At 38.4% G+C, this 60,948-nt stretch overlaps 1 protein-coding gene across 1 annotated transcript; it reads right to left on the minus strand.

The window, feature by feature from the left end:
* Nucleotides 1–22,453: 22,453 nt before the first annotated feature.
* Nucleotides 22,454–55,873, minus strand: CAVIN1 (caveolae associated protein 1). The gene is made up of 2 exons (XM_072404049.1): nt 55,336–55,873; nt 22,454–25,480 (listed from the first exon to the last, which is right to left on the minus strand). Exons 1-2 carry the CDS (start codon nt 55,759–55,761, stop codon nt 24,803–24,805), a joined length of 1,104 nt encoding a protein of 367 aa, XP_072260150.1. The 5' UTR covers nt 55,762–55,873; the 3' UTR covers nt 22,454–24,802.
* Nucleotides 55,874–60,948: the final 5,075 nt, after the last annotated feature.

Below are 60,948 nucleotides of genomic sequence, written 5' to 3' on the forward strand. Positions count from 1 at the left end.
GCAGGTAGTGGTGAGATTAGTGAGAAAGCAGGGTTGAAGCTGGCAGGAGACAAGCATGGTCAAAAATCAGTCAGTGGATTGAGGCAGGTTGTAGAAAAATGTGGTCAGTACACTAGCAGAAGATTAAAGTAGGCAACTTTGAAAGTACTCGGACAGAGGTCATCAATGAAGAAGAGGAAGATGTCAGTGTCAGAATCAAAGTGTGGGCACAAAGTAAGGCTCTGACTAAACTCTTTGCATGACGTTGCTAGCTGGTTTTAAGTTAGTCATTTTCTATCCTTTATTTCCTATCTAATACCTGATATATATAATACCTGAGATACCTGCACTCTTCTTAGACTTGTGGGATTGGTAAGGAAAGCATTATGCTGCATGATACTTTAGGCATGAGATGTGGAACACTGGATGAACCTTGAGGAAGCTACATAAATATAGTTCAAATGCTTTTGAATTATCACTCTAATTACCCTTCCTAGCGGTAACCCCGACTGTGACTCAGGGTAGAAGAAAGTTGCTGAAAGTGGTAACCCTGAGTCACACTCGGGGTAGGTAATTCTATGGGAAGGTAATAGTAAATACAGCGTTTACCTGATCCGCCGGCCCCCCGTGTCGTCCATCACCGTGACCCCTGTCCTCTTCCTTCTTCCTCTGGCCGGCTTCTGCACCCGATGAGTCACCGGGGGAGTTCCCGGTGACGACAGTGTGTGTGTACGTTGCTGGCGGGGCGGGGCAGGAAAATCAAAATCTATTTTGAATTTTTGTATTGAATAACTGTATTGATTGAAATACATTGGATTTATATGTGTAAAAGCATTACATTGTTTTCAAGAACATTTTATTTTACAGTATATATAATAGTATAAGTATAATATGCATTTTTTTAAATATATAGATTTTTAAATTCATTAAATTTATTGTTTTTACATGATTTTGTGTTTCAAACTTTATTATGCTCATACTATTGTATTACACTGTAAAATACATTTTCATGAAAAACAATGTACCGCTTTTAGACATATAAAACCGGAAAGAAATGAACCGCTAGGGAGGTTAAAGGAAATGGTCCGATAAACTTCTACCCAACTTCCTTGTAGGACAATGCAATTTGAGTTTGCTGGTTTACAACAAAACTAGATCTCCAGGTTTGTACTATGGCCTTATCCACAAAATGTTCGGGTCAACAGGGTCTGCAATAACTTGTTATGCAGTATTTCCTGTACAGCCTTAATAAAATGCATAAATATCATATCACTATATGTATATTTCTAATAATATATATTGTACTTTTTGTGATGTTGATTATACTGTATATGGCTGGTGTTTATTTTAATAACTATTTATACTTGCAGTTTTTCCAATCATATTTTGGAAAATGTCTTTCGTGTTCAGTAACTTATCTGAATAATTTCTTGTCACAGGAAGCCCAAAAGGTTTTGTCCAAAATCATTGTGGAAATTGATGCCATAAAGAATGAAGCACCCTCCAGCAAACAAAATCCTTGCTTCAAAAAATGCTGCCTCTTGAAAAAAGTTGTTAGGATGAGTGGGATTTCAGTAAGCGCCAGAGGTCGAGGTCCGTACTTCCAACAATAACGCTTCCCACAGTCGGGACAGATAGGGCCTGGAATGGCTGGGGACACACACACTTTTAGAACCGTTTCTTTTCTTGCTAGTTAGGTTTCGGGAACTTGGTATGCGGGGGGGGGGGGGGGGGATGCACTCTTTGCCTTCTCCTCTCCTGGCCAGAAGGGTTCCAGGGAGCAAAGTATTACAAGAAGGTGGTAAACACAATCTATGCACCTTTTTTCTCTGGCCAGTCAGGGTATAAGTGACCTGATATTGCCAGAAAGGGCAAGGCGTGGATAAGGGGGTATGTACCTATGTTAACAATGTTTTCTTTATGTAAATGATATTTAATTGATATAAAAAATTTACTACAATTTTTTTTTTAATAGATAAGTATGATGAGTAATGAGAAGAAGGCCCTATTTTTAAGATGTAACATCCAACACAAATCCATCAAATTATTAAAAAGTGTTACATAGCCCCTAAAAATCACAGTTTTGCCAGAGCAGTACTGGTTTCTTATGGGTTCCCACAGTGTTCCAACACCCCGTTGTTGTCCTGCTATTGGCCCAGATGGATTAAGGGTTATAGGTGGGTGTCCCTCAGCACTGACCCCCTCCCACTGTTACCTGCACACAGTCTCCTGTGCGACTGGGCTGCTGCTTGGTTGCTGCTTGTTGCATTCTAGAAATTCTAGTTACTGACAGAAAGTGAGCGCATTGGACTACAACTTCCTGCAGCAGTCGTGTGGTTTGGTGAACGTAGCACTGTAAGTGAAGGAGAGTACAGTGAAGACTGGAGAAAACCATGGTTGTCCACAGTGATCCTCCGGAGAGAGGGGGGAAGATGTGCACAGGCCTAGTTGGGTATAGCTCACTGCCTTCAATGGTAGGCAGCAGCACACGGAAGTTGCTGTGGAATAAATTACACATGATTATGAATTAACATAAGATAAGTAGAAGGCATAAAATATTATTGACTGCAATTATTGGAAGGCACCCCATGCTTTTCCAACATGTGCCCTGTTATAAGTTAAATACTCAATCCAAATGATTTAAAGCATCAATTAAACATGTAAGCAATTTTTATAAATAAATATAGTTTCTTTTTCATAAAGAATGCAATAATCTAGACTTCATTTTCCAAAAAACAGAGTACAGTAAAGTACATTCTAAATTTTCTTAACTATAGGTTACTGCATTGCATACACATAATCATTGGCTCTTTGGCCTGCCTTTTACATTACTGTATTTTTTCTGTAAATTTCTGTAAATTTTCTTTTATGTTGCCTTACCTGCTCCCCTTTCCTTCATCAACATGCTGAGTGAAATCAAAGTTAGCATTTTCAGTGTATAAAAAGCAATGGTTGGAGTTTAGCTTTAAAACGGTCTGTTGCTTTGACCCAAATGGATAAAATTGCAGACACCCCTAGACGTTGCATTATTCATAAACTGGCTCTTGAACAGCTGGTTCTACAACCATATCTGCTGTATGTACCATCAGTGGAATGACAGTAAATTGACAGAGAATTTAGCCATGGCAACTTGCTTTTTATAGGTTCTATAAATGCCGCAGGAATGTGTATGTTGTTTTCTAAAAAGATCCTTTAACAGCCTTTAGAGCAGAAATGACGGAGCAGTTGGATTGTGGTATTTGGGAACAGTCTGTGTACTGAATACATTTCCTATACCTACCTACCAAATCTATGTACAGACTGTTTGCTATGTCACATAGGGCCTGATTTATTAAAACTATTCAAGACTAGGGAAGATAGCCACAGAAGGCCCCAAACGCCAGTGCCTAGGGAAATTGGGGGAGGGTTTCCCAAGCAAACTTATTTCCTCTCCACCTACCAGGATTATGTTTCTGGTACAGATGTCATACAAGGGTCACTGTTTCTGGTCCGTGCCTTTCTGGACTCCGGCACTGTCGGAAACTTTATAAACCAACAGCTGGTGTCACAGTACCGTATTCCGGTGGTTTCCTTTACAAACCCTTTAGTGGTCTCTGTAGTGAATGGGACAGTCCTGCCTGGCAGTATTCAGCATGCCACCGTGCCACTTACCATGAAGCTTGGGGCTTTACCCACTGAAACCATCTCCTTTTTTGTCATTCCCAGAGCAGGTTATCCTGTCCAGCTGGGGTTGCCCCGGCTCAGCAAACATGCTCCGGTTATGAATGGAGTTCTGGAAATATACTTTCTTGGAGTGACACCTGCTTCTAGGAGTGCTACTTCCTGTCCAGCAAATCTGCTCTTCTGCTGCTTCCCCGCTGCCTGGCTTACCAAAATCATACTGGGGATTTGCGGACGTCATTAGCAAAAAACAGGCTGAGGCTGTATAAAAAGCAATGGTTGGAGTTTAGCTTTAAAACAGTCTGTTGCTTTGACCCAAATATAAAATATTGCAGACAAGATAAAATTGCAGACACGCCTAGACGTTGCATTATTCATAAACTGGCTCTTGAACAGCTGGTTCTACAACCATATCTGCTGTATGTACCATCAGTGGAATGACAGTAAATTGACAGAGAATTTAGCCATGGCAACTTGCTTTTTATAGGTTCTATAAATGCCGCAGGAATGTGTATGTTGTTTTCTAAAAAGATCCTTTAACAGCCTTTAGAGCAGAAATGACGGAGCAGTTGGATTGTGGTATTTGGGGACTGTCTGTGTACTGAATACATTTCCTTTACCTTTAGAAATCTATGTACAGACTGTCTGCTATGTCACATAGGGCCTGATTTATTAAAAGTCCAATTAAAGACTGGGGAAGATAGCCTCTTTTGACTTACTTTACACTTTATAAAAGTCTTGATGTTTATTGATGTTTTAAAATGTGATACATAAAATGTGATACATTGCAGCTTACCTGCTCTTGGATGTGGTGGCTGCATTAGCTTAATTTTTTTGTTTCACCTGGAGATTTTGTCAGTATTACACTCCCCATGCCAGGTAACAAAACTGTACTGTAAGGATTGTTACCTTAGGAGAGGAGGTAGGGTAAAATAAATGGAGGGGGTGGGTAATTGGTTTGCTGAAAAAAGGCAGTAATGAGGTGGAACTAAAGTTGCGATGTCCCTGCTTCAAAAGACATTGCTACCTACCTGATCACTCCTTGAGCTGTCAAAAGGATACCTGGCAATCCCAGCTGAGGAGTTACCTCATCCCAACCAATCAAGAAGGCTGAAGATTGCAACTTGAAGGAGAAGAAGGAAGAATATTGGGGTACCCTGTGATGTAATAAGGACAGTTGAGTACAGTGGGATCTGGACAGCTCACTTCAGGAATTTAGGAGCTCATTGGATCAACAGGTATTTTTGTTTACAACTTTTCAACAGATACAACATAGCACTCTTATGTAGCCATATTTACAGAACAAAGGAAACAAGTAAGGCTATGTACACACATGTAATAATTGTCGTTGGAAAGGATCTTTCACTTCTCCAACGACTAGCGACTGCACGATGCATGAACGAGTATTGTACATACAGTACCGTTCTGCTCTATGGAGAGGGGAGAGGGAGAGCGACGGAGTGACACCCAGCTGCACTCTCTCCCCCATTCACTTCCATTACAATTGTTTGTCGGTCATCGTCCATGGATCCGCCGGGACATTCCTTTAGACGATGGCCGATGAGCGCTGTACACACGCCAGATTCTCGTCCAGTATCGACCCCGAGCCGATTATCGAACGAGAACCATTGCACGTGTGTACCCAGCCTAGAGCAAGTACAACATGAAAACCATCCTGATAAGAAAGATAAATGTTGAATGCTGATGTAGTATATTTTGGATTTACTAGCATTGTGAATAGGAGGGAAAGGGGAGGTGAGGAGCTCTGCGGTATGTCAGCTCGTATACTGTCAGAGTATACAGATGAAACAAGCCTGGGTAATAGTATGGAGGGTCATGTTAGTAATTAAAGCACATTCTGCAGGTAGAAAGCATGTCATAGAGTAAATCCAGACTGGTAAGAAGTTTATTTAATTTCCCTTTTATTTATAATATAATATAATATAATAATATAATATATAATATATTAACCTGAAAATCATAAGTCTGGTGATATTCTTTGTTTGGCATCTGTGAATTGGCGAGTATGTAAAGCAGCTGAGAAGTGGACAAGACATCCTGTTTGACTTTGTAGTTACTGTGTAATAGAAGATGTTTCTCAGAATTGTGCTCACATCTATGTAAATAGTGCTGCGCTTCGTTGTATAGACAGCCAGGCATCCAAATAACTAGAATTATAACCTCTCTCTTTGTCTAGGTTAGAACAATTGATGGCAGTTTGTGAATTATTAAGTTATCAGGGTATAGTAAATTAGCCAATGATAGAGAATGAATACAACTGAATTATTATCATGATTTTCAATTCCTGCTGTAGAAGTGAATGTGAATTGTAGTGATGTCTCAGTAGTAACAATTTAACACAATAAACTTGTACAAGACACATATTATGTGTTAGAGGGGTTAGGGGATGCAATGCATGTGTGTTGGGGACTTTACTGGTCTGATTTATAAAAGTTCTACAAGACTGGAGAAGATAGACTATCATAGGTGAACCTGGGTGATTCATCTAACCTAATTTATATATATATATATATATATATATATATATATATATATATATATATATACATATATATATCCAAAAGAGAGATCATTGAAGATGAAAGTAGGAACAATTACTCCATATCACACACCACCAGGAGATAAAGATAATTTGAAATATATCACATTTTGTTGTATGGTTTAGGAACACTTTAAAACTAGATATGGTACAACTTCCCATGCATATGGCTCTCTTTTTCCATTCTTATTTACATATTTTGATTTTGTAGTCAGAACAAAACTAAAAGTAAAAAGAATCCTTCATATACTTTTGTATCTCACGCTTTTTGTTTTCTAGCCACAAGTCCTTGAATTTTCACTACCCTTTTCAAACCGTCCCTGGTAAAATACAATCCAATTCAAAATATATCTGTTTAGGTTTGTTGATGGATGTAGATAAAGAAACATCCAGCATTCCAGAAACTCATATAGCTGTGTACTGCTTTGAGTTCCAAGGAAGAAGTGGACCTTTAAAAGATCCCTGTCTGGATAGATTAGAGCAGGGGTGTCAAACTCAAATACACAGAGGGCCGAAATTAAAAACTCAGACCAAGTCGGGGGCCAAACTGGAAATTTATTTAAAAAATAGGAAGTATTTCATTCAAATTAAAATTAAAACATTTTTTATATGGAAACAAAGAGGTATTACTTAACATGCAATCTGGAAGAAGAAAATACTTGGCAATGCAATGTAAGCACTATTTGGCCCCTAGCTACAGTACTTGAATAGATTTGAATAAAGATGGCATGAATGTTAATAATCAATTGACACCAAATAATGAAATGAATGTTACACATGTATAAATTATGTGCTCATATCTGATATCTACAAAACTCTAGTTAGAAAAGAAAAAAAAAAAATAGTTACAAAAGAGACAGAAAAGAGTGACATCTCTTTTTGATGGTTTCACACATTTCACACAGCTGATTACCTTGTATTTTTTTTTTTTCCTGCAGATCTCATTAATTTTATTTCTCCTGCAGTAAGCTAGGAATAACGACCGGTCTCAGAAGAGAAACAGAAGACAAGTGATGCTGGGACTTCAATCCCAGCATTACTCATGTCTATGGAACAGCCCAATGCAGAGCTACATAAGCAGACAGCTGTTCTATAGACGTGAGATGCGAGTGATGCCAGGACTGCGGTTGAGTTGTGGTTGCGGCATCACTCGCTGCAGAAGACATTGGCGGGCAGGCAGGCCATTTGCCATTCATTTTCCCAAATCTTCGGGGGGCCAAACAAAATGAACTTGTGGGCCGGAGTTTGACACTCCTGGATTAGAGCGTTAGAACACTTGCTTTTACCTGATACTGGGAGGCTATATAGCCATACCCAGGGATACTTACTGCTTCATCATTTTACCTGTGATCCTGCACACTTTGCATCTATTACACCAGTTTTATGGCCACTAGGCCATTTATGGAGTGGGCGGGAGCACACTAGGCCAGACCTGCCCTAATAGCTTTGCCCGCCACCAGGGAACACCCCCTGAAGTGAAATCCCTCTCCTCCTTTTGCATTGCGGAGGAGAGGGATTTACCTTCAGGGAGCTTTCCCTATTTACCGCGGCGGTGGAAGTATCAAAGCCGGCCGCGGTAAATAGGGGAACAACTGCAAGGGGGCGGCTCCAGAACTCCAATGACTCCGGTAGTTCCTAACGCCGCCTGGCCAATCCACCAACAACACGCAGCTCCGGAGCCACGGGTTGCCGGCCGGCATTAGGCTGGATCGGTCAGGGGGCGTAAGGCCGTAACGAACTACCGGCTAGGCCGTATCTGGCTTAAAGGCCAGAGTTTGCCGACCCCTGTGTTACACCCTAAATCTTCTTTGTCCCCATTCTTGACCTGTCTTTGTGTTTCCACCTAACCCAACCCTATAAGATTTCTGTGATTCCCCACTATTTATACATAGTTTTTCAACTTACATATATGTTCACTGGGTTGTGTATAGATAGCCCAATGTATGTTTTATGTTATGTTTTCTCACTTAGGTTGGAGTCCGGTTTCCTCTGTATAATTTTATAAAAAATACTAACGTGTTGAATACTAACACTGTTGAATACTAACATGTGGTATCCTGTTGGATCTGTCATAAAATGACTTGTATTTGAAGTTACAGAATGTAGTTTTGTAATATTTATCTATCTTTCACTACTTAGTATATAACAAATGTGGATGGACAATGGGTATGATTGGATACCTGATATCTATGTGTTTTTGTGATTCTTTGACTAATCAAGTTTTAAAGCAAAGATAAAGAAAACAGCTCTGGTGCTTGAATTTTTAAACCAAAACAGCAATAGCAGATTCCTTATTTGACTTGTAACAAACACTTTATTTAATAGACCTCTATAATACAAATTTTGTGCCTGATCAACAGCAGTCTGCAACTTGTAGCCTTACCAGTATGTGGTCTTCCCCACCTTGCTATAGCCTGCCTTTCCCAGCACTGGGAGGTATCGAGACTGGCCGGATTCTCCTGCTGGTTTAAACCTATATAGCCAATCCCCATCCAACCTGCCAATCAACCCCTCTGTTCAACAGTACTCAGACCAAATACTATTGGCTTGGTTCATTCCTACTGCAGGTCCCTGCTCATGTGCTACAGCTCATTTCCTCATCTCTTGATTTTTTAACCTCATGACACCCAAGTAGGATGAACTATAGTTGCCTAACTAAGTTTTTTAGCATCCTTGGAAAAAACAGGAACAGGCATGAGAGAACTTATTGGAAAAATAAAGAGAAATTATGGATTTTTAAAATTGAAAATAAAGCAAAAAAAATAATTATGATTTTAGCTAACTACCATGTTTGTTGTGAGAATTTGTTTTGTTTAATTTTGGCTTTAGTTGAGCTTTAAAGCAGTGGTCGCCAACCTTTTTGGCCCTCGCTGACCACTAAACTTACCGGCTTCTGACCGCACATGGGTAGCCGGTTGTCAATCAATAATCCTTCCCATAGTGATGTCATAACGCCATTATAACCCCGCCCACTCTGCCATCGCAGATCTGAGCTTGCGATGGGAGTGTGGGCAGGTTGTGTGCAGGGACACAGCCCGCCCACCTTCCTGAGCCTAGGAACCTGTTTGGGGGTTGTGGTCCGAGGCTTTGGCCGGTCCTTCCCCTGATGCCGCTCAGACCAGAGCCGCGGACCACCAAAATCTTCTTGCGGACCACCGGTCTGTTGGCGGCCGCTGCTTTAAAGGATAACTACTTTCAAACAAAATAAAGTTATCCTCTTGTACCTTACATGACTTAAAGTAACCCAACCTCTTCCTCCAAATGTTCATACTTTCCAAGATCCTGGTGTTTCTAGGAGCTTCTTATCATCATTCACCTTCAATGGTGCCTTGTAAGTAAAGCCCTTTCTACTATAAAACATAGACCTGCTCCAAAGAAATCAATGGGGCTTTGCTATGCATGTGAAACTGTGTACACTTTAGGTCAATGGGCCTAATTTAATAAAGCTCTCCAAGGCTGGAAAAAATACACTGGGTGATCCAACAAACCTGGAATGGATCTAGTCCAGGATTCAAAACATTTTCTAGCAAATGACTTTGAAAAAATCAGTTCCAGGTTTGCTGGATCACCCAACTTTACTGATGAAAGTGTACCCTTTCCAGCCTTGGAGAGCTTTAATAAATCAGGCCCAATGAAAGAATGAAGGTTAACTGCACTTTGAAATCACAGTTATTGTTCTCTGGCTCTCAGCTAGAACTTCTAGCATTTGGAAGAAGAAAGTTGCCAGAAATAGAAAATAACTATAGTTCTGGGATTCCACCGCACAGGATCCTAAATACAAACAGAAACTACGCACAATACACAGTGTATAGTAGAATCTCCAGCAAGCTCACCCTATTTTCTTGCTTGGAAGCCCACTCCTTCTTTTTATTGAATTATAGTTCTTCCAGTCATGGAGGCTCGGTATTGGATGTGGATATTACCATCAAGGCATGAAGGTTATTTCCATCAAGTTATTTAGGTATTTAGATAACTACCCCTGTATGCATAAGTAGGTCTTTGGAGGAGAAGTCCCAAACTACTGCACACACAAAATTCTACCTTTCTGATTTTATTTCGAGAGGGATATATTTTTATACAATTTGCACAGTGAACATAGAACAAACAGCTTATTTATATTGGGTAAATTGAGTTGGATGGTTTATAGCAATAGATTTGGTACTTGAAGGGTGTTAAGTCAACATGGACAAATATACAACACTTCTCAGGACATGAAAGGTGTTACCTCTCATAAAAAAGATGATGGTGATGTTCTGTCACAGTGCTTTCACTATGTAATATTTTGTGTTTGTGGTTGCACAAAAGGACAAGCTACCATGTTAATTGGATTAACAATTATTCAACACACAACAAGACAGAAATAAATGTAAAAGTGATGCTAAGCAATGACAGGAGTAAGGTAAGGCAGATGAAGGGTAGGGATAGCGAACCTGCCTAAAGTTGGATTGCAAAGTTTTGCAAATCTTGTTTTAAGTTTGCAGCAAACCTAACTGAAGGAGGTGAATATTGTTAGTCTATTCTGCCCATTTGTGGGGTTTTATTAAACAAGCCAATGTCAAACAAAAGGCATGGGCTAACTCTCTCTAAACACTCCAACACGTACCAACAATGTGGCTGCTTTTCACGTATTATAAACATTTTCAGTTCTGATTTTTGGAGACATGCAATATTGTTTTCAGATGATGAAGTAGAATAGAAAGCATTTTTGTTACCACTTTCAGTTTTATTGCTTGTTTGGAAAGCATTTTATTTGTGGTGTAAGTTCCTGTGGGTCGTCACCTTCACACGCTTAGAACAAACTGGAAGTGAGACAGATCATCTTTTTTAAGCTATAGTGTGTGCCTTAGGATTTCCAGAAAATGGAATGACTTATGGCTATATTGTATTGTATACAGCATTACTTATCTTCTTTACTTAGTAGGTTACTGCTCAAGTACTGTGTACGTCCTTTAAATCCCCCACTAAACCCTATGGCTGTATGACCACCTCTCTCCTTCTCATTAGCACCTTGGAACAGAATGGAAGACAAACACACTCTCATACCAACTCCCTCTCTATTGACCCCACAAGACTTTTAATGATCAACAAAGGTCTGATGTGCATGAATCATAGAATCCCATGCAAATTTTAAAATCTACATATAATATCTCCAAAACATATTTTTACCCCTTAAAATCAATTACATTGTTTTGTAAAAACATGCTTATTCAGGCCAAAAAAAATATTCTTTAAAGTTCATAGATTTAAATTGTCTGGTTTATTTGTGCCACACTATCCTGCATGACATGGGTACAGTATAGGAAGCCTTCGCTGCTTAACCAATCACCCCTCCAACGTACATACCACAAATAACACATACACCATCTTCGTTGGAAATAATTGGCCATAGCAGCCCCTTTATTAACACAATTATATTTATGAACTTTTCACCCCAGCCTCTCAGTCTTCTTCCACTCCCCCTGTCATGCGGCCTATTGCCTATATCTTTGCTTTAGGCCTGCTTTTTCGGTGCTGTACATCCCTTTTGTTCTTTTAGTTTATACTATGGATTTTGTTGTTAAAAGAAATATTAATATGGCAGAAGTAGTTTTTAAGGAAGCTGTAAAGAACACATGTGGAATTATTGTAAAAGGGATGTAATTGCAGTAATCTCCAGCAATTGTTTTTATAATGTTTCACCACTATTTGCCTGTACACTAATACATTTTGCCATTACCCAAAAGGTATTATGGGGCTCTATGTATAAAACACAGAATCTGACATTCCCTCAAACAATCCCTGGTGGGAATCTTCCAGGTCCATTTGTTTCAGTGGCAGTAATTGATCCCCACCAGGGTATGTTTAAGGGCATGTGTGGCATCTCTGCAGGTTTTGACATTTTTAGTAGTATTCTCATAGCTCTAACTTTATCTTGTTGCATTGCTTTATATAGCAATGAATAATAAAGCACTGAACCAGTGAACATAGCACTGAAAATGATGTTAGGTCCTTTGGTCATAGGCAACACTTGAGGCTCATGACATTAAGTAGGCTGCCCATCAATAGTTTTGATGTTCATATTATTAAATAAAAACAAGTGTTACCCTTGCTTTGTCTAAATTATTTGGCCCAAAATTCCAAAGAAGACCTAGCAAAAACTTTACACTACAAGACATAATCACAGAACATAAATACTACTCCAGGTTTGATGCAATGCATATGGCTGGTATTATATTGTATGTATCATTATTATAATATGATATTGTAGGTATCAATCTGGAGTTTTATAGCCAGTATATCATGCAAACTCACTTTGCACAATTCTTAATGTCTTCTCATTTTTTATCACATCTGGCATGTCCTGTGTCAGAAGGTGATATTTTCAGATAAGGGTGCATCCTTGGACCTAGACAGTATTGACATAAAATGTAACTTTATTGTAGTTTTAGGCTTGGTATAATACAAAGTATGTAATTTTTGTCTTTGACATCTAGGAAGGCAATACATTTTTTGAGACATGTATCTGCAGACATTAAACAAAACTAGTGGAAGAGCACAGAGAAGCAGTGTCTAAAGACGGAACCATACCATAGTTCTGCAGAGTCAGTCAGTCCCTTCTTAGGTTTTTGTGACTGATGAACACAAATATAGAAAGGGTTTTTTTCACCAATCTCACAAAAAAATTACTTTCAGATAATATGTGTTGCATGTAGTTTTACTGTAAATGATCAATTTCTGCTTCAGCAAAAAAAAAGGAAGCCACCACTTATGAATATAGCAGCATTTTGTAAAGGAAATACAATCTGTGAAAAAAGTTCACTTCCACTCCCCACTAAACAATAAACCTAAAAAGGATACAGATATTATTTAAAACTTGAGAGACTGTATAAAATTATTTAATGAGGACCTAGCCTGCCCTTGATCTCTAAGCAGTCCTACCCAAATACCTTTTAGATAAACCCATCTTTTCCAGAATTGTAATTACCCATGTTTCTGCATTTTGCTCTTCAATGCTTTTCTTATGTGAAGGCTATTACAATCTCTGCTAGAAGAATCAAGGGCAGGGGTGGTATTGAACTTCTTTACTTCTTTCTTCATGTCACAAGAAAGCTTTTAATCCTTACCTGCATTTTTATTTGAGCCTAAGTGCATTCCAGTAGTTCTGTAATGTAAAAATGAAGAGCTGTGCTCATAATTCTAGAGTCAACCCATCCCACAAGTCATCCCAGTTCATCCCCCTTTTTCTGAATACAATGGAGATCACTTGGCTCACCCTGGAAGAATGAAATGCTCCAGTAACAGAACCAGCAACAAACGTCAAAAATATATAAAATAAACTGCAGTATTTTGGGCCTTATGGTTATAGCTCTAAATTCTATAAAATGGTATAAAAATTATCTCTACATGAAACAATTTTATCCAACATGTCTTTGATTTTCAAATCAGGGAAAACTCCTTAATACTAACCAATTTCGTTAATAAATGTTAGTTTGATATTGATGTCTATATTGGCATGGAACTTAGAAGTGATAGTTGGGGGCTTGTATATGCTTCATAGACATGCATAAGAATGAAATAGGGGCATCCTATGAGACTGTATTATGTGTGTCCATGATGTAAATATTCTCCACCCTACTATGTAAGTAGATAGGATAAAAAATAAGTGAGAGAAAAGAAAGTGTATTATGGTACAGGTGTAGGGTATTGGGAGGTAGGTAGGGTTAGTGCCCATTCAAAACAGTAGCCCAAGTCATATCATGGTAATTCAAATTACCTAACTTAGGTGGAAGAATGGAAAGCCATATTTTGTTAAAGATTTTAAATTTTCTCTGAAAGAAAAATGCCATAGGGATTGAGCAGGGTGAAGAAGTGCTGGGATAATTGAGTTGAATAAGATTTTTAAAATATACGTATGGTTATTGGGCTTGAATATTGAATGTGTTGTCAAGTGGGTCAGGTATGGAATATGTGAATTGGACAAAATGGGCATCAGGCTCACATCTTTGCACTCCTCATGCTTGGAGAAGTAGCCTGTGGAATAGTTACTTACAACCTGGAATATCCCCAGAAGCCACCATTGGCTGTAAATTGTTTTTCACAACCTGCATTACCACTGAGATTCTCCCAAAATCATGTTAAGTACACACACAGGTGTTACCACTTCTTTGTGTATACATGTACCTTTCCCTGGAAGAATATGTAAGCTGACCTGGTTCTAAAATATACAGCTTTCCTAGTTGGTTCTGATCTCCTTCCTATAATACCTTCCGAATCACTGTCGCAGAATGAAGATGCAGCTCAGGTAATCAGCTAATTGTCGCACATTTCTCTGCATGCTTGCCTCAGGTGTGTGACTGCAAACACAAAAATCAAAAGATCAGCTTTACATCTAGGCAATGCAATGTTCAAAGTTCCTCTTCTTGAATGATGATGATGATTATAAATATCTTTAGCAGCGTGTATGGGATGCATTATATACATTATTTTATATATTACAGGTTGACATTCAAAAATCCGGCCATCAATAACCCTGTTCCTCCATATTCTCGGCATGGTATTCGGAGGGCATTTTCAAATTTACTGTTTTCTGGAGGCGCTGTTTATGTTTTGATGGCGCTGTACTCCAGAATCAGCTGTTGGGTCTTGCTTGCACGTACTTTCCTGCTCATTCGTTCTCATTTATTTGCTGCTGTAAAGCCCCATTATGGATTCAGCATCCATTTAAAGGATTGTACAGATAGTCATTTTCTGTTAAATATATACAGCATATAAAACCGTAAAAAATCTGTAATTTTCGAAAATCCGGCACTCCTCAGGTCCAGAGGTTGCTGGAATTTTGAATGTCAACCTGTATTTGGATATAGGAATCTAGTTGTATGTATGCTGTGGGCCCTTTATTCTATTGATAGTGAGTTTATTCTTTCATCTCTGTTGTCCAGCCATTACTGGGTGGAACCATGCTGGGTAGAGTCTAGGCTTTGAAGGAAGGGTGCAGGGGGAGTCTAATTATTTTTTAATACATTTTTCAAACTATTCCATAGAATCCCGAAAATGAGCCATATAAAGGGAATGTAAGTACATCACATCATACATAATGGACCTAATTTATAAAAGCTCTTCTTGAGACCATAGAAGATAGACGATCATGGAGGACTATGTGTGATCAACCAAATCCAGAACGAATTTCTTAAAATCATTTGCTATTAGATCAGATGTGTTCTAGATTTGCTACATCACCCAGTTTCTCCCATGATAGTCAATCTTCTCCAGTTTTTGGAAATAAATATAATAAATCAGGCCTAGTGTGTATTATGTAATAAGATTATCTGTACCAATTTTTTAAGGTGCTTATATAAGAAACACATAAGAGTGCATAATGGTGGCTCAGAGATTAGCACTCTGGCTTTTGCAGTGCTAGGTCCCAGGTTCAAATCTTAGCCAGACACTATCTGCATGGAGTTTGTAGGTTCTCCCTGTGTCTGCGTGGGTTTCCTCCCATGCAATTAGGTTTATTGGCTTCCCCAAAAAATTGACCTTAGACTGTATTATAGACATATGACTATGGTAGGGACATTAAATTGTGACCCCCCTTGAGAGAGAGCTAGTGATTTGACCTTGGACTTTGTAAAGCACTGTGTATTATGATGGCGCTGTATAAATACTGAATTAAAATCTCTCTTTATTATTAAAAAAAAATGTCATACCCAAGTAAAAATGAATCCATGCATTTATCTTTAAAGTCTAACAAGGCTTTAGGAACTTTAAGGAAATACATTTCCTGTTGTTCCATCATGTCAGTACTGTCACTTGCAGTTTAAGCTTTTTATAAGTTCAAGATTCTTCTATTAATGAGTTCTACTGTATATTGTTCTTTGCTTTCTTATCTATAGATTATTGGCCTGGCTGTATTGTTTGTATATTTCTACATATACAATAATCTGCAGAGAAGGGTCATTTTAGCTCTTCTTTTCTGATAGTCACCTAATATTTGGTTCTAATTGTCCAAGGCCAAGAGATATATTTTTGGGTAACTATGCAGCCAGGATAACAGACATAATCAAATGGTAATTCTGAATGCACATGGCATTATTTAAAGCCAGGAACTATTTGTACTGCAATGAATAAATAAATAATTTTCAGATCTGATAACTGTGTATGTCTGGTCTCACCTATCTGCATGAGCTCCTCTTATACATTAATCAAAGAACAGCTGAAAATGACTGTGACAATGCTTCCATCTTGTGGGTAAGGATGATAACACATGAGCTCCTCTCACTGCACACTTTAGATATATAAAGAACCTACCATTGGTTTTATATCCAACACTGATAAAGATAGACTGGGCGTTAGTCCTCCATCACTTCAATAACTTTTGATTGAAATAGGCACAGAAAAAAGCTCAATTTGTATTGTCTGTAATTAGTATTGTCTGTAATGACAGTAATGTGTATCTGTGGATGCCCCCCCTGGACGACAAGGCTTTAGGCTCCTGCCAAGACTGGCCTGTGGATAACTAAGATCTGGATAGAATGGGAAGGGATTATGTTTTTTTCAATTTTACAAATGTATCAGCCTTAGGAAAGTGAACCTGTGATTTACATATTTAGATTAAACAACAGTTCAGGTTTATAATTGGCTCTCGCAGCTGCTCATACACATTCTTTCACTCACATCGCCCTTTGTTTACCCAAAAAAGTAAGATGACCTACTTGCTACTTCTAGGTATAATATATATATGTATAATATATCATCATGGGATGTATAATTCACATCCCATGATGACAGTACTGGTGCTAGTTTAATAAAGCTTTTGTTTTAATTGTGCAGTGATTAGAGCCTTGACACAGGTCAATGTACAGTTGACATTCAAAAATCCAACAACCTCCGGACTCGAGGAGTGCCGTATTTTTTTTTTTTTACTTACCTCCACACACAGGCAGCCTTCCTCTTGCAGCACCCGGACATCTGGCACAGTTCCAGGGAGCAGGCAGCAGGGACATCTCAGCATGTAGTTTTGCAAGCAAGACTTAACAGCTGTTTCTGCAGAACAGTGCCATCAAAACATAAGTGGCCAAACAGTGTACTACAGTCTATGTAATGAAAATGCAAACCGAAATTCATGCCAGGAACTGAAGGAACCGGATTATCGATGGCCGGATTTTCGATTGTCAACTGTAATAAAGGTAAGTGGCTGTGTGGGCCAGCAATACAGTATACTTTGCTATGCACTGACAAATCACAGGTTCACATTATTAATAATTTTTTGCAGGATTGTTTATAGGGACAATGTGGAAATCTTTCTATAGGTAAAACAATTTTGACAACTTTTTGGACCAAGAAAAAATGTTTATTTACTGCGACCCTTGTCTTTGTACAGGGGAATTCCTCTGTATCTATGTTGCCTGTGAGAAAACAGATGGGAAGATTTTATTCTGAAACAAAGTATGCAACTAATAAAGTCAGAATTAAGTGACATTGTTAATTGATGACTCAAATTGTACTGCAGCCAATGGATGAGGTGGGGTCAGCAGTATCTGCACCATATCTCTCTGCCCAGGTTTTATTAAGGTACAATAAGTTACATTAAAAATGACACAATGAGCATTGCAATAGTTGGACATTGTGACACATCGGTCTGTTTTTGTATTCTTTATTTAATAGGAGGTAGAAGGCGGCAGTTTTGCTGCTTATTTTTGGAAGCTATCTGCTTTGCAGCTTTCAGGGGAAGGTTGTTGCCCTTACTAACTTGAGAGAATTGATGCAGCTTCCGAAAGTTTAAAAATACTTGTGCAAGTGGTTTTAGGTATTTGAAAGCGGTTTCTATTTTTTAAAAAATATATTGACCGCTCTGCTAGGCTTTTGAAGCCACTTGCAACTACTCTTTTGTGACCCAAGCAAATTAGTGGGCCAGTCACCTGTGGATGCTAGAAGATGTTGAACATTTTAGGTGTACAAAGGACAAGTAAAGACAATCTGCATAGTGGGTACAACATCACTGGTTAAGCAAGACAGGGCAGAGGAGGCAGGTGAAAGTGGCACAGGCTCATATGCCACCACTAATGGCCATTTGTCACCAGAACAAGAAGTAAGTGGACATTTTTCGTTGAGGACACATACCAGCTTTATTGTATGATGGGCAGGTTGTACAGGGTAAAAAGTTTGTGCTTTCACCATTTTGGTCACGTGTTTAGTGGCCTCTTATAATATGATAACCATTTAGTTAAAGAATCAGTAACTGTATTTGTTGGTGTCTTATGAATTTATTTTTTTTTAAAAAGCTGCTAAAAGGTTTTTAACAATGTTCGAGTAGTGCTGGCTTACTTAGGTGTCCAGGTGTGGTTATAAACTCCAAATAGATTTCATAAGAACATGCTGCAGAACCATACCACATATCATAATTCTGCTACTTAATGTAACCCTTCACATTAGAAGTATTATTATTATTATTATTATTATTATTAATAATAATAATAATAATAATAATAATAATAATAACAATAATAATAATAATAAACAGGATTTATAGAAGCCAACATATTACACATTGCTGTAAATTAAATAGGGGTTGCAAATGACAGACAGTGACACAGAACGAGAAAAGGACCCTGCCCCGAGGAGCTTACAATCTAGGAGGTGGGGGATATGTAGCGGTGGGAAGTAGTGAGGGTTTTAGGAGACAAAAGAAGACGGGTAGGCAAGTCTGGAAAAGTGGGTTTTGAGTGCTCTTTTAAATGAGCAGAAAGTAGGAGCAAGCCGAATAGGACGAGGAAGACCATTCCAGAGAGTTGGGGCAGCTCCAGAAAAGTCTTGTAGCCGTGCGTGTGATGAGGTTATGAGTGAGGAAGTCATTAGTAGGTCATTGGAGTCGCGAAGAGTGGCGGGGGGTTTATTTTTCTATCAGGTCAGAAAAGTAGGTTAGACAGGAGCTGTGTAGGGATTTGAAGGCAAAGCACAGGAGCTTGAATTTGATTCTACCTGTTTGTCCTGCCAGTTACCAGGACTGTGGTAACACATTGCAAGCCTCCCATCTCAGAACTGACTTGCTTACTGCACATGTCCAAGATTTGATCTGTAAAATGCTTCATGTGTTCATTCTGTCCCATGTGACTCCTAATATAGTTCATGCACTCCATAGCTACTAGGCTGGGGCAGCAAACATTGCAATGATCTTTTCTTTACACTCACAGTCCTTTGTCATTTCTTTTTTCTGTTGAGATTTGGTAAATCATTTTGCCATACTTTATTAATGATATAGTTTATTTTCACCCTAACATTATGGAGTCTGTCTATTAAACAGCAAATCTGACATTTACCAAACACTCAATGGTGGAAAATCTTCCTGTTCAATGTGTTTTTATTGACAGTGATTGATTCTCCACCAAAGAATATTCAGGCAAATATAAAAAAAATCACAAACATATAAAAGATATATCATTTTTAAGACTGTGGTACACATTTTTTAAAGAAAATATTTTACAGTTAGTTAAATTCTGTGTTTATTTTAGCTTCCATTATTTTAAGTCCAATGGCACCCAGGAAGAGGATAGTTAACACTCCAATGCTCGCAAGCGATCTGTGAGATACATCTCATAACTGTTTTGCCTCCCACGTAAAAATGTTAAATTAGCTGGGTTTGTCACTGCATCTATTCATCCACAATCATACCCTCCAGCGATCAGTTTGGTAAAAAGAGTAAAGTGATTTTGTAATGTGCCAATAGAGCTCTTTGTGTCTGAGAGATATAAAGCGACCTACGTTGCAAGTATTCTAAGGTTTAAAAATAAAGGTGACTTTGTAATTTTTAAAAAAATCTGTATTAAACAACTGAGTTCCAGGCATTCATTTCTCCTATCAAGTTTACATAAAGATGATTCTCTCGACCCGTCCACAGGCGATAAAGGTAAATCTAAAATTTTAACATTTTACAATGAAACAAAATTTGGAGTAGACACTGATGATAAGATGTGTGGCACATATATTGTACCATGTAATACTAAAGGATGGCCAATCTTAATATATTTTTCAATGCTGACCATGGCCAGCATAAACCCACAAATAATATATAAAGACCACATTCATCCTACAGTTACTAGAAGAAAGTTATTGTGAACTCTTGTGAACGAATTAAAATTAGAACATTTGCAACTTGGAAGTACTCTTACAAAGTGAATGTTTGTAGATCTCCAAAGAGGCTCAGAGAGATTCAAGCCACCAACTGGTTAATTTGGAAGTTGGAGTTTCAGCCAAAAGGAAGCGGTGTAGCACTTGTTATGCAAACAAATAGCAAGATTCACTAAATTTACGTCACAATTGCAAACAATCTTTAAGCCTTTAGCATTGCAATTTGGTATGAGACAAGTTTGTAAATCAGAAAACTCAGGTGACTGAATATTTTTTTTATAATCATGAGAATATTGAATTGTTTCATATTTAAAAGTGTTTAGAATAAAGTGTTTCATTATCGTTAGCCTTTATTAAAAGAATTACCTATGGTATACGAGAAAGAAAATACAAGAATCCTTCAGATACATTGCAACCTCTTATGTGTAGGATTACATTGCGAGCATTTAAGAAGCCATTGCTCTACACAGTTCCATCCATTTGGATCACAAGTCTGAAGTGTGTTCATTTCTCAAAATTTCTGAAATAATATCTTTATCTCAAAAGTTTTGAGGTCTTACAAGGGGCAATCTGAACATGTGTAGATCCTCGTGTGAGGGCTTTGCACATGTATATCATACCTGCTGCACTGACAATAAGCACACTACAGTTGTATGGGTTAAGCTATGTACAGACGCTAGAAGATTGTTTCCTGAGATGAATGGTAGGAATCACCTTGGGCGAACCTCTAGAGTAGGATTCAGCAAAATGCCTTCCGCTTGTCCTCTCTTCTCCATAGAACTGAATAGTGTTGCCTGTACAGAGCTTATTTGTTCTACTGTCCATGAAATCAAACAAAATAGATCATTTCCAGTGAAAGGAATTTAATGTCTTTATGCTGATCTAGGCAGAACTGCTGCAACATTTTTGAACAGTCCACTTAACACCACCAATAGTGGTCCTGGACATCATTGTGCTGTATATACTGTAATTAGATGAACCTTATGTGCTGTTTGGTAAGTCAAGAAAAAGTCACACCATTTTTCTCTTAACTTTTTTGTTTAATGAACTGAATTTTGTAATAAATGGGGAAATAAACATATCTTGCACATCCATCCACATCATATACCAATAACATTATGTGCTTGAATTTCATTTAATATCAACAGGCAGAATTTATTTCCCTTATTTTAATATTTTCTTTTACATACATTTTATTTTTCTGAAAGCACCAAGGAAATCTATTTTGTACAATTGCAGCCTTCATCAGGACACATATATCCTAAAGGCAGTGAAAGGTGCAATGCCAGTTACATGTGCAATATACTATAGATAATCTAAAAAGTAATATAGAAGATTGAAAGCATAGGCTCACTGCTTTAACGTACATGAGTATTACTGCACTGGAGTTAACTGACTGACATGGTGACCCTTATGATGTTACTGTACCTAGCTGGGCAGCATGGCAACTTTCACACACACATCCCCTATTGGTCCAAATAAAGCACACAACACATGATGACTTATTTTAAAGATACCGGTAGTGGTAGTAGTTCAAATTTTACAGATCTGCATTTTTATTCATTTTGTAGATGTGATCTGTGTGGGAATACCATTTTTTTTTATTTTGCCGACACTAAATAGGCAACATCAATCCACCAGTATAATTAGTTCTTGTTTATACAACACGGTGCAAGGAACATATATAACAAATTGCACACAGTTAGACCTTAAAGCTTATCTAAACCCATGGTTGTCAGCCAGGATGCCACCTGGATCTGAACTACAAATAGGTCTTTCTCTATTTCTGTCCATTAAATATGGGGGGGGATGAAAATTGGTGTTTCACAGAAACTAGCTTGTAAGGAGGTAAGTTCACAGGAAGGACACTTCGTTCATGGCAAATCAACAGGTATTATCTGTACTTGCTGAAAAATGTTCTTAGCCTGTAAAAAGAAAAGGAATGCACCCACCACATCTATGGACTGCAAATGTAATTTATATTATGTTTTTTATGTTAGGTTTAGATATCGCCTAATCTTTCCATGCACTGGTCACATATATGTATTGATTATGGCATGCTGTTATGGCATGCACATTTTCTGTACTAGAATGCATTTATTAATCCATATTTATGGACTGTGGAAGTCAAATAACTACATTGCTAGCCACTGGGCAAGTTAGATTTTTATTGACAATCCTTTAATTTCGGCAGACAAAACAGGGATGAACATTGGTAACCCAACATATGCCAATGCTGCTGCACCAACAGTCAATGTCTTCAGAGCTGAACTGTAAGCTGTATATCTATTTACAGTTTTACAATTGAAATCCCCAACATATTTCCACCTTGTGTTGATGAAAGCTTGATTTCTGTTAGGCTTCTTATGCACAATAATATAGTTTCTCTGACCAGGATAGAAAAAAATGAAAGATCAAGATGACCATATATCTGTCTAGGTACATCTAAGTGTACTTGGTATTAAACATCACCCATGTGAATGGTGACCATATCTACTGTATATTGCTGCATCTTTTACCAACTAGAGGAGGGGCACTGAAATGTCACACCAGACTGGATGTAGTAGCACTTTCTGGCAATTTCTAAATCTTGGTATCTTCTGCCATTACCATGTATTTCTATGTGCCTGTACCTGACCCTATAAATGATTCTTCTCCAACCTGGTTTAGTGCTGAAGAATCTATCATTCCACAAAAAGACTCAATGACATACCTCTTATCAAATAGCACAACATACTTATCCTACCAAAAACGTTATCTAGTCTCCACCAGACCTGCCAGACAATGAAGTATTGTCTTTGACAGCATATGAACCTATAAGAACCACAGCTGTCAATAGTGCTGGGCTAGAACAAAAAAAAAATAGCCCAGTAGACCTTTTCCCCTCACCTCCAATAAAATTGACAACAGTCAGCTTTCCTTATACTCCAAATACTGCTCTCCTAATCATCTGTCATGTGCCACCATCTTGTTTTTCTGAACCACTGTCCTTTATGTCCAAGGATTCCATTCTTTCTTGCTGATTTGCCAATATGGCTGCCAGCAGATAAATTGTCCTAAGCCTTCAGAAATATGCACATACATGCCAGAACACTTTAGTACAGTCTTCACACATAAACAGCAGCACAGATGAGGACTACGCCATCAAATGGGGAAGACGGAGAAAAAGGTGCTAAAAATATTTCAACTTTGGCAAAGGGAAGGTGGAGGAAGAAGGTGAGGATTTTTATTTTTGCAGAAGTTTAATGCTCATATGTAGACATCATTGCTGCGCCAAGGCCACTTGGAGGATGAAATGAGATATCTTCTCAAACACTGAAAATGGCTGAGTTGTTGGTTTGCCAGTACAGGCTCGTCAACAAATAAAGCCTGCTATGACCACTGCAGACATTCTATCTTCTAATGCTAACACATTCTATGTTTTGCTCTTTGTAAAAAGGTTGTTTTTGTCAGTTTATCTCACAGCGGGACATTTCCTCAAAGAGTACACTACCTACTCATCAGGGGACGGCTTTTAAGGGAGGAAGGAAGACAAACAGTCCACTAGGACACTTGGAAAATGACAGGGCTTCATTAGGCCACACATTCAATGTTGCTGTTTAATACCCCCATTCACACTTCTATATAACCAGTCCTTTCATTGCAGTTTAGTAGCATAAGGAACAAGCGATTCAGAAGGAAGATAATGCTGATGAACTCTTGAATCTCTGCATTCTTACCTATAACGTTTTGCTACTTTACCAGAATCCCTTGTTACCAGAGGCAAGGAGCAGATTCTTCATACCTTATGGGACGATAAAACTGCTGTACGGCCTGGCTGATAACTTGGTATTCTTTCTCATAATCCCCATTTGTGGGACTAAGTGTTGATGTATTTATCCTGTTGGTCACTCAACAGTGGCCCCCGGAAACTAGTTCACCACTGCTATTATATAATGCCCTTTAGGACACGCAGAAATACTTAGTAGTAGGCATTGAGGATTATTTACAAAAGTTAGAGCAAAGAAATCTTGGTTTAGTTGACTGGAACAACCAATAAGATTTTTAAAATCACATTTATTGCTAATGGTCCACATTGGTACCAGTTCCTTTGCCCGTGTTTTTGCAGATCAGCCTTAACTTATGCATGTCATGTGCTTATAATAAAAACATGATGTTTTCTTAAAGATCTCTATAGCAATAAATAGGCCCAGTGTCTCTTCATTTTTAACATTCTATGCCAGAGTAGTACTAGTAACAATATTCAGCAGATTATTAGTAGAGGCAGTGGCACTGTGCTTATACAAATATATTATTATGACATTTGCGGGATCAGTTTGCTGAATGTGTGGCCTGCTTAGTAGAAAAATGATTATATATATTCTTTATTTGTGTTAAGAGCTGCAAAAAAAAAAGAAGAAAGATATGTGTGATTATGAAAAAGAAATAAATTGAATCTGCAATGTGAAGAAGGTTATAAAATTGAGCTGTCCACATGGAAGAATTGTGACTCTTTTATCCTTCCTAGTCACTGTCGCTTCTCTCAGCCAGCACAGCATCAGTGTCCTCTGTGATCTGCAGAAGGGAATGAGGATCGGGGCTTTCTCCTCTCAGCAGCTCGGTTACCTCTCCTTCTTCTTCACCTTCTCCTCCGACTTCCACCATTTCTGTGGCCTGAACTTCTACTTCACCCTCCCTGATTTTCTTCACATAGAAAGTAAAGGGAGGCACTTTGTAGACAGCGGTTTTGGAACGGGCGTAGACTGGGTGGTCAGGTGTAAAGGACTTTTTAAACTTGTCCTTGGAGGTCTTTATCTTTTCCCGTCTCTCGTTTGTCACAATCTTGGTTCCAAGCTTGTTCATCTTCTTTTCAATGTTATGCCTGGTCTTCTCCAAGTTCTGCTTGGTCTTTTCCAAATTCTCTCTGGTTTTAACCCTGGTCTTTTCCATCTTTTCCTTTGAGAAAGCTTTCTTTATGTCATCAACTCTCCTCATTCCACTTTTCTTGATGCGTTCAGCTCTGGACTCTTCAATGATTTCTTCCACCTCTACCTCTTCATCAGAGGACAGCTGGATATGATCTTTATCTTCTTCCTCTTCTTCTTTTTTCTCATTCTCTTGAGCTTCTTCATCTACTTCTTGCTTCTCTGTATCTTTCAAAGACTTGCTGATGCTAAGCTTGGCAGGTAGCTTGACTTCATCCTGAATAAAGCAAATACAAACAACAAAGGTAAGATAACAAAAATACAAAAAAAAACCACAATGTAAAATAAATGTAACAATATTATGTAGGTGCTACTGATTTTTTTTTATATATTGTGATGGGATCAATCAATGTCTAAGAAGGATATGGGTGAACCTGTGGGTCATAAATATAATAACAATAACAGGTAATGTTATACATATAAAATGTATGTAAAATGTTATACATGTAAAAATACATGCAAAATGGTAATTTACCCAGCTATAAGTAGAGGTAAATTAAATATCAAGACAGATGGATTGCAACTTTGAGCAACATTTCCCAAAAGCATCCACTTACCCCTCCTGCTCCCTAACAATAACAGGTTATTCAAAATAAAGACACGGCACTATGAACTGGTTGGCCCCCGAAAAACACAATCCCTAGTCAGGTGCTCAGGCAGTAATGGGCTACCTTTAATTTCATCAATGTGTCCAGCCAAGCCAGTAAGGTCTTTGTTGCTGAGTGGTGTTTTGGTCTTTTGTACATGGCTTGGAGAAAGCCATGTAAACTAAGCCTATTGGAATCAACAGTTTGATTTATTTTCAGCATTGTTGATAAAAATAAGCTAGTACACACAAGCTGATCTGATGCAAGTATGGGTCAGGCACACAATTCTAGCCTAGGTAGGTGGTTGCCCACCTGCCCATAAGGAGTACAGAAGGAGCTTAGAACCTGGTTTGGCAAGCTTAGCTATTTAATACTGCTGTTTTTTGCTGTTTAAATCCCTTTTGGGGCAATTTCTTTTTATTTAGGAGAAGGCTCCTTTGGGGACCCTACATCATTTAGTGGATACATCTTATACATCAGTATTTGATCACAACAACATATTGCATTATGGTCACATTGTAAATGATTCCATTACGTTGCACTTGACATCACAGTCTTCACATGCTAGTAATACAGCATTTAATGTGGTAAAATAATCCCTGCACCATGCAAGCTGTGGTATGTGACACATATTCTGTTTATTCGTTAGTTTAAACTTCAGCCGGATTTTCACAATTTTCTGCAGTCCACAGCCGGCTGCCAATGGAATCATTTTATTTTTTTCCATGCGCACATTATTTTCCATCCTCAGCACTGTGCCAAAACTCTCAATAAACATACAAGACTTAACTCTATCCCACACAAAGTTAGGAAAAAAGTATAAGGCTGCTTTTTATATTTTGTGTTTTGTACTTCATACCAACACTTTTAGGTTTACTTGATGAGAATTAATTTATTTTTAATTGTTTTCACTACAGTAATTGATGGAGACTGAAAACTGGTTGTTATTAATTATAATGCTTTTAGTAAACTTTTAGTAGCAGTGCCCTATGAAGCCTGTGTAAAAACCAATGTGCCTATTTTGCCAGTATGATGTTGCTTTGCTTTTTTTTTTTTTTTAATCTGAGATCATGCCAGATAAGAGAATAAATTAGCACAAGCATTTTGGAGTTTGAAATAAGCCCTTAGTTATGGATGGCAGAGCTAAAAATGAGGCATCCTGATTTAAAGTAACACGTTCTTTTCTCTTCACTGGTAGAATTAGGCAATTCAGATAAGTTTATTTACATGTGATTTGAAATATTATAAGCCAATTAGGAGCAATAAAGCAAGAAAAAGGTGACCAAAGAAATGGGTGTTACTTTGGATGCAAATGCTTTGGACTGGGGGGTGGATACACTGCATCAGGAATCAGTCAAAGGGATATGGGACAAAGTTACTCCTTGCTTATGGCTCTAGTCTTTCAAAATCCATCGTTGTTGGGTGGCTCCAAGGATGGTAATGTGTATGTCTCTGGATGCCATGCATGAATCTGCTCTATGGAGGATTTGTGCTTTTATTTTCAAGTCACTTGACGTTGTCAAGAACCTCACAGTTAGCTATTAGCACAGCTTTCGTTTGATGTGAATCTTTCTTCAACTTTGGAGATAATTGCTCACTTCTATGTAACTATCACAGGGAGAGAATACTATGCTGATGTAATAAATTCCAGCTCAGCCAGCATAAACAAGACTAGAAAATGAGTATGACACACTCAAAGTTCTCCAAGGATGGAGAGAATACACTTTCATCGCTGAAGCTGGGTGATCCAGCAAACCTGGAATAGATTTCTTAAAAGTAATTTGCTATTTGTTAGCAGATGTTTTGAATCCTGGACCAGATTCATTCCAAGTTTGCTGGATCACCCAGCTTTAATAATGAAAGTGTATTCTCTTTAGCCTGAGAGAGCTTTAATAAATCAACCATAAGTCAGGGGTGTCAAACTCAAATACACAGTGGGCCAAAATTAAAAACCTAGACAAAGTCGTGGGCCAAACTTGAAACTGAAATAGCACCGCTACTACAATTCCCTGCATCAAGAAAACAGTCCAATGCGAGGCTGATTGAGTGGCTGGAACTCCCTCTTCACTGAAATGGCACCGCTACTACAATTCCCTGCGTCTATAAAACAGTCCAATGTGGGGCCACCCATAGGCAGAGAGGCCGCTGGTCTATAGAAGCAAGTGATGTCGGGAATTGTAGTAGCGGTGCTATTTCATTGCAGTGGCTGGCCATCTGCAATTCATATTTAAGATTCCTTTCGAGGCCAAAAAAAGGACCTTGCTGGCCAGAGTTTGACGCCCCTGCCATAGGTCTTCCAAAGACATGTTCTTCAATATGTACTTTGTAGGGTTTATTAATAAATGTTAACATAAAGTTTCTACCTAGAATTTGCACATTTTTCTTATTGGATTCACCTGGAAAAGTCTTGGAACATTGTAAGAAAACATGTTCAGAATTTGAGCCACACTTACTATGTTTTCTATCTCCTCATGAGGAGATAGATATGCATCAGGACTAAATCTGCAATACAGCCAATCCATGCTACAAATTACTCGCAGCACATGTTAGCATGGCATGCATAAACGCATGCAAAGGATCACAGGACTGGGTAGAGTAGCTCATGGACATCAGAATGTGCTGCTAGACTGAACAGAGCTTGAATTATTGCTTCTGTTTACTACCAAGGTTACCACCAAGCTGTAATATATACACTAATATACATATTAAAATAAAAGTTGTATGTAATGCCTAATATCTGAATTATCTAATAAAGAGATATCTGATGATAGACTCAATATGCTTGAGATAGAAAAGAAGTTTGCAGATGTAATGAACTATTGCAGCACAAGCCTGAATAAAAGAAGAGATTTATGACAGCAACCATGGCACTGCTTTAGAAGTTATTTTGGTAAACATAATTTAAATGACTCAGCAGTGATCCAAATAATGGGAATGTTCTGTATTTTGCAGCTGGACAAAGCTCCAGAGGAGGTCAGTGAAACAAGTCTGTGATGCACTAGTTTACGTCTGGCAAACTAGTGTGGTCTGACTAATGATCCTTTATGGAAAATATAATTCATCCATAAAATAATACTACAAGCAGATGGATACAAAAACCTCCTTCTGCTCCTAATAATTCACTGTTGGCAAAATCTTAGGAAGGAATTATATGATCATGAATTGTTTTCCCTTTCTCCTTTATAGCTAGAACATGAAGGCTCACAATAACGAATAGGAGTTTTGATAGATTGTTGGGCATAATCTAAAAGAGGCTTTGCCAATAAAATAAGAGAGATGTCAATTTCCTGGGCCACATTGTATGATATGGTTCATCCCACCAGCTCTGTGTCATTTAACAGGCTGATGCGAGGAACCACTGAGAGTAGTGGGGCATCAACATATCAATATTTCTTTAAAGTTTTGGATTTTCCTGGTGACAGTTTCCTTTCAATGCAGAAGTGCAAGCAATCACAGAGCTAATATTAGGAAAACATTTTTTAAAGATTTTGTTAGGGACAGATAGGTTGCTTTAAAGTACTACAAATATGCATGAAAATTAAAATAAAGCTCTGCAGTTTTAGGTAGCATGGTCCTTTTCTTACTGTTGATCCTGTATGCTGCTATTGTAGTTCTCCACAGTTCAAATCATCTTACAAGGCTTGTAATGACGAAAACTCATATTCATCCTAGCACAGGATCTATGGAAAAAGTAGTGCAGGACTTTTTACATTGTGGAATGTTACTCCTGCCTCACCCTACGACCCAACAAGGTTCCACGGGTAGAAAGAAGAGGTCATGAAGCTTCCAAATAAAATATAATATTAAGGATTTTTTATAAATGCTTTCAACAAAAGCACACAGACAGGTGCAGGACAAATGCTACCAATATGAAGTACAGCTATCTTTTCAGTTACCCCAACCTACAAACACTCTGTTTTCCTAGACTGTACAGTCCTAACCTCACTGACCTGTGACCATGTCCTTTTCCTTACCTAGGTGCCTACTAAAGCCAGTAAAGAAAATATAATAAATTAGTTGGTGTATGTCTTTCACACTGCTGTAAGTTTTTCTGTGCTATAAGACGAGGCACAAGTAATATTTAAGGGGACTTTAAGGAGCACAAAGGTGGGAGTATTCATATGTAAAGGGGCTGTAATAGCAGTGATCTCTTGTCACATGTCTATCTATTGAAGTATATCCCTGGTCTTCAACAACTCACATATCTTATTAACTGTCATTTTTAAAAGGTATTAAAGAGCAACTAAACTGAAAACTGCAAAAAACAAAAAACACACCTTCAATCCCTCAGGGCATTCCAATCCAACCGGGGGTGTCCGGCATCGTGTCCCGCGTCATCCCGGAGCCGGCGCTCCGGGTGCCGATATCTTCTCTTTTTCCGGGTTCTTCATCCTACGTCACCCGACCCAGGTGCACGATCAGGTGAAGTAGGATAGAAAAAGAACTTGCCAATCGTACTTCGCATCCGTGAGATCAGCAATTTTTTTTCTTTGCCCGAAAAGGCTCATTCTGTACATGCCCGAGATGCTTGGGCATGCACAGAAGAAGCACCCAAGAGCCTCCCAAGATGCGTGACGTAGGTATCCCGGGAGGCTTTGCACTCACATTCATTCTCAATCACCTAGGCGATCGAGAATTAGGGGGCGATGTTGCTCCCTTTAAAAAAAAAAAAAAAAAATGGGTGTTGCACTTAAAAAAAAACAAAAAAAAAACAGAATTTATACTTTACATAAAAGGGTTCTTTACCCTTTTATGTAAAATTAAATTTCTGGGTTTAGGTACACTTTAAGTCTCTGGCCATCCTATTTAGTTTGTTTGCAGTCTCTAACCATTTCTTGTGGTTTGTATGAAGTTTTTAACCATCTGCTGTTGTTGTCTATATAATGAGGATTGACCACCACTGCTTATGAGGACTCAACCTGCCTGCATACACTCCAAGATGTCTCAACCTTGATGAGTGATCGTGAGGCACTAGGCAGTGCTTATTTTTATCTAGTCAAAACATGTAACTATTACTGTTGGCGTTCCAATTGACACGGCTTGTACATTTTGAAAGTTTGAAATTCCAGTTGCAGGCAATAGCTTATGAGATGAAATGATAGCCTAAAATGTATGGTACCAATACCAAATGCTGACATAACATCCTACACATGTCATTGTAATACTGTTGCATCAGGCAATAATGCAACCTGCATATTACATGCTTAAATAGTTATAAACAAATAACTTGGCTCTTATATTTTGAGTTTACAAAGCAATCATCAGATATGTAAATGAATGAAAATAGATAAATGTTATCGACACTCCCTAGTGTTCTTCATGGATCTTTCCACTTACAGTACAGTAACAACTGCGGGCAGCAGGATGAACCATGGTGCTTGGTGGGGGACATTATTCTCTTAGAAATTTTGGATTGCAGCAGTGCTCCTAGTGAATATTTCACTTACATCCCACCAGTATTCACCTTTATTCATTACAGAGGGCTGCTGTATATTTTTCTGTAGAAGCAGAGCTGTTGTAACAAAGATGGCATGCACTTGTACATAGTGCTGCAGCTGGCACCAACCTAAGCCAGAGATCTGGGTTTACGCACATTGTTAATATCCATTATGTACAATCTAGCAGATTGTACTGCTATAGAAGCCCTCGAGTGTTAGGTGAAGACAGATTTATGGGAAAGTACTCCCAGAAAGCCAGCTGCTGCTACCTGTCACACTGACATAGGCCAGGGGGCCATGCATGCCCCAGGATGTAGCACACTGTGTATAGAATAATAATCCATGCCATTGCTATACATTATTCCTTCGTATGTGCCGTGTCACTTTCATTACTAAATGTGTTAGCCATTTCATGTTAAAGTGTTCATTAGTAATAAAGGGACTCCTTTAAATAATGGTTTACATGCAGTGAATGCAGATGGTAAAAAATGAACCCGAAATCTTAATAATATCTTATTGGGCTGTGACCTCATGCCCTCAAAATAATTTATCTCTGTGTCTGCAGACATTTTCGAATATAGGCACAAAAATGTCCACAATACAGACAATAAACTTCACACCATTGAGGGACATTCATCCACATTTTGTCAACATCTTTATTAATAATAAACAGGATTTATATAGCGGCAACATATTACACAGCGCTGTACATTAAATAGGGGTTGCAAATGACAGACAGATACAGAGAGTGACACGGGAGGAGGAGAGGACCCTGTCCTGAGGAGCTTACAATCTAGAAGGTGGGGAAAGTAACACACAATAGGGGAGGAGATATGTAGTGGTGGGAAGTACTGAGGGTTTTAAAAGACAGAAGAAGACGGTTTATTGCTTTAAGTAGTCCTTAAAGTGGTGGGTGGACCTGTTTACCTGTTTAGCTTTAGGTAACCTTATTCTATAACCCACAGAGGGAAATTACAGAGCGTATTAGGTAAAGGTCGCCACCACTCCTAAAGCACTGTGAAAAGCTTATGAGATGATGTAGCCATCAGTCCACATTTTTCTCCCCCACCAAAATTAAGCTGCAACATTGTAACTTGGCAGCAAGGGCTACTCAAACTCAAGTTTATTTTTACTGTCATTTTCAGGAAAAACCATCTTGGTTTATACTTGAGTATGTATGGTAGTTGTTCAAAGGAAATATTAGTTATAACAAGGAATACATTTAAAGGAAGCAAAGGAAAATTAAAAAAAATAATAAAAATATCACAATTTCCTTAGTTCATTAGCTTGTACAACATGTGTTAACAAAGCTCAGCTAAATGCTCTAAATGTGATTGTGGACTAAACATGTGTTCTGGCCTTCTACATAATTTATACATTTGTGGCAACAAATACTATCTGTGTATATATTTGCACAGGTATACCTATTGGATATAATTCATATAATTCATAACTTTGTATAAAGAGCATAGTCCAAGACATTGCTATGTTTGCTCATGCTTTATACCAATAAAAGTGAGTATACCACACCTAACTAAAAATATATTCTATATAAATGTGGTTAACATTAAAAGCAAAACTGCAGTCAAAAATCATGAAATAAAAAATGATTAGCCAATTAAAAGATTATTTAAAAAAAACAACTCTTGCTGCAATACTTAGCTTCATTGTAGGATCCCATTTTCAGGACTTTTTTCTGCCACTAGATGGCCTAAGTCTGATGACCATCATCATACAACCAAATTACCCGAAACCCAGGTTGTCCTGTACTTACTTGTAACAGTCTGTGAATGGACAGTGATAAGAGAAGTAGCCCAGTAACGAGTTCATTTTTGTCTTACTCTGCTTTCTATATCTATCAGTGTGCTTGTTGTCAGCACATGAACTGACTGATTCCTTGTGCCGTCTCATCCTCCAGCTCCACTCAACTCTAGCTCTGATATACACAAAACTTTTACATTATTATTATAAGGCTGATTAAATAGTGTCTTTAAGATCTGCTTAGAACTCAACATTAACATAAACCCTAAATTACGTTTTTAGTATCCTAGTCATCTCTTACGTTTTTCTTCCGTGGATATAAGGCCAATAAAATCACTACCTGTCACAACTACCGTGTGTTGTTAGTGTTTGCTGTTCCTTCAGCTGGCCAATGGGATGTCTCATAGATATCTCATGGATCTGATTGGCAGTGGCCAACTAAAGGTCGGCACCACCGAAGTAGCGCACATGGCACATGACAATGCTGCTAATTATGAAGGCAATGCTTTAGCGTTGTCATCATGCAACAGGAGGCAATGTTACTGGCTGGATCTCCAAATCGCAAACTCAATGCACAAAATCAATTTGCTTTATAAGACTGTATAGAGTGAGGCATAATACCAATTATACAGAAAAGCAGAGTTTAGGTTTATTCTATCTAAATATATAGGCCAAGAATGCCGTGCTAAATTTGATGAGGAGTGGCACCCATGACTTAAAGTATCCATAAATAACCCACGTTCACTAAATATATAGTTTTTTCCATGTCAGTTACAAATATGGTTGGAGGTGAAGAGAGTGGAGGGATGTGTGAGTCTTTTTTATTCCATGTTTTCTGCTTGATTTTTCTTTTTAAGAAATGGCAGCTGGGAAATGGGAAGTTACGTTGCTGCCAAACTATCAGACGCTTACCCATAACGCCCTGCAATGGGAGTAAATAATGTCCAAGGGAGCTATTTGTGGAAGGACTGCTCTATTCCCAGGCCATGGTCTGGCTTCCATCCATAACCCGGTTTAGCTCATACAGCTCTTTCTCTTCCATACATTCCTGGTTCACACGGCACCCGACACATCACAAATAGAACCGATCTGAGAAATACCACGATGTATACATAGATCATAATGTGAGCCTTAGTACTTACATGTATATAGGCATTGGGGTTTCTATATACTTGTTTAACAATTGCAATACAAATGTGTGCTAGACACCCATCTTGTGCACATTAGACATCTGTCATCCACATGACTACACAATAACTTGGCCTTGGGGTATAAATGAATTTAATTAGACACCAAAGATGAATAAAAAAGTAGAAAAGTAGATGGAATAGTAATGTCATCATCCAGTGAGACGTCTGTACTCAAAACACTTGAGTTATTCATTTACATTCAACTAAATGTCCTTGGCTGCATAAACAGAAATAAATGTGGGCACAATTGTTTAATTTCTAGCTGTATTGTTTGCTGCAGCAATGGTAAAACACGCTGTGCATGCAGCACACTGCAGAGCCAACCTGCTGCACACTGTGGCATAGTTAGTCCATTTTGCTGCGGTTTGGCTCTCCAGCATGCTGAATGGATGTTTGGATCCTCCCTGTCTGTCTAATCAGTGTTGTATCAACAGGAATGACAACACCTTTACTCCATTTTAACTCTTACTACAGCAAAAAGTACGGCTAAAAATATTTAAAGGATGTCCACATTTTTTACTGGGCTTTACTATGACCATATTAGTGCAATGATAAAAGCACTGTATGAAAACCTGCAACATTTTAAGCCATTGTGGGGATCAAAATATTGCTGGCTTTCTGGAAGGATTTTACCTTTGCTAACCCAGGGCAGCAAACCCAGACTTTGGGGGCATGGAGGGCCAATTTGTTCCAGGCCTAGATGCTGACAGTCGAGATCTTCTCCCTAAAAGGTGTACCCTTATGGTGGTGTGTGTGACCAAATTTTGCAAATGGTCAGAGGGGCTTGAAGCGACAGTGTATATGACATAATGCAATAGTCAGGTGTATGTAAAGTACTGAGTGCAGGAGTCTGGTGTATGTGACTTACTAAGTGCAAGGGTCAGATGTATACACAGAAGTATCCTCATACACTCACTATATGCACATTCATGCACACATTGCATACATATATATATTATATATACATACATTCACACAAAAATAAGATTGGTGTATTCTTCTTGCAATTGGTTGCAAAATACAAGATAGTAAGTAAATTATGTTACAACTGCAAGATGCCAGGGATAAGCTGGGGGCAAGCATTGTTTATATAGCCATGCCTCTTATGGTTCATTAGCGATGACTGCCTGTGGAGGAAAGCCAAAAATCCTTCTTCTAGCCCTTTAGGTTTTCTTTATAAATGGGGCTTCTGCATCAGTGTTCTGGGGTTACGGATAAATGGCTCTAATAATAACTAATATACTATGGTAATGTCATCATCAGCCAAGGATACTCATTACAAATACAAAAGTCCATTGCAATCCTCAAAAATGACAATTAAATAAAACTTTAAGCAAATATAACAAAAGTCATTATTTCTGGTATTTATTAGCAATTATTTTTTATTTGGTGGACCAATTCTTCACCCTTTCTGGACTTATTGAGGAAAGGCAGGTTCACTTTGCACGAGTTTACAAATTCAAATAATCAAAATTTACCTTTTCTGCACTTCACTAAAAGATATAAAATCTGATTGAATCACCCACACTTTAACTTGCTTATACTATATTTTTTCACTATCTGAATTAATAATTGATTAAAACATTTTTGTATGCCTTGTATTCTGTTTTATACCAAAGGCTCTTTTTGTTATACCTAAACCAAAACAATCATCCCAACCTGTAGCACTGTAGCTGATTTCCTTATTATTTCTTTCTTGCAATTTCCCAGGTTTCTTACCCCAGCAACAACCAGAACAAAAAATCTGCTTTAGCAATTAGCAGCTAACAGGAACATCACAGAACAATAGAAGGGACCTGGGCAGGCGTCATCCATTGAACAATGAGTGTGAATGGCATCCGGAAACCAGATCACAGAGGGATTGCTCATTAGGTAATAGCGTACATAAACACTTCACATAGCAAAGGTCTGTTTTCTTATTTTTAGTTTTAGTTTTTTATATAGTGAAATGAGTGTGAGTCTGCACTTAACTGTAACATGAACAATAGGGATCAGTTTCAAAATACATATTGAACAAAAAAGTTTCAGCCAGGGTAATGAGGAATGACTGTTGTGAGGCCTACAAACATATAACATTCTCCAATCTGCCAGATACAGTATTTGTAAAGCCTGTAGGAATGAACAGATTGCTAAGACTACACAAGTGATATACATGTAATGCTATATGCCTTTGGTATGCCTGCAGATAATATAGTATTCTCTTTTTTTAGTGTTGCTTTGGTATGATTTTTTGTGTTAACGTTCACCCCCTGGCAGGTGACATGGGATTACTTTGGTTGCAGTGTCTAAGTGCCTCCTGGTCTTCACCAGAACACCTTACTAAGAGTGATGGGCTAGTGTCGCTAGTGGCCCCAGGACTACCTTGTAGCAAGGAGGTCACCGGGACACGGCCTCAAGGCTTATCCCACCAGGAGTGACAGGGATTAGATGATGGCTTCAGCGTGGGAATGGCTAATCAGATAGGAACAGTCAGAATAGAGAAATAATTACAAAGGCAGGCGCCGTGGCAAGTCAGACAGGAACCTGCCCCAAGTCGCTGTTGGTAAAAGGACCACAAGCTGTAAAACGGGCATCATGAACACAAGTGGCAAAATATCCCTAAAGAAGCAGAGCTGAGTAGCGGATACAAATACTGAGGATCCAGGAAAAGCTTAAACAAAACAAAAAAATCACACTTACCTTCAACCCCGCAGTTTGTCCGTCGGAAGGTTTCTTCCATCGGGTCCTACGTCGCCTCGGTATCCCTCTTCGACCTGCCAGGTGCCGCCATTTTCTCCTCTCTTCTTCTGCCTTCTTCTTTGTACGTCACCGGATCTTGCGTTGTTCAGGCGTGAGATCAGGTGACGTAGATTGGGAAAAAACTTGCTGATCTCACAGCACATGCGTGATCGGCAATTTTTCTCCCTATTGATGAAAGGGCTCGTTCTGCGCATGCCCAAGATGCTCAGGCATGTGCAGAAGGAGCAGCCAAAGAGCCTTCTGGGATGCGTGACATAGGTATCCTGAGAGGCTATGTGCTCCTATTCATTCTTGATCACCTAGGCGATCGAGAATTAAGGGGGGGACTGCACCCGATTTTTTTTTTCAAATAAGGGTGTTGCCCAGAGTTTTTACTTTAAACAAAAGGGTTGTCTATCTGTTTATGTAAAGTTAAAATTTTGAGTTTAGGTACGATTTAAATAGGACTAGAAGCCAACTGTAGAACACGATCATGACCAGGAACTAATGTGCTCACTGATTTCAGGACATACTCTCTAATCCCCTCCAGCTGTGCACAGTGTGCCAGGGAGGCAGAAATGGACAGTGTTCATATGACTAAAGCGAGGCTGGGGATGCTGTAAGCTGCTAAACAGAGAAGCTGCGAGTGGTAACATTTTGCCATAATAGGCATAGGTAGCATAGGTACCAATAATGACACACACTTCACTTTTTCTGCAGTGAACCCATCACCACAACATCCTCTGAAGCCGTTCCACTGCAATCCCTTTGCCATTGTCTGGCCAATGATGATGTGTGCAGGAGTACATTGTCTCTGGCATCTGGGTCTATTCTCGAAGTTGCCACAAGTCGAACTGGTCTTTACACTGGATGGCACGTGTTCCATATAGTGTAAGTAAAAGAACAAAAAGACACAAAGAACTGGGGAAAAGTTTGTAGGCAAAAGAGATTTTACATGTTTTCCTTCTTTTTGTTTTCTGGGTTTAGTTTTGCTTAGACTTTGTGTTTGAAAGCCAATACAGTGACAAATGAAGTATTTGTATAGCTGATATGCTCCAAAATCAGATTTCTTTTTACATTAACACTAAAGGGGAAATACAAACTTATTTTATTAATTGTTATATTTTAGTGAATCAAAAGAGCATATCCACCTGGCACACATTTTTAGGCCCTCAAAATTGCATATAGTATACACCTGTAATACTAACCGGTATAGTTTTCCATCAATATTTTGCTGCAGCTAGTATTTAGATTATTAGAAAGTGAATACATTTTCTTAAATCAGAGTATCGTCGCTGGAAAAGATCTGTTATGATCATTTCCAGTGAGAGGAATGAAGGGACACTGTGCGCACATCAGTGTTTTGTTCTATGAAGGGGGTGGGGGTAGCAAGCAAGGGCACGCAGAATGTTCATGTTTGTCTTGAATATTATCTGAAGGGACCACTATACACATGCAAAATTTTTGCTCAAGATATTCACGTTTATTCATGTTAGGCAACAAATATCTTGTATATGTACATAGCTTTAATTATGTGGAAAAAGATTTTCAGCTAATGTGTAATAAAAAGTTCAAATGACCTTTCCTGCATCATGTCCAATATTAAAATTTATGTACTTATTATAATCTCATACTTTTCTGGCTGGTCAGCTCCAGTACACCGACAATCGGTACTGACTATACTGCATATGTAACCTGGCCCTAATACAGACTTCAGCAGGAATGTGGCTGTCATTAGATTGCCTTTCTTAGTGAGGGCACAGAATTTGGGAACGTACTGCATTTCATGCCTAACCACCATCAATCCCAGTGCAGTGACTCACTGGAATAATCCCACGTCTTCCACAGTGACGGTTACCATAACAAATCCAAAAACAGCCTTCTGCAAAATGTAAACTTCATGCCTGCCCTCGTATGCTACAAAAGACCATTAATTCTAGCTTCAGAGGTTTATCCAGCTTACATCATGCTTTTACGTATTATGAATGGATTTTACTCACAAAACACACTTTTATTTTAAACATACTTTTAAGGATATTTCCAAAAATGAAAACATAGGAATAATTGGAAAGGAGTAGATTATTGCCCTGTGACTGATTACGTATAAGAAACTTTGAGCAGTCTATGCAATTCGGCAATGAAGAAATGATAAGAATGAGTAGACTATCCTAGTGCAGCACTATTATAAAATTATATATCTGCAAAACATAACATATGAATGTCCATCTATATACTGTAGATATTCTACTAGATTGTAAGCTCTTCGGGGCAGGGTCCTCTACTCCTGTGTTTGTATTCGTCTGTCATTTGCAACCCCTATTTAATGTACAGTGTACCATTCACCCATCTAGTCCAGTGGTCTTTTTATGCTAAAATGGGTAGGCATTTGTCTATTTACTCCCTCTCACCCCTTGCTCCTCAGAAAGGTCAGTTTTTAGAATTGGCACTATGCTGCTAACCTAGCTGTAGCTTGCTGAGGTTTTTATCAGAAGCTGTTAAACCAAACCATCAGCTTTACCATAGTGGATTACAATAGTAATGGGCAACTTTAAGTTGGGCAAAAGTGTACAATAAACCAAAGATGTAACATGCACTAGATACAGTATATCAATATGGATTTTACAAAGAAGTTTTGAAAACAAATACATGCTTCCTTCCCTAAATATAAACCATATTTTCATTGGTGGGATGAGCTTTTGCCAATATGGTATGTATACTTGCCGACTATGACACACACTTATCTTTTTATAAGCACAATGCAGTTAAGATAGGTGCAGGAACTTGTCATTGCTTCATCCCCCGAAGCCACCATCTTGACCACCAAGTCTTTGAAGATCATCTATGGTCACTGGGCAGCCACTGATGATGTAACCCATCGGTAAGAGTTACATTGTCCTTGGTATCCAAGTCTATTCTCAGCACTGCCTGGAATACAGCCAGGCTCCGCACTGCATTGCATAGTTTTTGGCACAAGAGACTTTGCATTTCCCTGATACTGGTGATTTTTTTTTCTTTTTTGGGGTTCAGTCCTGCTTTTAACAACACAGCACAACACAACACTTAAACAATTGGGCAAGCACATCTGTAGGATATTAGTTTATTTTGCCCCCCTCTTCTGCATATATTACATGCATATATTTCTCACTACCTATATATTATTGGACACCTGTGGGTCAGGATTGGGTAGAAGTATACTATCTTAGCTCCCTTTATGTTTCCATAGAATGATTTCAGGACTGCTATCCTGTTCTTTTTCCTCACTCGGCTCTGTGGATGGTAAGCAGACACTACACTGGTGTTAACTTGGCAGAAGCTTCAAGCCATATTTAGCCTAGTGATTCACATTTCAGACATGCAGGATTCCTGAATTCCTCCAGCCTGCGGGAACCAGGCATTAACAGAACTCCCAGAGCAGGACACTTCTTTGACACGGGGCTCGGCCACTATTCATACTCCGGCTTCGTGGCAGTTTAGGAGTTGGCCTATTTGATCTAGGATGAACTGAGGACACTCATGGATGTAACCACTACATTCTTAACACGAGATTAACCAGCATTTGTGATCTCAAAATGGAAAATAAAGTGGGGCACAGATGAGCACTTGATTTTCTCTCCTTACAGAAACAGTTTAATTCAGACTTGTCATTTTTGAAAATATAATGTAAATTTCTGTTTTAGGCATAATCACACATTTTTAGTTTTTGTCAAATAGTGGTAAAATATTAGGACGCGGACTGTGGTAAAATCAATAATAATCATTACACTAAAAAAGACTAATATCAGAGATTACACTAGTAATATCTTGAATATAAACACCACTAATGAGTTAAAGGAGTGAATGAAAGCCAGTATTATTGTGATCCACAGCTGACAGGGGAGGGCCACCGGTTACACAGGAAGAACTGTGATCTCCCAGTATAATCTTCAGAACATGACAGTTCAATGCAGGACATGACTGGATGATGCAGATGTGGTTTTAGTCTTCCTTGAATGATTGAAAATTGTACAGTTAATTTATACCCTGACTTCTGGATTCACCATTATTAACATCTCCAAACTGTTTGTTCATGAATTATGTTACATCTCCAATATCTGCAGCAAGCAGATGCAATAATTTTAAGTGTACTAGTTTAAGCCCTATGACACCTCCTAATTATTCCATTTCAGGAGGTGGTTTGGCTACTGACCTCTAAAACTCAGCGATTTCCTCTTTCCACAATAATGGCCTCCCCATGGCTGATCAGTAAGCACCTACCTTTTCTCTAAGCTCTTAATGATTTTGAACTCAGTGGGTTACATATTTAGGCCTAGGACATAAAGTTCAGGGACCTAGGACGTGCAATATAGTCAATATAGAAGAACAGGTCCAGGAATGCATTCTGTGACAAAATATTTGTGATCACATAAAAATTAAAAATATATATATATATATTTTTGGTAACCAGGAAGCAAAGAAGCTTTAGCAGCAGTGATATTTTTGAGTTGAGAATTGTAAAATTGTGATAGATGTCTTTTTCTCCTACTTTAATGAAAGGCTAGAGGCCTTCCTAAATATGACACTATATGCTCTGTTTTTAAGGTATTTGCCATATAATTGTTACTTTTAGCCATATAATTATTCTTTGCTTTTTTTGGTTCCCACAGTTAACAATGACAGTCAATATGTTGGAATGTATCTATCTGCTCTGCTCCTATAAGTGAGTAAAAATGGAAAGGCATGGAAGCCACTGAAAAGTCTCAGAGTGAATCGTACTACATCAATCGCAGACAAAGAATGAGTCATTTACCAACTATTCTTCTGACAGCAACACACTAATGTTCAAGACCAAATAGTTCTTGATGTTTTTATCCTTCAAACCTGTGGCTCGGTTACAGGTCCAAGAATCTTAGATATCTCATCAGATTTTTTAAATCTCCTTATGCATCCAATTTTTTTTACATCTAACTTTTCTACTGGAAATAGTCTTCACTTGCTAAAAAATGCCTTTTTGACTAGTAGTCCCTAGACTAAAATTGTACACCTAAAAAAATGTTGAACCCACCAAGAGTCTAATTCTTAAGTGTTTCTAATACAAACATAAAACCATTGGTACTGCAAAGATCAGAATTATGTGAAGCATTCCACCCACACACGGAGATGAAGCACACAGCCTCTCATATGAACTGCCCACGCAGGAATAGTCAGAGACGGGTACTCAGATATGATATTTCTCACCCACTCCACCCACACACTGACCAGCACCTCCAGCCTAACCCGACATACACCCTGCTCATAGACAACTCATGTATCATCCTGTAATGGGACACTATCTGTGGCATGACAAGAGTGCTGGCCTTTTATACTAAAGAACAACAACAACTTTCTACATGTTTGCCAGGAGACAATTGCAATCATAAAGCAAGACTACAACCCCTACACACATTTAATGTGTAACTATATATTGGATTAGCAAACTTTCCCTGCCAGCTCCATTGCAGGCTTGGAGGGACATAGGACTAGCAGCGTTCATATCCAATTGAATTTTCTTCAGAGGATGTTTAGATAAATGGCTAATATATTTCTGGTGTATTCATCTAAATGGTTAAAATAGTTGAATTTGCTTGTTTTAGGTAAATTGCAAAAAAAAGATCCTGCATAGCTGCCACTTTTCCTTTTGGACCCCGCACCCAATACCTGAGGCGATCACACAGTCATGGAACTGACCATTCTACCTTAAATTCTCCCCTATCGTTTTCCTCCTGATGAAGTGGACCGTTTCCACAAAACACGTTGAGGACTGAACAAAGATCATTTAAGAATACAGAGAGATTTATGTATATGATTTTAAATGATTTTATTGTGTATGTACAATTGATGTGGTATGTTAATTAATAAATGTTTTACTTAATTGAAAAATTGTTTTTTAGTCTCCTAAAGTCCCTATTTTTTGAATAATAAAATAAACATATATGGCTCCTTATAGATTAGGCAGAATTGTATTGAAAGCACATAGATGGAGTGTATTCAACTATTTAGATATTGATTAAAAAAACTTTCCTTTAACACATATATTGGATTAAACCAGTGGAAATGGGGACCACAGTTGTGTCACTCTTAAACATCTTGGAGACCCTGCCCCTGCCCCGTCCTAATGGCTCCGCCCACCACCAGGGAACGCCCCCTGAAGTGAAAGTCCTCCATTGCGGAGAAGGATTTACACCCAGGGAGCTTTCCCTATTTACCACGGCGGTGGAAGTATCAACGCCAGCCGCGGTAAATAGGGGAGCAACTGCAAGGGGGCCGCACCGGAGCACTGGCGGCTCCAGAGCTCCAGTGGCTCTGGCTCCGGTAGTTCCTAATACCCCCTGGCCGATCCCCCAGCAACCCGCAGCTCCGGAGCCGCGGGTTGGTATATTTCTTCCGCGGGTTGGATCGGCTAAGGAGTGTTAGGCCAGAACGAACTACCAGCTACGCCGTTACTGGCCTAAAGGCTGGAGTTTGCTGACCCCTGATTTACAGTAAGACATGCAAAGCATTGCTTACACTTCCTTGTTCATCCCCTCTACTAGATTAGCTGACCTGTAAAGGCACATAAAGGATCATAGAGAACACGCCCCTCTGATTCACACCAGGCCAGACCTTTCGTAGCTCTGTAGGATCATCTGACTACACAAAGGGGAGAGTTTATAATTGAAAGCCTATATTATTCTCCACTTTACACCACGGTTATACTCCACACTACACACCACACTTAACAGCCCATTGATAAAATGTAGTGCAAGACTTTTAGTACTAGTTCTAAATCCAGTGGAGTGTTAAGCAGGCACAATTGGGCTTTATAATATATGTACTTGTCTTTTAAAGAAGGCTATGCAGGGGCTTCTGATATGCATTCTAAGTGTTGCTAGGGTGTAAAGGAGGCAGTCTGGAAAGGATGAGGGTACAAGTCTTCAACTACATAACCCTACTTGTCTTTGTTCCCAATAATATACCATAGGCTCCAGGTCAGCCAGTCCACTTTTAGTTGACACTTAGTTTGGGCTTGAAATTATAGAGCAGCTATTCTCAACAAAAGTCTGGAAATTCTTTGAATTTCGAATTTCTGATTGACTGCATATTTGATGATGCCTACATAGCTCTGGTGTAAAGACCACCCTATAGAGCCAGCTGTATCACTTTAATGATGTTTTAGGTGTCTAAAAACGTGTTGTTCTAGCCAGCATTATTTCCAACGGCCACCAGCTTAGGTGACTTTTTTTTAATTGACCCCTAATAAATTGGCTTTAGCAGTGGTTCCCAAGACATGAACATGATTTCAAGGGTTCCTTAAGATAAAAGTGTTGAGAAAGGCACAAAACTATTGCTTTACACTCTAGCCGTGAAAGGTCCCCAATACTGGTTTCAGGTAAGTAAATTAGGAGTCCACCAATGCACGCTTCCCTCATTAGGTTGTGTATACAACAGTGGCATCTGTGAGGAAGGCAAAAAGAATTCTGTCACCGAGGGTCCAACTTTCTGGAATGTATGCCCAAATATTCACACTGCTTTATCAGTCCAAAGCTGGACAATCAAAAACAGCTGGTTGTCTGTTTTATTGCATTTCTGACCATCATTTGCTCTGAAAACATAATATAGTAATATCTGCTTAACAAATTCTAAGGAACATGCAAGTATAAATATGTCAAGCTCAGATGTCACCCTTTTGAAACAAGAACATAAATATGACAAGAAGAAAACACAACCCGTTTGGTTCTCTGCCCTCGGCTGCAACAGCATCTGGCACCTGTTAAATGGCGGGTGCCCATGGAGACTACGCTATGTTCCTTTACTAAAAGTAACTGAGACTTTGGCATGTGTTGCTTTCAAAAGCTGTTACTATTCTCACATTTGTGTAATGTTTGCAGTGCTGATTTGTAATCACTTTTACAGAAAACAGAAGATAAAGAATGTTCCCATAAATTACCATAGATATACTAAACTGGCTGAAGACATTTACTTTGACATTTAACCTGTGGTTAACATTAGTCGTAGCCTGGGTGAATTAAAAAGAAAATAATTCCACAGGAAATACAGCACCCTAAGTTCAAAAAGGCTTTTGCTAGCCACATGGTTAACCATGCCTAGATGCCATTTTCTACCACAAACTCTTTGCAGAAGAGGTTTGAATACTTTGGAAGAAGTTCAAACTGCAGACCTCCATGAGACACTGCAAAATGCGTCTCAAAAAAAATATATTTTATCAAAAACACTAAAATGGATAAAAAAAGCAGATTTAGTTTATTTTAATGCATAATTTGTGTTGCACCATTACAATGTTTAGTTAATAGTTGAATGCCTGGTGTTGTTGAATTAAATACTACGGATGAATGGCAAAATGGCAAATTTGAACTTTTTTTTTTATTTTTTATATAAAGCCTTTTTTTTTCTTTTACTCTTTTGGCTCCATTACTTTGCAGACTCTATTTAGAAGCCCTTAGTTTTATCCAATTGTTTAGAATTGTTGATATAGGTGGAAACTTTGGTGAAAATATCTCAGGGCTGCAGACTTTGTAAGTCCCATATTCACATGTTCACTTCCTATCCTGATCAAAAAGAAAGGCAGAGCTGGATAGAGCAGTAAGTCCACATGGAACAGCCCTGGAAACAAGGTGAGACATTTTTTAACCACCAAATTTTTGTCCTAAAAATTTCAAAAAGCCACCAGAAACTTGCAATCAACCTAAAAAGTACATGAACACATTTTTAATTGGGCTGCCCTATAATATGGTACATCTGTACACTAATCATGCTTGCATTAGCAGATTTCAGCATGGAAACCATGATCTAATGAATCAAAAATAAACATTTGTTATCGCTAAACTGACACTGCTTCACTTCTACCAACAACATCCAAATTAGTCTAAAAATGGAGATGTCTGTCTACCCTCTGCTGCCTCAACATGCTCTAAAAACAATACTCTATTATAAACTAGAACAAAGTGTCTCATGTTTGAAGTAACAAGACATTTATAACAAACTACAGAAGTTTTCTTTCCCCAAGACATATAAACAAATCCTGTTACTTTATTACTAACAGCACCATAAAACATTATTATATATTGAATATTTATGGACTGGATTTAATAGACAAATTTTTTTTACATGTGTTTATATGGCTCTTCACTTTAATAATAGTTTTTAAAAAAAGTACAAGAACATTTTTTATGCACATTTAAAAAAACCACTTTGAGTAATTATTTGTATCAGTTTATATTTAATCTTGTATTATGTTGCCATTATGTATAGTTTGTAGTTAAATACATGGAACATACTATATCATTATCTGTTACATATGCAGCCTCTGCTTCTTACAATGCTGCTCACTGATCCACGGGTTGATTCACTCAAGAAATCATAGGATGGTATTATAACAATGTGAATGATCCCATTGCAAAGGATATTTCACTTAGTTTAGTGAAAGAGGTGAAGCTCCACTGACTTCAACCACCCTATCATGTGCAAGCAAAAAAAACATATTTTTTAAATAAATCATTTGATTTCCACGATATTTGCCAATTTTTGTCAATTTTCTCCCACATTCACTAAGCTAAGTGAAATATCGTTTGCAAGGGAGCAGTCTCATTTCTAGGTTAACAGCCTATGTTTCTTTAGCGATTTAACCCCTATATGCCCTGCTCATCAGTCTCTGTTCAACTTTTAACGAGACTGAAAAACTTTGTTTTTTGGTTTTGGATAGAATAAAAAAGATATACATGCTAGTTATTTTTTTTTTGGGGGGGGGGGGGGTCATTGGAGAGATTTACTCTCATTCCTCCCTCTTTCCTTGTTACTGTTTTGGAGTTTACCTTCCTTCCTGTCTAAAAAAAGTGTTGTCAGCAGTTTAGAAAGTCAATGGAGCAAGGGTTCTAACGCTTTTTAACGTCATCCAAAAGTAAGAGAAATGGTTTGGACTGTCACATTAAGAACAGGTTTTGCTAGATGGAATAGTGGACATTCAGAACCTGCTTGGCAAAAAAAGTAAATATAATAAAAAATGATGCTTTGAGTGTTGTTCACCCTTTTCCGCAACCTTCTTCACTCTTTCACACAACCTCAAGAGCAGGAATGGGGCACCAGGTACAACAACCAGGACTTTACAGCTACCTTCCATGTAATAAAACTTGGGTTGCCCTGTGGTAAATTCACTATAAACCACAGAAATAGCTAATTTAAGATTTTTTCTAAATAAAAAAGGCTTATTAATTAGCAAACAATATGAGTTAAAGGAGAAGTGTATTTTTTTCACATAATGACAACTGTGTGACCAGTGGCTGCATACACACGTGGTGCGTGCTATGACTATATAAATAAAATGCTATGAAATAGGAAAGCTGAATGTTTCTTTTGTTCTCATAGTGAAGAACTACATGCCCTCTCTATGAATCACGGCTCCCATGACAAAATTTACCACTCAAAATAATATACTAAAATGTCTACATATCATTTGGATTCAGTGTAAGGAAAAGTCACATCACATGGATTTCATCCTGATACTATTTAGCAATTAACTGGTAAAATATTTATTATGGTACATAAAGCTGGTTAGTGGAAAAACAGCCTCCAGTATACTTATCGAAATCTCACCGAGAAGGAGAAAACAGAAGCATGTTCCTTATACTATGGTGAGCCTTGTGACTTCCAGTACCCCACCACCATTTCCACCATCTGGTGATGGGTTAACCAAAGTTTCCAGAGGTGGTTAAAGGACATCAAAAATACAAAATAATGTGAGATGGTGCCTTCAACTTTGAGCAAGATGCCTCAATGGTGCCAAGATTCAGGAAAATTTCAGCTGAGCCTCCTAAACTTCTTAGGCCTCAATGGTGCTGTGACTGTTTTTACCCCAATACTTCGATACTTTAACTATAGGTCTACAATCAATTTATAATAAATATGGCCTTGATCTACATTATACTGCAGGTTAGGCAAATATCACACTAGTATTTAAAATAGGCATCCCCAATGCCTGTATTCTCAGTTACGGCAGCCAGCCTAGGCTCCAAGTTCCTGCCATACCAGCGCTGATATGTGCTATGAGTACTGTCAGCAGCATTCATGGAGCTTATCAGAGCCAGTGTGGAAAACCTCAGCTTAAAAAAAGCCTGTAGCATACTAATTGTAGGAAACTGGCTCTTTGATGAATTAGAAGCCATGCACCTACCTTGGGTCAAGAGACCAACAAAGGAGAGAAGGGATTACCGGCATTATAATCACTTTTAACCAGTAAAAATCCAACCCCTCCTATCAGTCCCAAGCCAGGAACCATATACCGATCAATAATAAGCAAACAGACATAACTATACCAAGTGCTACAGTTTATTTTTGTAGCAGTCAGATCAATTTTATCTCTGCACAACCGATGAACGTTTCACCACAAGCTGGATAATGGAAACAGGTACACAGTAATGTACCCTGAACTCAAAGGCTGCAAGGCTGTCAATGCTAACCTCTCCTTCTTTATTTATAATTGTTCTTTTTACTAGCATTGCATGACATTTAACATTTAGTTAACCTGCACAATTGCTTAGAGGAAATGTTATGTTTTGCAGGTGAACCCTCATACATTTCGGAAGATGTTTACAAGGATAACAGTTGGAGAAGACATGGCTCCTACTGTTGCACCCCATTCCACTTCTCCTGTGAACGCCCCATTCATTGGAATGATGATACACCCACCGTTACAGCAATGAGTCACAGAATACCAGAATGTACTCATCCCTTTGGCAAAGCTCCTTACAAACATGCAGAGTTAAATTACAAAGCAGCAAATATCTCTCTGTTCTGTGTGGTTCATCGGTAGCAAGCGAAGATTTTGAAGCTTTGTTTATGTGCAGTTATACACATACTGCAGACATTGCCATGAACTATTGTGAGATGGGACAATGGTGTAGTGGAATGTCTGTCCTCAGGCTGTAAAGTTTAGAGAGATGATGTTGTTCACAGGATGATTATGACCTAACACTTCCATGAAGATCCAAACTCCAGTATAGTCTTTTTAACATTATTATTATTATACTGTAATTATATAATAATACATATTATATTTTATATTTATATAATTGTACATTTATTAGGGGTTGCACATGACAGACAGATACAAATAATGACACAGGAGGAAGAGATGACCCTGGCCAAAAGAGCATAAAATATAGGACATGGGGGAGGTGGCACACAATTTATTTAGGACACACATGTAGAATATCAGCTTGATCTAAATAATCACATCCATCTGTGTTGAAGTTTCAAACCCATTGGCCCTGATTTATTAAAGCTCTCCAAGGCTGGAGAGGATAAACTTTCATCAGTGAAGCTGGGTGATCCAGCAAACCTGGAATGGATCTGGTCTAGAAATAAAACCTTTGCTAACAAATAGGTAATGACTTTTAGGGAATCCATTGCAGGTTTGCTGGAACACCCAGCTTCACTGATAAAAGTGTATCCTCTCCAGCCTTGTAGAGCTTTAATAAATCAGCGCATTTGTTTCTAAAAATATTTGTAATTATTTATGTACATGGAGGGAATCCCTATTTTGTCATTACTACACAGGCTCTGTTGCCTGCAGTGTACCATCAGTGTACTAGTAAGGGCTTTTTCAGACCTGTAGTGTGAAACCATGCACACAACAAAAATGCTGCTGTGTACTTAGGACTGTACCGTAAGCTGCAATGCAAATTTTCAAACCAGAACATGTTGCGTTTGGGAACTATATTGGGATGCTGTCCAAAAAATTCCATATTGACTTGATTTAGAGAGTTTGGCACTACAGTTGAGCCAATGGAAGAACGCCTAAGCTTACTAAAGATCTAAAATGGTCCTAGGTGTATTTAATTGCTTTTTCTTACTGTGTAAATGTATTAAAGGAGTTAAGGCAGGTAAGTGAATGTTCATGTTCATGTTCATGTTCATGTTCACAGAGCTTAAAGTGAATATAAGTTTATTATTGGAGGGGAGGAGGGTGTTGGTAAATGTTAGGGGATGTCAATGAAAACTATTGTTGTTGATCATTTCTATGAATAAGCAGTATACAAAAAGTCTTTTCTAAGCCGTAGACATCCCACAGTGTCCTCCCCATCGTAAATTGTAAAAATTAACCTCTAGGGGTTCTGTAGATTAGGAATCCTAAATAACAGTTGACTAATTGTTTCTTTGGCCCCCCTTACTCTTTAGTTCTGAGGTTGGCACACCTGCCTGGTAATTAAAAGGAGGTGCCGCTCTCCCTGCTGTATTTGCCATGGAAAACAGGAGAGAAGTGGGAACATTGGATTGCCACACCCTACATTCCAAAGTGGACTAAAACAGAGGTGGAAACTACAAAATAACTTCTCACTCATAAAGTCTTAAAGAAATATAAAAAATCAGCAGGTGACTCAGCTGACAAGGCTGCCAGTACACTGGGAGGAGAATGAAGAGAGGGACCTTTCTGAATATATATAACAAAGCTACTAAGTATACTAAAAGGTACCAATTAGCAAACATAACAAAGGAAGGGAAATCCCACCCAGAACATAGGGTATAGATATTTTTTAAACAATGATGTTACCATAGTTGCCAACATTGTAAAATAATTTCCTGTTGAGCCAGGGTTTGCTGTGCACAATGCCGTCTGCAGATGATTATTTACCCAAACATGCCAGTTATTCTTCCTTACAAATGAAATGCTGTTCTGCAAGAAACAATCTCACGAAACAAACAGACAATAAAAAACTCCTGCAGCAAAGGACGCATTTGTAGTTGTTGAGATCTTAAATCTTTAAAACCTAGGATATAAGGAGCAGCGGGCTGTGTTATCTATAGCTATCTCTCCAACAGCTTGGAAGCTAAAAAAGCCTTTCCTTGGTTACAGCAACAATAATACTCCCTAAATGGATAAGAAATAGTTTTGGCAGGGCAGAATACATAAGCATTGTGGTAAGACGTTAATAGTATGCGTCATGGCACTCCACACATTACTGAGTAATTTATTGTACATACTTCAGTATGGCTCGGAGAGAATATATACCATGGTTCTCATATATACATAGCTCCAGGCATTGCTATATACAATACCAGTCATCTGTACCATCATCCTTATAGGCAGGATGTATATACTATACACATGTCACTGACCCCTTATTTAGTATAAACACCATGGATGATTTACTGAACTTGAAGCTTCAAAAGTATCAAAGGTAATGTAAGTAAATGAGTTGAAGGGTTTGGGTACCGGGTTGGAGATTGGGTAGTTAATCCAAATGTATATTCACATTGTCAAAGAACCTTCACTTTTTTTAAAGAGAACATTCAGTTTGGAGGTTAAAAAGCCTCTACGCTACTAGTAAATAAGTTGATGGATCGGGGTATATTTTGGTCCATATAGTTATAAGTACTCCCCACTGGCCCTCAGTCCTTAGCCTGACAGGTTTAATCGCTGGTAATGTATTGATCACATTTTGATTGGTTGATTTTTGCTAGTACAACCATTGACTTTTAACATGTAAATTAAGAGATGTCTTGACAGCCAGCAAATAATTCTCACCGCAGACATATCAGACTGAAAGCCATGTGCTAATTTGTAATGTACCCATGCAATTTATACCCAGGGCAGCAAGCTTCTCTTGTTTGATCATGCTGCATGTGTACAGCAAACTTTTATAAGAAGTTCAAAGAGACCAAAATATGGATTGTTGTTTTTAAGAAACAAGCGGCATGCAGGAAAATGTAATGATTTAATTCTTAGTCAATCACCAATTTTTAAAACAATGATATTTAGAATGGTGATATAGGGAGCGCTACAGTATGGACAACTTTGGACTGGCCGGGAAGTGTAAATGGGTATTTAAAATTCTAAAATTCAATTCTCCCTGTGCTAAAAGATGTGGAATCAGGCTAGGCAGAATATAGGCAAAGCTTTAGGCCAGATTTACACTTTTGCAATGAAGTAGCGAGAATGTTGCTGTTGTCTTAACACAACATACAATAATGTACACAACATCCTTTGCTCATGTATGTGCAGCACTCCACCACACTAAGGTTACACTTTGAATGAAACCCCAATGCATGGCCACACACCTGTATTGTAAAGCACCATGACATGGGAAGGTCGTGCATAACCATATGATGCATTTAAAGAAAAGGACTCATGAGCAATCTAAAGCATGTTTAGCTGGCAGCAAACCCACAAATAGGCTGCCTTAGGGAATGGCATGTTAAACGGCAACATAGCGTGTGTTAACCACGAAGTCACCAATTTGCACTACAGCTTGCCACAACACATACAACATCCATTGTTGTGCCATGCAATACTGAAAATTTCACAGATGCCATTTTCACACATTTATCCAGCTCATTTACACCATACAAAATCTCATGCATTAGCACAAAAAACAACTTGGCCTACAGCCAAAAACAAAGAATATTCTGGTGCGTTAGGTTCTTGATTGTAAAAGTCGGTAACAGCAAACTGTATTTGATTGATACAACAGATAGGGACAATAAGAAAAACTAATTTTTGTATCCTTTGTGCAGGTTTCTATGCTGAACTGGTTGCAGCTACATTGCTGTAAAGTCTACATGCTTCATGCCACTCATAGTTGACATTTTGCTATGACACTAATATAAATGGCAATGTGAGCTGGGAGACGTAGTGACAAACTGTATAGTGTGCTCTCTACTGTACTATAAATGCAAGACCCAGAAGTACCGACTAGTCTACAGCAAACATGGTTGACACAGCCATATGCATTATTGCAAATCTTCAGTCTTTCACAAAGTATCATTTTATAATGTATCCTTACATCTGATTTGGCCATGCTGATCATCAGAAGAGGATATTGAAGTATATGTCTTCCACACCCTTTAATCCTGTAATTGTTCAATGACATTTCTTGTGAATTAGCTAACATTAAATGGGCTAGGTTGGATGTTCCATACAATTAAAGTCTAAATAATAACCTACTAGTGGATCAAGTCATTTTTTGAAATCTACCCTCAAAAAATGAACAAGTAATTATAGGGACACTTCTCACCTATTTCAAAAACTGCTTTGAATTTAATTAGGAGAGTCAGCACAGTAATAACTGGTCCATTATGGGTTATAGTTTCAAGCACACATAGATGTCTGGTTATACTGCAGAATTTGTTTCTCTAAGAACTCTTCTTACAGTAATTGCAAACATGAACTTTACAGCTGATCTAACCCCATTCACTAAATGCAGTGACAAATCAATGCAGCAGAAACCATAATAATTTGTTTTAAATATGAACTTCACTTTGGAGTGTGGATTTTCCACTAATATTGAACATTTTGGGGAAATAGATGTGCCCCATCTGGCTGTCATTAGCAACTGGATGCCATTGTCAGAATAAGCCTGTCTATGAGCCCCAACTTGTACCTTGATTCAGGGTTTACATCTAGTTTAATGGGCCATAAAAGTATGGTTTGTTTTTATAAGACCATCGTTTTCTAAAGGAAATCTGTCCATTTACTTCCTATGACATTTGATTGTTCAAGAAACACATTAAACTGGACCTAGTTATTTGTAGAACATTAACATTCATTAAGCAAGCAAGGTTCTCTAGAACCTGTTTCTATTCTTTCTAATAAATACTAAAATACATAAAACAAAGACCTTCCTAAAAGATATGATAAAAGCAACAATCAAGGTAATTTATGATTGGTGCTATGGTAAAAGCATAAGTAGCTATGGGGCACTAAGGGTTTGCTCACCCAAGGGGTAGTATAGATTTTACAATGGGGTTTGGGGTTATGATATGAATATATCCCTCAATATTTATGCTTAACCCATATTTCTTAATATTATATTATGAAGTTATTGATGAGTTAGTATAGGTCATAGTATACTAGGAGGTACTACTATACCAGAGGCAGTGGTACATATCTAGTACATGTGACAATAATCTATTATAAATGTAATAAAGTCTTTCATAACGGGCTAATAGTTGTAATGTATGCTTTGTGCATAATAAGATGCTGCTTCGCTGTTCTTCAGTGTGCCTAAGGCTCTTTCAGCATTTAAAGGGTGAAGGGTGTGGAAGAGGCATTCGTGCCAGGAAACTTTTCCTGATGAACTTACAAAGATGCAAGTTGTTGGATGTGAAAGAAGAAAGCATTCCTTAAATCCAGCAACATTAAAGCGATGTATAGCAGTTTAAATAGCTCATTTGGTGCAATTACACCCAAAATCCCAAAAGGAGTCCTACATGTACATGCAACATTTAGGTCAGTGTACTGAAGCCAAAGACAGTCATTTAATTTGCATTTATAAAAAAAGGTAATCAGTGACAACCTCTGTTATTTCCCCATACAAATATACCTTGGATTCATACCTTTGTGCTGTTACTGCAAAGCACCTTGCAAAATCCCTTTTTAGATCACTGCATTGCAAAGAGGGGAACCCCCTGTGTGTCCTTAGATGAAAAAACAAAATGTACTTTTTTACATAGTGGTGTACTGACAGCCCATTCAAAATAAATGTGACTGCAGTAATGCAATGTACTTGGCAGGTGTGAAGGGGGTCTAATATTGGGGGTATACTAAGTAGAAGTAGTGCAGATCATAGCTATATTTTATATAGTAAGAGTGGGGATAGTTCATACAAGTGAAATGTACTAGCAAATTTCAGAACACTTTTATAAAATGGCAATATGCCAATATGCCAATAAGAGGTGGATGGTACAGAAACACCAGATGAAGGCAATGGTGTAAATACCAGAATTTTTAGTAAAGTTGAACAAATATAATAGGTCGAAAGTACTGAAACATCAGATGAAGGCAATAATACAAACGGTGGAACATTTGGTAATATTGAGGATATGTAAGTGTTGGAAGGCACTGATGATGGTGATGTGTAATATGGGTGACAGGTATTCACATATGTGATACAGGGACCAGTACAAGCTTGGTAACAATGTAAAAGTGGAGTACAAGTAGCAGTGTATTGGTTACCTTTATAAAGGTGGAAGTATAGATGTTTGCACACCTAGTATTGCAACAGGTAGACAGTGATGATCACTCAATTATTGATCTGTTTGACCAATATTTTGATCACATCTAACAAATATTATTTTCCATGTATTATGTAAGATCAAATGTAAGATAAACTTGATGAGATGGATCATAAATTGCTCCTCGGATCTGGGGTGCTATCGATGACTCAACCATCATTTTCCATATTAGTATATTTCGTGTTCCATGGAACCAATAACTCCTAAAGGGATTGGACTGATGCCAACAAATAAACTATCTGTGGTGCATGCAATTTTTGCAGACAAAGGTATGGGATTTATTAAAATGGATAAGGAATGAGTAGAAGAATGGAAGTTATGGTTGACAACAGGCACAGGTGTCCAGACATCTCTCACCTGGTAAATCATGACTTTAAAGTTCCTCCTTCTTAGTAGTTCGGACTCATTGCTCTCCAGCTTCTTGATCTGAGCTTGTTGCCTCTCCAGGTTGTGTCTCACAGTCTTCACATTGACGCTCACCTTTCTCACCTTCTCCAGAAGTTTGCCAGCCGTGTTGCTGGTGGTGGCATGGGACTTGGTCAACTTTGCCAGCTCCCCCTGAATGCTGCTCACTGCACTGTCCATCTCCTGCTGCCTGGCCTCCAGCTGGTTCTGGGTCAGCTGTATCTGGTCCACAGCTCCTATGATCTTGTCCAGCAAGCTCAGCACCAGAACCCCATTGATCTGATCAGCTTTGATGGGTTCAGAGTCTGAGGTTTCTCCTGGTGGGGTGTCAGGAATAATGGTGGGCTGCTCCACTATCTGCAAGGTTGTGTCCGCCATGGTCAGCACCGCTTCACTTGGCCAAGTTGGGAAAGTTTATATTAGGAAGAGATGGGAGAGGGGAACAGACAGGACAGAGGCAGAGAACTTGTGTACAGGAGAGCAAAGCTCCACATTACTGTACAGGGAGGAGGAGGAGGCTCACTGTACTCCCTCAATCCCTATCATTGGACAGCTCAGCCCATAATGTATTAGAGAAGCCCATCCTCTCCTCTCCCCCTCCTCTCCCTAAACTCTCCTCTCCTTCCCAAATGATTAAAATAGTTATAAGGGAGGTGACTGGTCTCCTTGCATGCAAGTACAGGCTGAGGAATGTACCAGCAGAGGGAGAGTGGAGGGCACCCTGCCTTCTCCATGCACATTAACCCCTAGATCCCAAATACATCCCAACTAAATCCATTCCTATATGTAGGATCTAGAAACAAATCCCTCTGTCCTTCTCCTTTGTTACTCTTTTTCATCTGATGTTCTAACTTCTATTGATCAGCTACCAAAGTATTATATTGCACTAAAACACTTACCACTTTGTTTTCTATTTTTTTTTTATAAATTGTTAGAAAAGTGTTGATCAAATCATGCCGATCACCACAGAGGGAATCACAGCTTTTAATACTGAAAGTGGTGTTCCCCTTAAAACCATGTTATGCAGAAAACTGAGGATCCTCTCTTTCACAAACATTTTATTGAAAGATATCTTGAAAGAATAAAATAAACAACAAAGCAATAACACATCATATACAAAGTGATGACATTTTGAGCTTCCTTTCATTTTTTAAAAAATAGTGTGAATATCCTATTCTCTGCTTAATAAATGACACCAAGTGATTTGTTTTGTTTTTTTGAAGAATGACACATGGGGTTCTATTTTTAAAACAGGGAATCTGACATTCCCTCCAAAAATCCTAGGTGGGAATGGGAATTTTTGCCATTGAAACACATGAACCTGGAAGATTCCCACCAGGGAACGTCAGATTCCCTGTTTTATAAATAGAACCCCATGTGTCATTCTTAAAAAGCAAAACAAAGCACTTGGAGTCATTTATTAAGCAGAGGATGGGGTGTTCACTCTACTTTTTAGAAGTGTAAGGAAGCTGAAAAGATCATCACTTTGGTTATTTTATTTTTTTATGATAATATTAAAATGTTTGTGAAAAAGAAGATCATCAGTTTTCTGCGTGATCCCGTTTTAAGGAGAACACTACTTTCAGTATTAAAGGCTGTGATTGCCTTTTTTAAAAAGTAGTGATCAGCATGATTTGATCAGCACTTTATTATCATGCTGACTGCCATGGTATAAATGCAACAGTAATAGTAGTACCACCAGTAGATAGTAGTGATCAACTGGTGATCATTCATTAAAGTGATGATTATGTCAGCTGGCCACAACATTAAGGAATGGGGCAATGCTTATAGTGGTTTTTTTTTTTTTTTTTTGCAGAAATACCAGCACTTTGCTGCACTTTTTTAAATAGCACTATAGATAACCAATTATAGTGATCCATGTAATTGGGAAGGGGGCCTTAAAAAAAATAACAGTTTGTAAATGTTTTCACTCACACAGGATAGATAAGATGTTGGATAAGTTATATAGACGCATTTTTAGTTAACACAGCAGCAATAAAAGTAATGAGGATACACAACTGTAGTATCCCAGAGCAGGTCAGTTATTGTTTTGTGGTGCTAGTATAACCAACTGATGCAGTAATAACTCACTAAACACAACAAATCCACTGAAAGGCATTTTGGTACTTTGGACCATTCAGGATCGATTGCATTGCTCAGTGCTTTCATCCTAACATGTTTCTGGTGCTGGATGCTATAAATGACTTCAAGTAGACAGGCTTACAGATGGTGGAAAGTAGTGATAACTTTCAAAAAACATGTAAAAAAATCTATGGCTTTCCATCAGGGTTGCCAAATACTGATAGTTTAGATGTTTTATGAACAGCGTATGTCTCCAGGACCTCATTAGACCATACAGCTTGTATACCTTTTTGCTTAGTTTGCAGCATGTATACTACACTTTGAGATTCCATTCCATTTCTTTTTTTTTTTGTGGATTGGTGAATTTACTTAAGTGCTTAAGACCAAATACTGTGTTCAAAGGTACATATATGGTTTAGGCCTTGAATTTTTGTCAGATGCTGATATATGATGCAGAATACAAAGGTGACTCAATGGGCCTGATTTATTAAAGCTCTCCAAGGCTGGAGAGGATACATTTTCACCAGTGAAGCTGAGTGATCCAGCAAACCTGGACAGGATTTCTTCAAAGTCGATTGCTATTTGCTAGCAAATGTTTTGAATCCTGGACTAGATCCATTTTAGGTTTGCTGGATCACCCAGCTTCACTGATAAAAGTGTATCAGGCCCAATGACTGCAGGCTGGCTCAGCAGTAAAAAAAAAACCCAAAAAACATACCTATAAGGCTCTGGTCATAGTTTAATGCTTTGCAAAAGCTAATCCCTCCAAACTGACTCCATAGTCTTCATCTCGTGACAACCTGGGAGGGCTAGGTATACTATTTAGCACTCATTTACCCCCCAAGTCTGATGACATATTAAAAGACAAGGGCTGACAGGTGGCCAGGAAACCCACAAAGCTGGAAAAGGTCAAAGAGACACCAAGAGAAGATCCCAATGTCAAGCAAAGGATTCTAAGGTACGGGGTAGAATCAAGTCCAGGTAACAAGCTGGAGGCCATACAACACGGAGGTTAGTCAAGCAGCGGGAAAAGGCAGGAAAAATAAAGTCCAGGCAGAAGGCAAATAGGTGATAAAATCCTATCATGCGCAAGGTTGATTTGCAAAAGGACAGCTTTTTATTTTGCCTTTGGTCAATAAGGGATGAAGGTGGTAGACCCAACTCAGTATCTGCAATGGCTCATAAGCAACAAGGCAGCACTGTGCTGCTAGAGAGTGTATTACAATTCCACCTGAAGAAAGATTCCATAATAAAGCAAGCCTACTGTACAGACACTGGCTCCCATGCTGGATGGTGTGGGAACAAATGGTATGAGGTTCTCCTGCTGAAATGCTGTCTTTGTGCCAAAAGTGACTATTGGTAATGTGGCCAAACAACTCTATCTCTATTTCATTTGTTAATAGCAGGCTGTCCCAGATGTCCTGTCTTTACTTACATGTTCAATGGTAACATGTAGTCTTCCTCTAATGTTCTTTTTTGGTAAAAGGCTTTTGCTGGCACACAAATGCAGGTTTATTATTGAAGACTATCTGACTGTAAATACATGTGCTTTGACACCAAATACATGAAGAGATCCCTAAAGAACTTTCAGTTAAGTTGTGGGGTTCTTTGAGACTTCTTTTAATAATAATCTACTCTGCTTTTTAAGTTTATTTTTCTTGGAATGTAATTTGTCAAACTCATAGCCATAGACTTTATTCTGAGGACCTTAGACAGCTTTTGTGGTCAGGGCATGATGATACCACAAACATCAAAGTAACAAAGGGAGAATTGATAACGGAGAGTTATAAAAGACAGTTTATACCTTCACACTTTATAAAAGGGTTCTTAATATTGTTACCTAACCTAGAACACATGTTGAAAGGTCAAAATGTCATGGGGTGTACTTTACTATTCTACATGGCAATAGGTATGGTGTGGTAAGGTGTGTCTTACTGGCATGATCTTTAGGTCAAATGAAAGGATAAAAGCTTAAAATAAAGAAAACTAGTGCAGACACCACATTGGGACTGGCAAGTGAATATATTTTTGTTTTTAGGTTTATCTATGCTTTCAGTATATTTATATTTATCAATATATTAATTTTCACAGTACTACAAACATGTTGAATAGGTTAGTCTAAATTTCTCATTGCTCAAACCCAGATTTCATCCTTTCCTGTATGGTATGGTATTCCCAGGACACTTGGGGGATATAACTAGTAGTAGTTAGTTACGTTCAACTGGACTTGTTCTTGTAATGTTGAAGATGTTTAGCATCTTTCCAAGCTTTCCATGTCCCACGTCTGTCCTAGGATTCTCTTCCAAGTTGGATGGTGTGCACAGCCTGTGAAGGCATGTATAGAAAGCCCTCAGAATACTTGAGATTGCACATTTTGACCTAAAGGAGCTGCTACTCTACTCAGAGGTGCTCTCACACACAGCAGTAAGAACGGCATTCCAAAGTAAAAATGATTCTTATCTTATCGGGTGTGGAAGAAGGATTTATATGTCAGAACAATGACAAATTTAAAATTCCTGCAAGTTATACACATTGTATATAAATGAAGAGCTCAAAAATATTATCTTTGGATAAAGCTGCACTCTTTATCTATGTATGTAACCCTTTCCTATCCAAGTACCCATTTCCTAAAGCCTAAAGCTGAATTTTGTGTCGCTGGAAATTACAGCAAGCACTGTACACAATGTACTGTTCAGTTTTATGGACAGGGGGGGTGAGTAGGAGCCATCCTGCTGTGTCCTCCCCATAGTGGGGGTTCTTCCATGGTGGATTGCTAAAGGACATTGGGGGACCGCTGTGCACACGGTAGATGTCAATGAGTACATTTAAGCTATGAACATGCTAGATTATTGTTGCCTGAGACAAAAGATTGTGGTTGTCTTAATGGACAATTATCCATACAGATTCTAAGGGGTTAAACACATCACTGCAATGCCCTTGGCTTCCTTTTCACCTTAGAATCAAATTTAAGCTCCTGTGCTTTGCCTTCAAATCCCTACACAGTTATTGTCCCACTTACATCTCTGACATGGTTAAAGAATAGAGCATGTACAAGGAGTTTGGTGGTCTCAGGGGACAGGTAGTGGTGGATTTTGGAGATGTTGCGTAGGTGAAAGTGACAGTTCATCCATTTCAGCTTTGGTGGGAAGGGGTGATAATAATTCATTTTCACATTCTGTGCCAAAAGGTTTTGTCCCAGCTCCTTAGACAACTAATGTGCAATAATGAAAAATAAATGTAAAGGGAAAAAAGTAATTGCAAACAAATCTAAAAACATTTTGCAATAAGCCAAATAGAATTGTGTTTGCTTGGTATTTGTACTGAATTAAGCTTGGTGCATTTAAAAAAAACAACTTTTCTTATATTCAATGTTTGGAGCTTAGTATGTGGCAGGTGGGTGGGCACGCCTTGAGAGGAGAATGGAAAACTCTGCTTATTATGGCAAGTGGAAAAGTGCTTGAAATCATTACCAGTCAGATGTTT

The sequence above is a fragment of the Pyxicephalus adspersus genome, chromosome 3 (genome assembly GCF_032062135.1).
Source record: "Pyxicephalus adspersus chromosome 3, UCB_Pads_2.0, whole genome shotgun sequence".
NCBI lineage: Eukaryota > Metazoa > Chordata > Amphibia > Anura > Pyxicephalidae > Pyxicephalus > Pyxicephalus adspersus.

Coding starts and splice junctions, on each gene's coding strand:
- CAVIN1 (XM_072404049.1), bottom strand. CDS start 55,761: ATGGCGGACACAACCTTGCAGATAGTGGAGCAGCCCACCATTATTCCT. Junction 25,481..55,335: donor TTAAAGTCATGATTTACCAG/GTGAGAGATGTC, acceptor TGCTTTATTCAG/GATGAAGTCAAGCTACCTGC.